The sequence below is a fragment of the Lingula anatina genome, chromosome 9, assembly GCF_051362555.1.
Source record: "Lingula anatina isolate TDL-2025a chromosome 9, LinAna3.0, whole genome shotgun sequence".
Taxonomy (NCBI): Eukaryota; Metazoa; Brachiopoda; class Lingulata; order Lingulida; family Lingulidae; genus Lingula; species Lingula anatina.
In genome coordinates this window covers 17,553,906-17,612,987 of record NC_141775.1, presented here as the reverse complement: position 1 = coordinate 17,612,987, position 59,082 = coordinate 17,553,906, and the positions used below count along the sequence as shown (strand labels likewise).

Genomic DNA, 59,082 nt, shown 5'->3' with positions numbered 1-59,082 from the left:
TCACCCTTAAAAATGGTGGCAATGAGACAAAAGAAACATACCCGGATGTTAAACTATATATCATTTCATGACTCACGATACAAAAGAGTACAGAAGCCGATCTTTCCTACATACGCACATATGCGGTTCTGGGCTTTTGGCGTAAGCGATAATTGAACCGCACATATGCGGTGACGGGCTCTATGGGGTTAATGCTATTGTATTATCTTATCCAAATATGCATACATGCAGACAGAATTGGTAGGTGTTCAATCCATCCTAATAACACTGTTTTATTGTTTATCAGGCTCAAAACGAGAAGAAAGTACCACTGGTGACAGCCAGGGCGACCGGGAAAATGGTTCCATTGCAAGGACATTACAAATGACTCATCTAAACGATGGTTCTAATAGTAAGCTTTCACAGCATGTGTTTGTCCAGGACAATGTTTCAAGTAGAGACCCACCAAAGCATGTGTCTGTCCAGGACAATAGTTCCAGTAGTAAGCCACCACAGCATGTGTCTGTCCAGTACAATGGTTCCAGTAATAAGCCACCACAGCATGTGTCTGTCCAGGACAATGGTTCCAGTAGTAAGCCACCACTACATGTGTCTGTCCAGTACAATGGTTCCAGTACTAAGCCACCACTACATGTGTCTGTCCAGTACAATGGTTCCAGTAGTAAGCCACCACTACATGTGTCTGTCCAGGACAATGGTTCCAGTAGTAAGCCACCAATGCATGTGTCTATGCAAGTTTCACTGCAAATGTCTGTTCAAAACGATGGTTCTAGTAGAAAACTGTCACGGCTTGAGTTTATCTTAGATGATGGTTCTGGCAGTACGGCACCAGAGCAAGTGTCTGTCCAGGACATTGGTTTCAGTAGTAGACCACTGAAGGATGTGTCTATTCAGGTTTTACTGCAAATGTCTCTTCAAAACGATGGTTCCAGTACTAAGCCACCACAACCTGTGTCTGTCCAGGACAATAGTTCCAGTAGTAAGCCACCACAGCATGTGTCTGTCCAGTACAATGGTTCCAGTAGTAAAACACCACAGCATGTGTCTGTCCAGGACAATACTTCCAGTACTAAGCAAACACAGCATGTGTCTGTCCAGGACAATGGTTCCAGTAGTAAGCCACAACAGCATGTGTCTGTCCATGACAATGGTTCCAGTACTAAGCCACCACAGCATGTGTCTGTCCAGGACAATGATTCCAGTTGTAAGCCACCACAACAACTGTCTGTCCAGGACAAAGGTTTCAGTAGTAAGCCACCACAACAAGTGTCTGTCCAGGACAATGGTTCCAGTAGTAAGCCACCACAGCATGTGTCTGTCCAGTACAATGGTTCCAGTAGTAAACCACCACAACATGTGTCTGTCCAGGACAATGGTTCCAGTAGTAAGCCACCACAACATGTGTCTGTCCAGTACAATGGTTCCAGTAGTAAGCCACCACAACATGTGTCTGTCCAGTACAATGGTTCCAGTATTAAACCTCCACAACATTTGTCTGTCCAGGACAATGGTTTCAGTAGTAAGCCACCACAGCATGTGTCTGTCCAAGACAATGGTTCCAGTTCTAAGCCACCACAACTTGTGTCTGTCCAGGACAATGGTTATAGTACTAAGCCACCACAACATGTGTCTCTCCATGACAATAGTTCCAGTACTAAGCCACCACAACATATGTCTGTCCAGGACAATGGATTAAGAAGTAAGCCACCACAGCATGTGTCTGTCCAGGACAATGGTTCCAGTACTAAGCCACCACAACATGTGTATGTCCAGTACAATGGTTCAAGTACTAAGCCACCACAACATGTGTATGTCCAGTACAATGGTTCCAGGAGTAAACCACCACAACATGTGTCTGTCCAGGACAATGGTTCCAGTAGTAAACCATCAACACATGTGTCTGTCCAGGACAATGGTTCCAGTAGCAAACCATCACAGCATGTGTCTGTCCAGTACAATGGTTCCAGTAGTAAAACACCACAGCATGTGTCTGTCCAGGACAATACTTCCAGTACTAAGCAAACACAGCATGTGTCTGTCCAGGACAATGGTTCCAGTAGTAAGCCACCACAGCATGTGTCTGTCCAGGACAATGGTTCCAGTAGTAAGCCACCACAGCATGTGTCTGTCCAGTACAATGGTTCCAGTAGTAAACCACCACAGCATGTGTCTGTCCAGGACATTGGTTCCAGTTGTAATCCACCACAACAAGTGTCTGTCCAGGACAATGGTTTCAGTAGTAAGCCACCACAACAAGTGTCTGTCCAGGACAATGGTTTCAGTAGTAAGCCACAACAGCATGTGTCTGTCCATGACAATGGTTCCAGTACTAAGCCACCACAGCATGTGTCTGTCCAGGACAATGATTCCAGTTGTAAGCCACCACAACAACTGTCTGTCCAGGACAAAGGTTTCAGTAGTAAGCCACCACAACAAGTGTCTGTCCAGGCCAATGTTTCCTGTAGTAAGCCACCACAACATGTGTCTGTCCAGGACAATGGTTCCAGTAGTAAGCCACCACAACAAGTGTCTGTCCAGGACAATGGTTCCACTTCCAAGCCACCACAACTTGTGTCTGTCCAGGACAATGGTTATAGTACTAAGCCACCACAACATGTGTCTCTCCATGACAATAGTTCCAGTACTAAGCCACCACAACATATGTCTGTCCACGACAATGGATTAAGTAGTAAGCCACCACAGCATGTGTCTGTCCAGGACAATGGTTCCAGTACTAAGCCACCACAGCATGTGTCTGTCCAGGACAAGGATTCCAGTTCTAAGCCACCACAGCATGTGTCTGTCCAGTACAATGGTTCCAGTAGTAAGCCACCACAGCATGTGTCTGTCCAGTACAATGGTTCCAGTAGTAAGCCACCACAGCATGTGTCTGTCCAGTACAATGGTTCCAGTAGTAAGCCACCACAGCATGTGTCTGTCCAGTACAATGGTTCCAGTAGTAAGCCACCACAACATGTGTCTGTCCAGTACAATGGTTCCAGTATTAAACCTCCACAACATTTGTCTGTCCAGGACAATGGTTTCAGTAGTAAGCCACCACAGCATGTGTCTGTCCAAGACAATGGTTCCAGTTCTAAGCCACCACAACTTGTGTCTGTCCAGGACAATGGTTATAGTACTAAGCCACCACAACATGTGTCTCTCCATGACAATAGTTCCAGTACTAAGCCACCACAACATATGTCTGTCCACGACAATGGATTAAGTAGTAAGCCACCACAGCATGTGTCTGTCCAGGACAATGGATTAAGAAGTAAGCCACCACAGCATGTGTCTGTCCAGGACAATGGTTCCAGTAGTAAGCCACCACAGCATGTGTCTGTCCAGGACAATGATTCCAGTAGTAAACCATCACAACATGTGTCTGTCCAGTACAATGGTTCCAGTAGTAAACCATCACAGCATGTGTCTGTCCAGGACAATGGTTCCAGTACTAAGCCACCACAACATGTGTCTGTCCAGTACAATGGTTCAAGTAGTAAGCCACCACAACATGTGTCTGTCCAGGACAATGATTCCAGTAGTAAGCCACCACAGCATGTGTCTGTCCAGGACAATGATTCCAGTAGTAAACCATCACAACATGTGTCTGTCCAGGACAATGGTTCCAGTAGTAAACCATCACAACATGTGTCTGTCCAGGACAATGATTCCAGAAGTAAACCACCACAACATGTGTCTGTCCAGGACAATGGTTTCAGTAGTAAGCCACCACAACAAGTGTCTGTCCAGGACAATGGTTTCAGTAGTAAGACACCACAACATGTGTCTGTCCAGGACAATGGTTCCAGTAGTAAGCCACCACAACATGTGTCTGTCCAGGACAATGGTTCCAGTACTAAGCCACCACAACAATTGTGTGTCCAGTACAATGGTTTCAGTAGAAAGCCACCACAACATGTGTCTGTCCAGGACAATGGTTCCAATAGTAAGCCACCACAACAAGTGTCTGTCCAGTACAATTGTTCCAGTATTAAACCACCACAACATTTGTCTGTCCAGGACAATGGTTTCAGTAGTAAGCCACCACAACATGTGTCTGTCCAGGACAATGGTTCCAGTTCTGAGCCACCACAACATGTGTCTGTCCAAGAGAATGGTTCCAGTTCTAAGCCACCACAACTTGTGTCTGTCCAGGACAATGGTTCCAGTACTAAGCCACCACAGCATGTGTCTCTCCATGACAATAGTTCCATTACTAAGCCACCACAGCATGTGTCTGTCCAGTACAATGGTTCCAGTAGTAAGCCATCACAGCATGTGTCTGTCCAGTACAATGGTTCCAGTAGTAAGCCACCACAACATGTGTCTGTCCAGGACAATAGTTCCAGTAGTAAGCCACCACAGCATGTGTCTGTCCAGTACAATGGTTCCAGTAGTAAGCCATCACAGCATGTGTCTGTCCAGTACAATGGTTCCAGTAGTAAGCCACCACAACATGTGTCTGTCCAGGACAATAGTTCCAGTAGTAAGCCACCACAGCATGTGTCTGTCCAGTACAATGGTTCCAGTAGTAAGCCACCACAACATGTGTCTGTCCAGGACAATGGTTCCAGTAGTAAGCCACCACAGCATGTGTCTGTCCAGGACAATGATTCCAGTAGTAAACCACCACAGCATGTGTCTGTCCAGGACAATGATTCCAGTAGTAAGCCACCACAGCATGTGTCTGTCCAGGACAATGATTCCAGTAGTAAACCACCACAGCATGTGTCTGTCCAGGACAATGATTCCAGTAGTAAGCCACCACAGCATGTGTCTGTCCAGGACAATGATTCCAGTAGTAAACCACCACAACATGTATCTGTCCAGGACAATGATTCCAGTAGTAAGCCACCACAGCATGTGTCTGTCCAGGACAATGGTTTCAGTACTAAGCCACCACAGCATGTGTCTGTCCAGGACAATGGTTCCAGTAGTAAACCACCACAACATGTGTCTGTCCAGGTCAATGGTTTCAGTAGTCAACTTTCACATCATGTGTCTGTCCAGGACAATGGATTAAGTAGTAAGCCACCACAGCATGTGACTGTCCAGAACAATGGTTCCAGTACTAAGCCACCACAGCATGTGTCTGTCCAGGACAATGGTTTCATTACTAAGCCACAACAGCATGTGTCTGTCCAGGACCATAGTTCCAGTAGTAAACCACCACAGCAAGTGTCTGCCCACTACAATGGTTTCAGTAGTATACCACCACAGCATTTCTCAATCCAGGACAATAGTTCCAGTACTAAGCCACGACAGCATGCGTCTGTCCGGGACAATAGTTCCAGTAGTAAGCCACCACAGCATATGTCTGTCCAGGACAATGATTCCAGTACGAAGCCACCACAGCATGTGTCTGTCCAGGACAATGGTTACAGTACTAAGACACCACAGCATGTGTCTGTCCAGGACAATGGCTTCAGTAGTAAGCCACCACAGCATGTCTCTGTCCAAGATAATGGTTCCAGTACTAAGCCACCACAGCATATGTCTGTCCATGACAATGGTTCCAGTGCTAAGCCACCACAGCATGTGTCTGTCCAGGACAATGGCTTCAGTAGTAAGCCACCACAGCATGTGTCTGTCCAGGACAATGGTTTCAGTACTAAGCCACGGAAGCATGTGATTGTCCAGGACAATGCTCTCAGTAGTAATACACCACATCATGTGTCTGTTACAAGCCATACATCCCTACACGTATATGGGTATGTTTGATATTTTATATATTTATACTTGTCTAGGGGTTAAAGGGATAATAACTCTTCGTATGAGATCTATATTTCACAAAAAAAACATTGTGAAGAAAATAATATATTCCGTTTTACCACAAAAAATGGCAGTTATAGCTATTATTCTGATATCTTAGCTTTAGTCTTTAGACCACGTGACCTCCATTGGTGGCTATATTCTGTTATAATCTCTTAAGAGTTTGTGACCTTAAGAGATAATAACAAAAATCTTTTAAGAAAAAAAAAAAAAAAAAAAAAAAAAAAAAAAAAAAAAAAAAAAAAAAAAAAAAAAAACTGGGACTTACTTTGAATGTAAAAATGGATTCATTTACTATTGGTGAGTATGGGAAAATTGTTGTTTACTCCTGGAAAATTCTTTTTTTTTTTTCCAAAACGAAGAATTATTGTCCCTTTAATTTATTTGAATAATAAGATACCATATTGGTTAGAGTATTTTTTTAAACAGTTGGTCCATCATGTATAAATCTAGAATCACGTAAACCCAACTAGACAGAGATTACTTCATTAAATATATTGCCACTATTATTCGAAATACGAGATATAATCTGTTGATAAGGTGCACATTCGCAGACCCAACTACATATCTTTACTCTCACGGTCTCTTACTTTACAGTAACAACATATGAAAATACAAAAGCATGAGCAGGTGATCAAAGACAGCAAAAAACTGTATGCCGATCAATATTCAATTAGAACTTTTCTTTTAAATCTTTATCTGTTTTATTTGTTCTCAGAATAACATTAGGTTTTTACCTGATACCTAAACTTAGTTGCTTTGACTTAAGTTTTCTCGTAGGACAAACACTGCAATATTAGGTGAAAACTACCTGTCATTGGTATATTTTGAAATTTTCGATTTAGATGTTGAGAATATCTGCTGTGGTTTTAGCTGATTCTTACAAATCATTGGTAATAATCTAAACAATGCTATGACAAAGGCACAATTTTATTTACTCTTTAAAACGCTATCTACATACATATTGCTGCTACGTTTGATACTCTCTCCTTCAACCACATTTATAACAGCTAGCCGGAACTCTGGATAAACTATCTTGTCTTTCATCAATAGTTAACTGTGTCATTCATATTGAAGTCAGCCAATTAAGGACTACAATTTTTAAATTAAAATCCAATTGTTTGAGATTTTTGTTTTAGTTTTTAAAATGCAATTGCAGCTTTTAAAACATTTGATCAGTTAGCTTCTTAACACCCAGCAGTAAGAAATGTAAGATCCATCTATTCACTCCACCTGCTGTTGGCATGTTCGAACATTAACCCTCATCCACCTTTCAGGGGCCTCGCAGGCCCGGACCCATGTATCTTTTGCTCTCCCGCATGAAAACGCAGTAGATATTGCAGTCATGCTGCAATCATGCTTCAAACCTGCTTCGCTTTGGGAGCTAATTAGCATATTTAAAACATGCTTCTATCATGCTGCTAATCTACTGCATTAATGCTCCTCTCGGTACAAACCTATGCACTTTTTGGAGTAGAATTGCAGTAGGCTATACTGCATTTCTACTGCAAATATGCTTCACACCATTACTGCGTTAATGTTTCTTTGCTATATCGATGCTACTGCATTTTCGTGCGGGCTCTCTTCGTTCGCATCAGGGTTTGAGCCTGTTCCTTTCATGCAATCCTCTGGCAACTTATACCCGATCAATGGATAAATAATTAGTTTTGAAATTATTTACACCATATGTAGAAATTTACTTTTCCAAAAGTTAGTCCCGTTTCCTGGAAACCGGGCCTCTGAGGCCCGGTCCCTTGATATTTTACTTCCACTTGGGATAAATAAGTCTTATGTTACCTCAAATATCTTTGCTATCAAATGCTTTACACAAGCAATATCATTTGTGCTATGACTATCGGTATGGTCAATGAAATCTGCCTGTGAAAGATTCAGGACCTGGAGAAATTATTATTTATGAATAATCGGTCACCTTGGTCACCTGATATGCAGATATCATTTTAAATCTATCATTATTATATACCTGATAGACTGCGCTAATGATTTTTCCGCATGTTCCATACACATTGTATACTCGACCAGGTGGAGATAAAGGGAGCAAGGGAGCGGTGTAACATGAAAATCTGACTCCCCCAGTCAGATTTTCATAATGAAAATCTGACTCCTCCCATGAAAATTTGACTCCCCTTCCACATAAATTCATAAATCTCATTTAATTTGAGTATATGACTGTGATCTTGTAGTATGCATAATGGAGGACACATTGGCACTTTTTTTAGTTTGCAGGTGAACATTTTTTATGAAAAAATAAAAATTAAAAATTAAAGATTTGTATTTTACCACCCAAGGACTCCCCTATGAAAAAGCTATTTATTTGATATTTGATTATCATTCTGATATCTTTTCTTTGAGGATACTTTATGAAGAATATTTTGAAAGTATTTGAAAGTTTGATGGTAAGAAATTGTGTGAAAAAAAAAACACATGAAAAATAAGAAAAATTAAGGATTTGTATTTTAACACCCAATGACTCCCCTATAAAAAAAACTATTTATTTGATATTTGATGATCACTCTGACATCTTTTCTTTTAGGATACTTTATGAAGAATATACATGCTTCTATCATGCTGCTAATCTACTGCATTAATGCTCCTCTCTGTACAAACCTATGTGCTTTTTGGAGTAGAGTTGGAGTAGGCTATGCTGCACTTCTACTGCAAATATGATCCACACCACTACTGCGTTAATGCATCTTTGTTACTTCGATACTACTGCATTTTCGTGGATGAAATGATTAGCAGGGATGAAAACGTATTCAAAATCCTAATTGTTATATTGCAGTACTGTTTGCGGTGCATTAAGATAAACAGTTAAATAATATCCAAAAGAAATTCGGCAACCAAGAGGTGCGCCAACATATAGATAATTGCGACAGTATTTATGTCGAAATATCAAAATGAATAGCCCCGCCGTTCGAGCCTTTTAACCAATCAAAGCAACGAAAAGGGGGTCATGTCACCTTCCCACCAGGCCATGCCATGTAAACAAAGCAGCATGGTCGGCTGTATTGAAGATTCTGAGGAGGGAGACGCGAAATCTTCGCCAAATTCTCATTTTTCGTGTTGCATGCACATAGAAGAAGGTAGCTAGTTAAGAGACTCTAGATACCATCACACGTCTTCGCTGGGAAACTTTTAGAGTCACAGCGAAACAACGGCTGAAATTTGGCAGCAGAGAAGCCGCTGCTGTTCAGTGGATCCGTACGGATTTAGATAAAGGATTCGACGATTTGGAAGCCAAACCACGATGTCACTTTTTTGCTACAAAAAGCTAACTAGCAAGAAGGGGTTATCTCAGGCGGCAAAGAAGTATGAGAAAGCTGAGAAACAAGGCAGGCATGCTGGAGAAGGTATGTCAACATATTGTTATTTGTTTTTAAGTCAGCCCCGATCGTGTGATGTTAACATTGTACGTGGCTGATGTTACATAACAATATGTGACTGATAAAAGTGATATGAAAGAAAGACAAAAAAAGAAAATGATAAAAAAGTTAATTTGTGTTATTATTATTTTATTTGTAAATACTTAGAGGTTTTAAGATTTGAAACAACTCATTATCTGTTGAATAAGATAGTATAAGACCCCATTTCCAGAGATAAGATCGATCTACTTTAGATCGACCTAACTCCCTGGGGGTTCAAGCTAAACAGCTGTCAGCGGGGCGGACACGAAAGTTAATTACCCCCTTACAGCTTATAGTAGGCGAGACGGACATTTAAGTCTGATTGTCTGACAGTAATCTAGTGAGATTCCCCGCGGGGATGGATTGATCTAAAAGCTCTGGGAATACAGCCTAAGCTAGCTGGATGTTCTTGCCATGATTAACATCTCATTATTAGCATATTAGATATTAGCATTGCATTTACACAAAATTATGTAAGGCTTCACACAACAAGATATACAAACAAATGTTATGGTGGGATTTTATGAGACAGAGGCTTAAGTATCTTGGTGGAATATTTTATGTTATTTGTGGAGTGGTCCTCCCCCCAATACATTGCTGCACATGTGCAACCATTAGTGAATATTAATATGTATAGGCTTAGCCCAATTTCAATGAGAATGTATTTTAGGGAATATTCACTGTATCTTGTGAGCCAGAAAAAGTAGGATAGCTTTTCACAGAATAAGCTGCAATGTGATTAATTTAATTAGGACTATTATGAATACTCCTATAACTATATACTATAACTTTCCCTTATGAATAGAATAAGCAAAGGTATACATAAATAGTATTAATAAAGAAATACGTTGACAAACAGTATCAATAAAGGAATAATGATAATGAGTAGGATGACTGGTAGATGTAGTTCAGTTAAAGAGAAGAGGCACTTTTATTCAAGACATCTTATATTAATCTGGGCAGCATAATGCTAGTGGGCTCCATATTACTTATTAGATATATAAGCTTGATTAATTTGTCTTTGTTGCAACAAATATTAAACAGTGGATCTCATTTGCCTGTAGTTTGTTACAGCTTAGTTCCTCATTAACAACAATTAAGAACACGCTGAGCCACTAATACATTGAATCCTATACCTACCCTATGCCCTTTGAATCATGAGGATATATGTAATTAGTTGTCAATATTACTTGGTTTCAATCATTTGATAAACTTACATGCTACTGTCTTATCTTATTTCATTATTATTTATTTATTTTATTGTTAAATCATAGTGATTGTATATATAATTGCACTTCCAACAATCAAGAATTTGCGGTCTGCTCTGCATTTGCTAAATCATTTGTGTATCCAGGTATCCAGGGCCCGGTTTCATCACGGCTGGATAGTCTATCCTATGGATAACACTATCCAAGGTATAAAATTCTTATCCTCTGTATAGTTATCCCCTGTATAAATTTGTGTTTCACAAAGGCTGGATAAACAGCATGATAGTAATCCAGTGGATATAAATTTATCCAATACCATATTTAGAAAAAGACATTCCCATAATGCAGTTGGTTGCTATAAACATTATAAAAGCCATGGTAGTTGCTAACAAAAAAGTGATTTATACCATATTTGGAAAATAAATTACCCATGATAAACAATATTCTAAGTATATTTCAAGACATGTATATTATACATTCATTAAAAAAAATGGGACTAATATCTACAGCATATTTTAGTGTCAGTGTCAAATACACATCACATTGCATTAGTTGTGCCTCATGTAATGTTTACAGTTGAAGGGCAAGGTCGTGACATACTTTCTAACAAAATGGCTGACTTGGCAAGTTTGGCAGATTATGTAATAGTAGTGTAGAGTTGTTTCATCGATTTAAAAGGTATTTTTTAGTAAAATAAAAGATAATTTATCTCACGGAGATTGCATGGGTTCTGTTTGTAGCAGGCATGATGTCAACTTTGATAAAGTCTGTTATGTAATCTATTGATTCAGCATCACTTAAAGCAAACACACATCTTCTAAAATTCTTTTTTTTTATCATTCTACGCCTGTAAAATTTCATAGGATTTACTCCCAAAGCAAGCAGGTTCGCCATTTTTGAGGATTTGACAGCATGATAGCAGATTTATCCCACCTATTTATCCTCTGGATAAGCTGATTTATCCCCTGGATAACGCTGTCCTTTGTTGATGAAACGCACTATTCTCTGGATAGCTCTATCCAGAGGATAGCGGCCATTTATATCCATAGGATAGCGCTATCCAGCCTTGATGAAACCGGGCCCAGATGTTTTTATTTATAACTGAATTTTGAGCACATTACTATTTTTGCATATCTTTGTTACACCCACTTGGATATTTATCCAACGTTAAAGTTGTTTCTTAAGTAGTCAGTATCTGCACATTATAATGCACTAATATATATGGTATGAAAAGTAAAATGTTATTTTGCTTCTTTTACAGAACCATCAACCAGCTGTAATCTTCCCAAAATACAAGGTCCATCTCACAAGAAATTGAGATCAGTTTCAGGGTTTGGTATATCAAAGTCATCAGTGCTGCCAGCTATCTGCATTATTTGTAAAAAAAAGTTGTGGTCACTTAGGTTTCGTTCACATGGAATGTCTATTTTCTAAAAATCTATTTTCTATTCGCGCTATCTTATGATCACGGTCTGTGCCCTATGAAGCCTTAGTCTAATTTTTGCAAGTGTTTTGATATTTAATGGGAAGACACTCATTTTGATGTAATTTTCACATTCATAATATTTTTTTAATTGTTTTGTATGTCCTTAATTTGTTTGAGATTGAGCTATTTAATTCCTGCCAGAAGTGTTTTTCGATTTTTATGTTCAGTATTTCTATTTGATATAATTTCTTTGGTGGGTTGTTATATTTGGATAGATTCTGTCCATGTGTTTCCCTTTGTATCTTGCTCAAGACTGTGCACCTGATGTACAGTTCTATTATCTACTGGTAGTTGTTCCAGTCTAAGACTAATCTTTAGACAGGTTTAGTTATAGTTTAAATAATAGGGTAACTGCCAAGCTCAGCTCTAAAAATGGTATTGCTAGCCTGCTTTCTTAGACCTAAAATCCATTGCAAAACTTTTAGTGTACCTGTTCGAATGGCATTTTATTAATCTTTTTCAGATATGCACAAGAAATGTAGAAAGTTATAATTTCACAGTTGAAATAATTAAGTTGGAAAAAATATATTAAATATATCATAAAAGCCGTGTTAAATGTGAGCTGTTATTATTTTTTTAATATGCTGTTGTTACTAGACAATGCTGCAATTAATTGCAATAATCAAACTTCTCTAAAAATTGTACTTTTGCAATTTAAAGATAAACTTGAACATAAAAAAATCAATTATTCTACCCAGTGAAACACTTACATATTTTTGAAATATTTTTTTAGCACTTGCCAGCTTCATAAACAGACAGGCCGCATGATACCTTGTTTGCAACTTTATACATGGATTTATACTATTTATCAATGTAAAATATTGAGTCAAATAATTGTAAGTGATTATATGCGCTTTAACACACCTGAGAATTGAAAATGCATTCTATGTAACATTACTGCACATACATGCAAGTGATTATATGATCACTATATTGGGTAATAGTGTGACCTGTGTGCGATTGTAGAAGTGGTACAGTGCACAGTGTACGGGCTATACTACCTTTTTGCCGTGAATTCACGTCATCATTTAGCCAATTATATAAATACACCTAAAATACACGTATTCTCTAACTATTTAAATCTTTCTCTCAATATTGACATCGATTTAAAAAACCTAGGACGTATTTTTTTTAATTGAAACAACGCATGGGAATCATCTATTAAATGTGCAAGCTTCGCATGGAAATTCATTGTTTACATCGTTCAGATGTAGGTCAAGTGATCATGTGACCTCTTTCCGTTGCTTTGATTGGTTTAAAGGGTCGAACGGCAGCACTCGGATCTACTCGGATGTCTCCACACTCGACAGTCGAGGATTGCCGATTGGAACGGCAGGGCTATTCATTTTGATATTTCGGCATAATTACTATCGCAATTATCTATTATGTTGGCGCATCCTACGGTTGCCGAATTTATTGTTGGTATTTTTTTACTGTTAATCTTCATACACTGCGAAAATTGTCTGGCCATTGGAGCTTTTAACACAATGAAACGATAAACCACTGTAGGCAAGGGACTACATGTAGGTGTGTCTCCATACTTCCAAAGTAGATAACCATAATGGTAAGTTACAGTTCATGATAGCCTGTAGTCTATTTATTCGTTTGTCTGTTTCATTGACAATTGCACCATGTTCTTTCAGATCATTTTTTAAAAACATGGGACCAACCAACGATGCTAATGATGACGGAGAAAACTTTGTTGAATTACAAAAGCACCATACGTGTGAAGGTGAGGCTCACAATGAATTAAGTGGTGTAATGTTGATTTATTTTCCCCAATGATATACGTACGAAAGAAGCATGTTTTGCAAACAAACACCCATATACGACCTTGTGAGTTGTTTCCTTAAGTTGAGGGTCTGGGAAAGGGAACGTATGAGGGGTTTGACACTAAAAGTAAACGAAACCAAACTTCTTGATATCAACTATGATATACACCGAGATGCAGATCTTCCTTGAGGAATGTCAAGATAGTTATTTTCTTCTAGGTAAGTTAAGTGGAGGTAATATTCAATCAAACAGTAAGTGATACATATACATACCGCAATATCCTACTTGTACGCTTGTAATTCATTTCACAACTCGGCTTTTAAAATGGATGCTCTCGAAATCAGTTTATGATAGTATACATATTAGTTTCATTCTTTAATTCTTAATTGTTTCTTTTTATCTGGCCTGATGGAGACCACGGAGAAGATACATTTTATATCCACCATGCTTCTTTGCTCAGAGACTTAAGTTCAATAAGTGGACATATTTTTGTCATAACGATCTGCTGAACAGGTTCGGCTATTCAACAGTACACCCAAATACTGGTGCTATTGACAATAAATTGATTATGGCATATACCTGAACAAAATTCTGAAAAGGTAAGGCGAACATGGGCCGATCAATCTAACTAAAAACTAGATAACAAAAAAAATGTTAACCATATTTGTTTGCAGATGCCAACAAGGAATATGATACGCAAGCCAAGAAGGATATTTTTGATGTTGCCAATATAGGAAAACAACGAAGGTTGAAATTAGCAGACAGTGGGGCAGGTGAGTTAAATGTTGTGTTGGTTCCATATAATGAACTGAACAAGTCTGAACTTTTGATCATCCTGATCACCCTTTCCTCATTTAAACATAAGTCGTAGTAAGAAACAGGTTCCAGCTGTTTTAAAATAAATATCCATGTAGCATTTATCCTTAAAACATTTCCATAAACATTGATACATCAACGGCACACCCCCAGACAACCCCAAGACACACTCCTTAAATGGAGGTCCACCATGATGTAAAGCATTCTGTAAGACCATTTATATTTCATATCATACATTTTCCTCTGTTTTATTTTGTCTCTAGCAATAATATGATTTTTCTGCATGAGGGCATTGCCTGGTGAAATTGCTCTGGATTTTCTTCTGGTGTGACAGGTAGGTTAGTCTGCTTGGGACTGCGATCAAAACCAATTACTGGGCACAGGTGACATTTGTTCCATATAGATCACTTGAAATGGAACAACTAGAAAAATCAAAACAAGGACACGTGATATACCTGCATGGTTTACTTTGCCTTGTCTAGAGCAAAGTTTGCCATGTTTAATTTATGTACAGGACATACAGGGGGTACTTAATTATACAAATTATATGGGACCCAGCACTACCATTCCTGTCACACCAGCACTGTACGGTATGAATGATCACAAAGCCACCGCATTCCTAAACCCACGTGTCTTTGGTTAGCTCTGATAATTCAGTTCGTTTGCAAAAGAGGAAGTCTGCAGATGCAGCAAATATTTTAGGGTGACCCTAATGCAACTTGTAGACTAATACAAAAAAAGTTACGCCTACTGTTGCATTGGTTGTACTTGAGGTAGCATAATCATGTTGAGATTAAAATGAGTGGTCAAGTTTCCTTCCAGTCATTGGATGCATTGCTCCGCGTTAAGGTTCTAGTTGACCAATACCAGTTATAGAAGCCAATACACCCATCCCATACCATGGATTATGTGGAGTGCTATATGTTGACACGGGGCGGGAATGTGGAAATACTTTCCAACAGCTGTTTTCTAAACCTATATGCCATTGAGGGTGGATCAGCTTTGCCTACCCAGTCTATATGCATTGGCTGAGCGTGGGGTAGCATAATCATGTTGGAACATAAATGGTGGCCCGGTCCCCTAAGGTTCCTTTATGCGTCCATTAATTATGACAAAGCTTGTGAGAATTGTCCAGTTGTTGGCTGGTGCCCATGACCGAGTTTGAAAATACCATCTGACTCAATGTTAACTCTTCCTGGCAGTGGTTTCCTAACAGCAACCTTGACGAAATGACAATGACTTTTGCAGGCGTCTTCTGATGGTAAACTCAGGTACAAACTTTGGTCTATTCTTGCTAAATATCATTCAATGTTTTCTGTGAGAATGGCATCTTGGCATTCTCTCTTCTCTTAGTGTATTTTCTTTCGGTCATCCTTACTCAGGCAGAATTGCCCCTATGCCTGTAGGGTTATTGGATATTGTTTAACCCTATGAACAGCTATCATGGCAAAACCCTTTCTTCACAAATTCGGCGGGTCAAAACCCCCTTCTTTGTTTGCCCGTCACTAAGAACCACGCATTGAAAATGGGTATGCCAAGGGTCACACTAGGTAGGTTAATGTCCTAATTTAGACGATGATCAGTTGCCCACACGTTAGTCAAAAGTACAATTAAACCTACGGGTACCTTTGTAGCAATGTGCGTAAATGTGGGAGGGGTGACTGCTTTTGCTACGGTGAGTATACAGCTAACTTTAAGAATTAGAAACAGAATACCAATAGGAAATAAAGTGTATTGGTTGTATTGAGGCTGTCAGTAGCTCTTTCCCTCATATATCTTGCCTTTGTTGAAAAACATATTGACACGCTGCACTTTGAAAGTAGAATAAATGGTATACATTATGTGCCGACCAAAAGCCGATCACTGAGCGACCATTCAGCAGCAAAAGCCTGGTGTGTGCCTCATTTCTACTTCCATTGATCCACCAACCTCCGCTGCGTCTTTTGTACGTTTTGTTTTTAGCGATCATGGGGATCCATGGGGTGTGTGAACGTCCTATGTACCACCTGGCAAGTATGAAAATGAGTCTAAATAATGAAAGTAAAGTTGATCAATTTCCTTTTATACATTTTACAAAAAAGAAACAATAAAATCATATGCAACTTAAAAGTTTATTTACAACCTCCAATTATGAGATGTTTTCATTAGGTGTGAATTTGGAAAAGGGAGCGTATGATGAATTGATCACCGAAGCCAAACAGAAGGGATTAAACCACGAGACAGTATATTTTACTCACACCAATATGACAATCAAAGGTGAAAAACACAAAGTCCCAGGTGAGTTTATTAAGATTTACATTTTGCCAAATACTAATGAATCTCTTTGGAAAATTTCAGCCTTGCTGCAAAATTTTGCAAATGTTTGCAATATCGCTGCCAACTTAAATTCTTTCTTTCAAACTTGCAAAATCATTGTTAGGTTCAATGACCCCAGAAGTGCCAGAACCTGGGTAACCAGCAAAGGATTCCAGTTGGTTTTGCTGGAGAATCGAAGCATTTCTTGTATCCCATCGTGGTCAAATTTTGACATGTTGCAGAATGCCTGCTGGAAGTGTGTGTGTGTGTGTGTGTGTGTGTGTGTGTGTGTGCAAGATAATATGGCTTCAGGCATCAGATTAATCCGTGTTAAGAAAGCATTCCAAGCCCATGTTTTTAGAACATTGTTCCTCCTGAAACATACTGGTATTGTAGCATTTTGCTGTAACATTTTGGGGTCAACTCCATGCCTTAACATAAAGGAACACTTGATCCCAGTTATCGTCTGCTGACTGATCTGTTGCAGAAACACAATATTCTGATGGCACATCCATCTTTGGGCTCTGATATTAACCTTACTGAGCACCTGTAGCATGAATTTGAGTGTGCAGTGCAGAGTAAAAATAAAGTTCTTATTATATGTACGAACTCCGCTAGTATCTTTAAAAATAATGGAATAACTTTGCCGTACATACATGTATGAAGGCATGCCGTATGAAGAAAATTGATCTATGCGGCACACACGCTATTAAAGATGTGGCCTTTCACGATGGGCATCTCCACGACTGCTTTGTAGGGTATATATCATTTGTCATGTAAGGTATAGAAGCTTGTATAAAATTAACTCTTCATTTAAATTTACACCAGTGAAGCGATCATTTGTAAATAAAGGAACATAAAACTGGGGATGGGACAACCTTATTAACCAATGTTATTGTGCATTCGGTGCATTTTGTCATACGTTCCTCTTATGTTTTGCTTCAGGTGTCCACACTGACATACAGAATATTGCAGCCCACGAAAAGACATCTAGTTTACCGCAAGCTGACCAAATTGATACCTCTAATGTCCACGACAAAGCAGTAACTTTGGTATCTCAAAGGGAGGTATACTCGTATCATCTGAAGAAGAAACTATTGGCTATTGCTGCACATAAGCTTGCAGCTCGACGTTGTTTGTTGCATAATATTATGTTAAGATTTCTTACCAATCAATCCCAAGTTCGAAACTGCAATCCGATTTATAAGCTCTGCATGACGTGTATTTCACAACCCCTCCGACTCATTCGTTACCTGGTGAGGGAGTTTTTATACAAACGAGCAAAGTGTTTTTCTGGAAATGGACACCCCATATATAAAGGTGATGGCGCTCTCTGCAACCCAGAGAACATTTGCAGTACTGTGTATGCAGTTCCTTTCTTCGATCAACAGGGAAATGGTCCACCTTTCCAAAGGCGAGAAGAATTACATTCTGAAGCTGTAAGATTATCGACCTTTGCAAATATGCCCGGTTTTGTCCCCGTGCCAGCCACGCGACTTGCACGCGCTGGATTCTACCATTCTGGAGAAAGAGATGAAGTTGTTTGCTTTAGCTGTGGTGGACGACTGAGGGAGTGGGCTCGTGGGGATGACCCTGCTGTACGACATCGTGCTTTCAACCCAGAGTGTCCATTGATGAGAGGGACTGACACAGAAAATATCCCAATTCTTCCAACAAATGATGCTGTTTTCAATGAGAATATAGACCCTTTCCCAAACTTAGCAAATGCCACGCCTACACCACGTGACCATAATGGCAATGTGTCCTCACTACTGTCAAGTCAACAAGCAATATCTAGGCCAGTTGACAACAGTTCACCAGAGGTCGCCAACCCGCAAATCATGTCACTGGAAAGTAGCACACTGACTCATGCTGGTGTTGCTAGTGATGAACCCTTTAACGAGAACATATCTGTCCATTGCGCCCATGAGAACTGGGAGTTAATATATTCTGAACAAAGTGAGTCTGTCTGTATCCTAACGTGCAACTGTCCTTTTTTATTTATTTTTGCACACAGACGGAACAATAGGGCAAGAACTAAGATTTTGTTTCCTACCAAAATAAATGTAAATATGCTCGACGTTCTAAGAAATATGACCTTAACACATTTAAAGGCTTCCAAAATCTTTAAATTGTTACTAGAATGAAAAATAGCAATAAACATGCTTATAAAACGTTTCTTTTTAAGGTAACCAACAAATGCAGGACATTATTTCCACCTACCCGTCCGACCTTAGACAGGGGGTTGAGAACAACCCCAACCAAGTGCCAGGAAGGCCTCTTTCTGCACAAGAAACACAGAGTTCCATTGTACCTGGAAACATAACAGGAACAGAGAGTAAGCATGAGTTGACGATGATTCTTAAAAATAGTGGTTGCAAATAATGACACACTAAAATGTTTTGTGGCCAATTTCGATGCCAAAAGACTAAATGTTTTACAGGAAAGTAAACAACTAATTTTTATTTTATACTACAGCCTTATCTAGGTCAGTTGACATCAGTTCACCAGAGGTCGCCAACCGGCAGATGATGTCACAGGAAAGTAGCACACTGACTCATGCTGGTGTTGCTAGTGATGTACCCTCGAGCGAGAACACATCTGCCAATTGTGACCCTGAGGACTTCGAATATATAGATTCTGTACAACGTGAGTCTGTCTGTATCCTTACGTTCTACTATCGAATTAAATTTTGCACATAGACGAAATAATAGGGCATGCACTAAGATTTTGTTTCCTACTAAAATAAATGTAAATATACTCGACGTTCAGGGAAGTATGGCCTTAACACATCTTAAAAGCCTTCAAAATCTTTGAATTGTCATAGAATGAAAAATTGCAATAAACACATTTATAAAACGTTTATTTCAGTTGAACAACAAACGCAAGGAAATCATTCCACCTGCCCGTCCGAACTTAGACAGGAAAATGAGGACAACGCCAACCAAATGTCAGGAAGGTCTCTATCTACACAAGAAAGACAAAGTCCCATTGTACCAGGAAACACAACAGGACCAGAAAGTTAGCATGAGTTGACGATGATTCTTAGTGCAACTATCCTTATTTCTTCAATTGTGTACATAGACGGAACAAAAGGGCAAGCGCCTTCCATTATTTGTCAAAATAGCCCATCAAACATAAAAAGGGACACAATGTAACGGGCTGCATGATTTTGTTTTCTACCAAAATAATTGTTAAATCGCTAGACGTTCTAAGAAATATGACCTTAACACATTTTAAAGGCATCTAAAATCATTGAATTGTTACTAGAATGAAAAATAACAATAAACATGTTTATAAAACGTTTCTTTTTAAGGTAACCAACAAATGCAGGACATTATTTCCACCTACCCGTCCGACCTTAGACAGGGGGTTGAGAACAACCCCAACCAAGTGCCAGGAAGGCCTCTTTCTGCACAAGAAACACAAAGTCCCATTATACCAGGAAACATAGCAGGAACAGAGAGTAAGCATGAGTTGACGATGATTCTTAAAAAATAGTGGTTGCAAATAATGACACACTAAAATGTTTTGTGGCCAATTTCGATGCCAAAAGACTAAATGTTTTACAGGAAAGTAAACAACTAATTTTTATTTTATACTACAGCCTTATCTAGGTCAGTTGACATCAGTTCACCAAAGGTCGCCAACCGGCAGATGATGTCACAGGAAAGTAGCACACTGACTCATGCTGGTGTTGCTAGTGATGTACCCTCGAGCGAGAACACATCTGCCAATTGTGACCCTGAGGACTTCGAATATATAGATTCTGTACAACGTGAGTCTGTCTGTATCCTTACGTTCTACTATCGAATTAAATTTTGCACATAGACGAAATAATAGGGCATGCACTAAGATTTTGTTTCCTACTAAAATAAATGTAAATATACTCGACGTTCAGGGAAGTATGGCCTTAACACATCTTAAAAGCCTTCAAAATCTTTGAATTGTCATAGAATGAAAAATTGCAATAAACACATTTATAAAACGTTTATTTCAGTTGAACAACAAACGCAAGGAAATCATTCCACCTGCCCGTCCGAACTTAGACAGGAAAATGAGGACAACGCCAACCAAATGTCAGGAAGGTCTCTATCTACACAAGAAAGACAAAGTCCCATTGTACCAGGAAACACAACAGGACCAGAAAGTTAGCATGAGTTGGCAATGATTCTTAGTGCAACTATCCTTATTTCTTCAAGTGTGTACATAGACGGAACAAAAGGGCAAGCGCCTTCCATTATTTGTCAAAATAGCCCATCAAACATAAAAAGGGACACAATGTAACGGGCTGCATGATTTTGTTTTCTACCAAAATAATTGTTAAATCGCTAGACGTTCTAAGAAATATGACCTTAACACATTTTAAAGGCATCTAAAATCATTGAATTGTTACTAGAATGAAAAATAACAATAAACATGTTTATAAAACGTTTCTTTTTAAGGTAACCAACAAATGCAGGACATTATTTCCACCTACCCGTCCGACCTTAGACAGGGGGTTGAGAACAACCCCAACCAAGTGCCAGGAAGGCCTCTTTCTGCACAAGAAACACAAAGTCCCATTATACCAGGAAACATAGCAGGAACAGAGAGTAAGCATGAGTTGACGATGATTCTTAAAAAATAGTGGTTGCAAATAATGACACACTAAAATGTTTTGTGGCCAATTTCGATGCCAAAAGACTAAATGTTTTACAGGAAAGTAAACAACTAATTTTTATTTTATACTACAGCCTTATCTAGGTCAGTTGACATCAGTTCACCAGAGGTCGCCAACCGGCAGATGATGTCACAGGAAAGTAGCACACTGACTCATGCTGGTGTTGCTAGTGATGTACCCTCGAGCGAGAACACATCTGCCAATTGTGACCCTGAGGACTTCGAATTTATAGATTCTGTACAACGTGAGTCTGTCTGTATCCTTACGTTCTACTATCGAATTAAATTTTGCACATAGACGAAATAATAGGGCATGCACTAAGATTTTGTTTCCTACTAAAATAAATGTAAATATACTCGACGTTCAGGGAAGTATGGCCTTAACACATCTTAAAAGCCTTCAAAATCTTTGAATTGTCATAGAATGAAAAATTGCAATAAACACATTTATAAAACGTTTATTTCAGTTGAACAACAAACGCAAGGAAATCATTCCACCTGCCCGTCCGAACTTAGACAGGAAAATGAGGACAACCCCAACCAAATGTCAGGAAGGTCTCTATCTACACAAGAAAGACAAAGTCCCATTGAACCAGGAAACACAACAGGACCAGAGAGTAAGCATGAGTTGGCAATGATTCTTAGTGCAACTATCCTTATTTCTTCAAGTGTGTACATAGACGGAACAAAAGGGCAAGCGCCTTCCATTATTTGTCAAAATAGCCCATCAAACATAAAAAAGAGACACAATGTAACGGGCTGCATGATTTTGTTTTCTACCAAAATAATTGTTAAATCACTAGACGTTCTTGGAAATATGACCTTAACACATTTTAAAGGCATCTAAAATCATTGAATTGTTACTAGAATGAAAAATAACAATAAACATGTTTATAAAACGTTTCTTTTTAAGGTAACCAACAAATGCAGGACATTATTTCCACCTACCCGTCCGACCTTAGACAGGGGGTTGAGAACAACCCCAACCAAGTGCCAGGAAGGCCTCTTTCTGCACAAGAAACACAAAGTCCCATTGTACCAGGATACACAACAGGAACAGAGAGTAAGCATGAGTTGACGATGATTCATAAAAAAATGTGTTTGCAAATAATGACACACTAAAATGTTTTGTGGCCAATTTCGATGCCAAAAGACTAAAAGTTTTACAGAAAAGTCAACAACTAATTTTTATTATATAATACAGCCTTATCTTGGTCAGTTGACATCAGTTCACCAGAGGTCGCCAACCGGCATATGATGTCACAGGAAAGTAGCACACTGACTCATGCTGGTGTTGCTAGTGATGTACCCTCGAGCGAGAACACATCTGCCCATTGCGACCCTGAGGACTTCGAATTTATAGATCGTGAACCACGTATGTCTGTCTGTTTCCTAACGTGCAACTATCCTTTTTTCATTCAATTGTGCACATAGACGGAACAAAAGGGCAAGCGCCTTCCATTATTTGTCAAAATAGCTCATCAAAAATAAAAAGGACACAATGTAACGGGCTGCATGATTTTGTTTCCTACCAAAATAATGGTTAAATCGCTAGACGTTCTAAGAAATATGACCTTAACACATTTAAAGGCTTCCAAAATCTTTAAATTGTTACTAGAATGAAAAATAGCAATAAACATGCTTATAAAACGTTTCTTTTTAAGGTAACCAACAAATGCAGGACATTATTTCCACCTACCCGTCCGACCTTAGACAGGGGGTTGAAAACAATCCCAACCAAGTGCCAGGAAGGCCTCTTTCTGCACAAGAAACACAGAGTTCCATTGTACCTGGAAACATAGCAGGAACAGAGAGTAAGCATGAGTTGACGATGATTCTTAAAAATTGTGGGATGCAAATAATAACACACTAAAATGTTCTGTGGTCAATTTCGGTGCAAGAAGACAAAATGCTTTACAGGAAAGTAAACAACTAATTTTCATTTTATGCTACAGCCTTATCTAGGTCAGTTGACATCAGTTCACCAGAGGTCGCCAACCCGCAGATGATGTCACAGGAAAGTAGCACACTGACTCATGCTGGTGTTGCTAGTGATGTTCCCTCGAACGAGAACACATCTGCCAACCCCCCCAATTTTGAGGACTGGGAATTAATAGATCCCCAACCACGTAAGTTTGCCTGTATCATAACGTGCTACTATCCCTTTTATTTAACAATAAAACGGGCTGTCAGTATCTGTTTTCTTCCAAAAAAACATTTTATAGCAAGACGTTCAGGAAATTGTGTCCCTACCTGTACTACGTGTTCAAAGCCTTCAAAATATTTGAATTTTTACCAGGCATATGACAACTGGCTGCGCCTATGAAGATATTCAGAACTGGCGTGTGTGCTTTGATGAGGTCGGAATTTCGTAAATTTTGCAACCTTCGTTTAAGTTCGAGAATTGAACTTTATTGCCTTTAAAAGTCCCTAGTGAAAAAAAGAAAAGATGGTGGCAGCGTTTATCAAGTACCTAACGTACCTTTGTTTGTGCAATTTACCTACAATGAAGATAAAATTAATGAGTTGGCAAACGTCATTTTTTTGTCCATAGCACACACATTTTTCTGCGATCTTAGAAGTTTTTTTCTGTGCTGTCATAAAGCTTTATCTGCACCATTGCAAGTGTCGAGTAAGCTGAAAGCTGCTTATTTATTCGTTTACCATAATCTACTGCGTCTCTTCTTATGTTTTTTTTTTTATTTTCATTATTAAAATAGTAAATCTAAACGGACTTATAAATGACACTGCTTAAGGATTTTCCTTCAATATATGGAGGAATTCAATAAGAACCACACAATGACAAAAATGGCTTTTTAATGGAATTAGAAGCGCTTCATATGTCATACAGTGACATTGGAACAGAGGTCAGTTTTTGGCCTTGGCTTCTACAATATTCAAAATGTGGGACTCTCGGAACAATAGACCCTCGGAATAGAAGGCGTACAAAAGACCGTCAATATATATATATATATATATATATATATATATATATATATATATATATATATATATATATATATATATATATATATATGCACCATTTATTAGGACCCAATGAATACACTATCCTAAATATATTATTGTCTAAATTTCAAAAATAGAATAAAATGCATGTTTTGATGAAAACATTCACAGGGTACATACACAGGTTAAATGTCCATTTATACATTTTTTCATAGTTTGAGAAGGGTGATTGTGTGTCTGGATAAGGATTTCCAATATATGAACAATTACTTCAGCTTTTCAGTGTAGAAAAAATAATTTAAAAGGGCAATAAAAGATGTATTCATACACTAAAATTTTGTTGAAACAAAAGTCAAAGGCTTAAATCACATACACAAAACATGAAATGTCCTTTGTGAAAGGGAAAGTTTAACAACATCATGTAAAAACTGCAGTGAAAAGAATAGAGCTCTGCTATGACGTAATTCAGAATTCAAACTATATCCATCCCTAGACAGGTAATTGCATCTGCCTAACATCTGGCTATAAAAACAAACAGCAAATGTATGTGACTTGATGTTGAGAAGCTGACAGTTCAGATAACAAATGAAAAGCATTTTCTCTTATCCAACTTGCCATGGTCAAATGAAGTATGCTGGTACATGTACATTTACAAACAGAAAAGTACCTTGGTCTAACCCTTGGTTTAACTCATATCTAGATGTGAAAAAAAAAATCAGGCTTTAAAACTTTTTTGCACCATAGTCCCACAACTGCCATATCCTCTTTTGCTTTACTTTTTTTCCCAAAGTTCTATATATATATATATATATATATATATATATATATATATATATATATATATATATATATATATATATATATATATATATATATATATTCTTTTAAATTAATGCACATTTGTTTAATCCTTTGAAACTATGGATAAGGATGCTTACTTTACTACATTTCAAAACATATAAAAAATGACTACTCACTGTGTTCTTGTTTGATTTCAAATGCGCTTTATTTGCAAAGTATGTCTTTTCGCATTGGTCATCTCAAGTGCCGTAAAACTGCACTACTTAGTGGCGCAGACTCACTGAAAACGTTTCAAATAATTCCATTCTGTTTTGAGCCAGTAGCGATATGACTGTGTTAGAATAAAATAACAAAAACATTTTTTTTTTTATCAAATGTTTGTTTCAGATGACCAACAAAGGCAAGACAATCTTTCCACCTTTCCATCCGACCTAAGACAGGGAGCTGAGAACAACCCCAACCAAGTGCCAGGCACGGCTCTTCCTGTACAAGAAACACAAAGTCCCGCTGTACCAGGAAACACAAGGGGACCAGAGAGTAAGCATGGGTTGACGACGATTCTTAGAAAATGTCTTGCAAATAATGATGTACGAAGTACGTACTGTCAACACTTTACATTTTTATGCAATAATATGCTCAACAGCAGAGTTAACTATTTTTTTTATGTACTACAGCCGTACCCAGGTCAGTTGACACAACTTTACCAGAGGAAGTCAACCCGCAGATCACGTCACAGGAAAGTAGCACACTGACTCAAGCTGGGGTTGCTAGTGATGTACCCTCAAACGGGAACACGTCTGCCCATCCCCCCACCCCTGAGGATTTGGACTTGAGTAAGTCTGCCTGTATCCGAAAGCGTTTTTTTTAATTTTTAATACATTTTGAACATAGACGAAACAAAGGACATGGACCTTCAATTATTTGTCAGATCAGACCATCATACACGGAAAGGGATCCAAAACAATGGGCTGCTAGAATTTGTTCTCTACCAAAATAATTTTATTATAGCAGGATGTTTAGGGAAAAATGGCCTTATAACCTCTTTAAAACCGCTAAAACCTTTGATTTGTGAGTTGAATAAAATAGCGTTAAAATGGATTAAAGGCACACTTTGAAAATACCTTGAAGTGAAAAAAGATCGTCCTCGGAATCATCCTTGTAAGTTTAAAATAAGATAACACAGTTTTCCTTTAATTGTGTGTTGGCAGTGCATAAAATGGGATTTTTTTTTTGTCAATTTTGATTTAAAATAATCACCACCATGATCCGTTTATGCACTATTCTTAACACGGATATCCAGAATTTGTAACTACTATATTGTTTTGTGCCCGTCCTTAAGGGACCTATATAAGTCCTACAATGAAAATGCTAATGTTCATTGTATATCTGTTAGAAAAGGTAAAGCAATGAGACTTTTTTCAAATTCAATCTTTCTGTGAGATTAGAATTCATAACTTAATTGTTTTACCGTAATGTCGTTATGACCTAGTTCCTAAAGTTGGATTGATGCAATATGACATAGAGCTGAACATCATAACCTCCCGCGATTTGAATAACATGACATCAGTATTATGTTTTTTCACATACTGTGACTACCAAATGCCTTCATGCCCATTGAAGTTCAAAGTCACTCCTTGAAGATACCAATATGTGATCGATTTACATAAAAACAATAATTGATTAAAAATAAAAAAAAACGTATAAAGACAAGTTATATACTAATACGTTTAATGTCTTCCTTTTTCATGTGCTTCTTTTTGTGTCTTTTTTGGTACAATATAGAATAATAATGCGTCTAGTAATTTTTAGAAAGTCCGTGTAAACATTAGGGCTTTGGCAAAGTGATTTTGACCACTTGGAAGGTCATGTAATTATCCACAAGAAGTAAAAAACTGATCATATAAGGCAATATATCACCAGACACAAAGTTAAGTTTACAAAGTAACAATAATAGCATAACGGAAAGAAAAACATAATCTGATCAGGCTTTTTTCAAGCTCTGCCTACATTTTTGTCATATTCATCAACATTGAAGACAAAAGGCGCTTGATTTTCCTTGAAATGTGTTATCTTCATTGCATACAATACAATATACATGTATGTTTAAAAAGAATTACTGTAAAACCAACACCAACTTGTTTGCATATAGCAGGGGACATGCATATTAAAGTTTGCGTGTGTGTGTGTGGTATGTGTAATAGGTCCTACAAAATATCTGAATGTTTACCCTGAAAATTTGAAAATGTGGAAAAAAAAAACATTAAAATATACATTCAAAAAGATAATCCAATTAAGAAGTATATCCGAAGAATCATTTATTTTGGTTACAAAATGATAAGTAACACACTTTTCTTTTCACAGCATTTGTGGTGATAGGACTATCAGTTTTGAAGCAATATTACATAATAATCAATATCATAATCACGACCACTTTTTATCAACTGCTATATATAATATGGACATATTGAAAATGCGACTACCCTAAGGCTTCCCACTTTGACCATGCCGACACGTGAAAAATGCAAATTTTGAACAATAAAAGTGCATTATGTCCAGAAAAAGAATGGAATCACGTTGATTTTGAAAATGAAGCCATATTCAGTCCTTTCAATCTTTTTCGCTAAGTTTAAAGATAATTTGTTAAATTACTTACTTTAAATGGCAATTATGACATCAGTGCTTAAAATTGGGTCTCCTTCAACTTTGATGCAACATTACAAAACCGTTAGCATAATTACCGAAATTTCACAAAATATGATATAAATATCATGGATTTTCAGACAGTGTGACTAGCAAAGGCATTTAGACCCATCAAAAATCACACTGTAAAAGTGACATAGGGGGATAACTAAAAAAATAATATAATCAGGCTGGTTTTTAATGAATAAGTGTTTCTAAGTCATTATACTTATTTTAAGTTAGGAAAAAATAGTCCAAAAGTTTCTCCATCAAAGCGTTATCTGTAAAAGCCGCGTGACAGCATGCCAACAAGAAAAAAAATGGAAGCTGATTTTCCTATTCAACCTGCATTTCAGTAACATTTGATCACTCCTGTACGTTTGAACATTGAGAATAATATTGGAGTCATTTGACTCTCTAGTCAGAGTCCAGCACCCCTTGGCACTCATGGAGTTCATTTGACTCCTATATAAGGGTCAAATTACCCCACTACCAGAGTCTATACATGCTCTTAACATAGTCAATCTCCCCCTGGCTCTCAAGGTTCCAATCTGACTCTAAAATCAGAATCAGACGGCGTGAAGAGAACAGTTTTCATCATCATTTATCAGTATAAATATTTCGTATATTTATATAAAACGTGAAATTACGAAATTCGAACCGTACAGAAGTCCGGAGAAACACGGGCCACGCTGGCTAGACAGGCTATAGTTAAGACTAACAAGAAGCCGCTGACGGAAAAGGTTTGATCGTTTCAGAACCAACGGACGAAATGAATAATGAACAAAGAGCGCATTCTCAACGAATTAAGCCAGGCTTTACAAAGCCGGTGACCTAAAAATGGCGGACGTACATGAAAGAAAAACCGCCTAATCTTTTAATAGTCTCTCCGCCTCTCACACGCCTCCCCACACGTCGCCCCTGCGGGGTACAGTAATTAAATCTCGGCTCCGAACATTAATATTTCCGTGAATATCTCTGGTGATATTATCTCCGTAGATAGTCGATTCATTGCTGCTCTACGGGCCAAATTATTCCTTTTTCGTCTCTGTTTTCAAAGATAATAGAACAGAAGAACTTTTTTCCTTCGATCGCCTTCAGCCGCCATGCTTTCTTCACCACGAGTTTAACTGATGAGCATGCGCACTTAATATTTTTCAGGTAGCTTCCGCATGGCGAACGGAGACGCGATTTAATTACTGTACCCCGCAGGGACGACGTGTGAGGAGGCGGAGAGACTATTAAAAGATTAGGCGGTTTTTCTTTCATGTACGTCCGCCATTTTTAGGTCACCGGCTTTGTAAAGCCTGGCTTAATTCGTTGAGAATGCGCTCAAAGACACAAGATTAAAAAATACATGTCAGAAGAGACGCGCGCTGATGTTGCATTCATGTGTACAAGATATTTTCACGACTCTCCCAAACATACTGCAGGTGTGAAACATGGATGCACATAGACGCTTTAAATGGAAGTGTAACTCCAGAAACTGTGAGTATGTTAAAAACCGAAGTCATTTGACAAACCAACTCAGTCTAAACACCACGAGTTCGGACATGAAAAAACGAAGTAGAAACCACCCCGACTGAGAAAACATGGAACGTGCAACAAGTCTGCAAAACTGAAACTAATATTCATGTATATGACAGTTATGAACATGATATTCCAGGAGTGCATATACATTTGGTGTGGGGTAACCAATGCAATATACACTGAGACATGGTGGAAATAGAGATAGGCGGCATTAATCTCAGTGTATTAGCTGTATTACCAAATTCAGGCGCATATTGTAATATCATTGATGAAAATACATGGGGAATTCTGCAATCCAAGAAAAAAATGCATCTCGGGCTCTTGTGGAGGACCACAAAACAAACAGTATTATTCAGACACGTCTGAGAAACCTTTAAAGTGAAGGGAGCATTTGATTGTGACTTAAAGGGAGGCAAAGGAAGAGACCATGTGGAATTTGTAGAAGTGAAAGGGACATGGGGTTTGATATGAGACATGGGGTTTGATATGAGTTGATTAGATTTGAAAATTTTCAATGTGGTTAGAATAATTATAGTTGGAGTTCATATGTTATTCTGCAAATGTTTGAAAAGACAATTTAAAGATGCATACAAAGTCAATTTTTTGTCACAAAAACCAACCAAATGCCAGCATATAGTTTCAAGTAGTATAACTAAGAGAATGACCAAAAGACATTGTTTAATTTTACCCGAAAATGATGTTTGAACAGATTTTTCTGCTGGCATTCTAAGCTGTATGTCAATGGGGCAGGAAAGTAGGTCACGGAAGTAGGTTAAATTTACAACCATAAATTTAAAGAAAGGAGCAGTCTAAAGGTCTTTTATGGCTGATCGAGTGATCTATTCAGTTTTTCCCCCGGCATGTCGAATTTATTTGAGTCATATAAGAATCTAGTAGAAGTGGTTTACATGTGTTACTGGGAATCCACACTACACCGATGCTCGGTTCGTATGTACCTTTAAAGACTGAACTGTCAATTAGCATATATTTGAAAGGACAGTTTCTCTTTAACAAAGGAAGGGCTGTTGTGTTTTTACCTGACATTTAAATGAGCTGTTGTTAATTTGGTAGATGTACTTGTTGCATTGTTAATTCTTTTAATTATTATTATCTTGTCAAGGAGCCTGATGTATGATTTCTTAGTGATATAGATATGAAAAAAGCATAAGTGTTCCAAACTGGTTCAACTCATTGAATGATTTAATTCATGATGTAATTTTATACAAAAGCATCAACAATATACTGTTTTTTTTTTTTTTTTTTTTTTTGTGCACATGTAATTGTCTTTTTATTGTACATCTATATCTATGGGGTATACATAATTCTTTTTTCAGAGTTCGCATGTATGTAGACAGCATGCAAGTTTAATTGTACTACCAGCGTTAGCGCTGGCGGTACACATGGTTTCGGTCCCATCCGGATCGTTCCGCCGGCTCCGCCGGACGGCTACCGTTACCGCTTCTCCTCCTAGACCGTAAGGGCCCCCGTACCCATCTCTTGGATTTAGGTCACATATAATCTCAACTCGTTCCACGTAAAATTTGGGCTTTGTCGGTATTGGGGTCTGGGTGTGGCACTCATTGCAATGCACCCTTGTCCAAAAATGGCAAAATTAAATGCTAATTCTCTACCCTACGGAAGGGGTTATGGGAAAAATTTCTACAGACGGCTTTCCAAAAGTCATATGTGTAGATTTCAAATATGCCCTTGGATTTGACCTTTGACCTTTACTTCAAGGTCAATCGGGCCAAAATTTTCAAAAAAATAAAATTTTTTACGAAAAAAAACTTTTTTTGCCCTGTTATTCAGACACCACACAGACTTAACCAATAATATTATTGGAAAGTGTTACCCTTCAGGTCATCTTTGGGGTCAATCGGTGCATTTTCACGGGAGTAGCGGCCATAAGATGCCGAAACTGAAAACTGTCTCTAATTCGGGAACCGTTAATGCTAGAGACCCATTCTTTTTTGCATTTTGTAGAGCATGATAAAAGCATGAAACTTTCCACGATGAATGACCGTTGGGTGTTCGTCTATTTTGGATCCGGGGGTTGACAAACACCCAATGGTGGTCTCCGTTTTTGTATTCCAAACGGTTTTCGAGTTACGCTATAAAAAAGTACATATCGGTGGTGAAAGCAAAATGTGCAGTACAGTATAGTCAGGTGGCTATGTCCAAATTTTATCCAGAATTGTGCAATAGATGATAAAAGCATGAAACTTTCCACGATGAATGACCATTGGGTGTTCGTCTATTTTGGATCCGGGGGTTGACAAACACCCAATGGTCATTCATCGTGGAAAATTTCATGCTTTTATCATCTTTTGCAGAATTCTGGATAAAATTAGGACTTAGCCGCCTGACTACTTTTCACCATGAACTGAACTTTGCAAATTTTGCTTCCCTTTTATCTCCCAAACTGGCAGAGATAGGTCCATAGTTACCATTGAACTTGAATGGGAAGTCATATACTGGCAATCTAAATGTGACCTTGAAATTGACCTTTGACCTACTTTTCACCATGAACTAACCTTTGCAAATTTTGCTTCCCTTTTATCTCCAAAACTGGCAGAGATAGGTCCATAGTTACTATTGAACTTTAATAGTAAGTCATATACTGGCAATCCAAATGTAAACTTGAAATTGACCTTTGACCTACATTTCACCATGAACTGAACTTTGTAAATTTTGCTGCCCTTTTATCTCCAAATCTGGCAGAGAAAGGTTCAAAGTTACTATTGAACTTGAATAGGAAGTCATACACTGGCAATCTAAATGTGACCTTGAAATTGACCATTGACCTACTTTTCACCATGAACTGAACTTTGCAAATTTTGCTTCCCTTTTATCTCCCAAACTGGCAGAGATAGGTCCGAAGTTACTTTTGAAGTTGAATAGGAAGTCATATACTGGCAATCTTAATGTGACATTGACCTTTGACCTACCTTTTGATGACTTTTTGATATATATTTATTGCATATTTTGCAAATTCTTGTTGATTGCATTTTTACAGCTTGTCAAGCAAAAGACTGGTGGCTGTGTCCCTTATTTTGTGTATGTGGGGGTCTATACGAATGCGCTTGCTCCAGCTGGTGGTACAATATTTGGAGGCGGTATCGCCTCTCTGATCCTCTAGTTGAAACAGTTACTGCATGGTTATTTATAATTTTGTTATAATGAACTCTCCGTCATCTAAAAAACAATGTTTTTTCATTCATTATTCAGGATTTATTTATTACAGAACTATAGTGATTATGATTATTAATGATATGTTTGAATTATAATTTACTTAAAAAATGACAATGTATAGTACAATTTAGGTTAAGGTGTGCAAAAATCTCTCCCCCCCCCCCCCCCCCAATGTACATGCATAATTAATTACAATTTTTGTGTTAGTTCAGATTCGATGTGCAGCTTTGTTTTGTAAAAAAAAAAGTGTTGTTCTCAGTTTTTTATTTATGTTTGCTATGTTGTAAACTATGTATATTTTAACTACTTAAAGGTACATACGAACCGAGCATCGGTGGAGTGTGGATTCCCAGTAACACATGTAAACCACTTCTACTAGATTCTTTTATGACTCAAATAAATTTGACATGCCAAGGGAAAAACTGAATAGATCACTCGATCAGCCATAAAATACCTTTAGACTGCTCCTTTCTTTAAATTTATGGTTGTAAATCTAACCTACTTCCGTGACCTACTTTTCTGCCCCATTGACATACAGCTTAGAATGCCAGCAGAGAAATCTGTTCAAACATCATTTTCGGGTAAAATTAAACAATGCCTTTTGGTAATTCTCTTATTTATACTACTTGAAACTATATGCTGGTATTTGGTTGGTTTTTGTGACAAAAAATTGACTTTGTATGCATCTTTAAATTAGCAGCATTTTTCCTTTTATGCAGTGACAAAATAAAGACATTGAAAATGCTATTTGTCTCAACTTTTATTTAATGTTAAATCAAGTTATAATCAATGCTAAATCAACATATAATCAACGTTAATTGAGATTTCTAATGTTGAAACAACGTTGAACTATCAATCATGATTCAACGTTGAATTGCCAACGTTGATTCAATGTTGAATTGCCAACGTTGATTCAATGTTGAATTGCCAACGTTGATTCAACATTGACTTTTCAACGTTGACACAAACTTCCGTTTTCAAATATAAATTCAACGTTGATTTTATTCTCGGTGAAGACGTTAGGTTTATCGGATTTTCTTGTATAGCATATAATACAGTAGACTAAAAATAAGCAGCATATAGAAAAAATAAAGAAAGAAAAAAAATGATCAATATGAGTAGGGATCACCCAACAACAAATAATGTTTCTGAAGTACATGTATACAAGAAGATCTGTTTTATAGAAAGTGTTTCAAATTTTATTCCAGGGACACTCCAAAAAGAAAACAAAAGACTGAAACATGAGCGCATCTGTAAGATCTGTATGGATGAAGAAATAAGCGTGCTATTTCTGCCGTGTGGTCATCTTGTTGCTTGTGTGACCTGTGCACCTGCCTTGAGGAATTGTGCCGTTTGCAGAGCAGAGATCACGGGGACAATCAGGGTGACTTGGGGGTTAAGTTCTTAGATACTGCTCTGAGTACGCCTAGGTCAGGCTTATGTCCTGGGCACCGCTAGGTGAATATGAAGTAAATTACAGTTGGAATGTACATTAAAGTGCCTAACGTTTTTAACATATCCATTGCACACCTGCCTCTAAAGGGAGTACCATTTGCTGAGCTTCCAATATGGGTACGGTAAGGCCAAAGTAAGTTTTAAGATAGCATCCGGGGGAGGGGGGGCAGTTAGGCCATTATTGAATATATATGATACACATACGTTCTTATGATTTAAACTTACTAGTACATGCATCAGTCTCTATCGACGTGACGAGTGTGATATAAAATAATTAATTTGAACTCAAAATTTTGGTTTTTGACAACTTCTTTTGACAACGGTTTTGGATGAGGAACACAGTTTTGATAAATGATCGTGTTCTTTATAAACGGTGTTATTCCTGTTTTGTTTATGGAAAAAAAGCCTGTGAATCTCTGTTTCTATCTGTTTCTCGTTTCTATCAAAAACGGTTGAAAAGGTCATTGCTGCAAGATTGGTATCACAATTAGAAAAATACAAGATCTTTATCATATACTTGACATATATGTATATCATATACATCATATATGAAGTACTTTTTAGGTGATTCAATTCCATTGCGATACAGATTATTGGCCATAACTGTTATTATGTGTACTATATTTTCATTTAGTTTTTACTTTTATCTTATCATTATTTTGGTACAATTTATACTTTTTTTATCTTTTGATTGATGGAAACATTCCAAATAGCTGTTAAGATTTTGCGTGATTTTTTTTACTGTCACAGCCTTTTGCTTTTAGCATTTTTTTACCATTCCTATTCTATATTCTTATTACCATATCAAAATTAAACTCAGCATTGGATCCAGTATCATAAAGCCAGCGCCCCATGATAAAAATCTTGTTTTTTAGATGGAACCGGTTCTATCAATTAGCAAATTGCTAGCAGATACAAGTCAGCAGTGTATAACATTTGGAAAAAACAGTAGGACCAATCCGTAATCACCTATCTGCCTCTGCTGCAGCTACAGTTACCAATTGTTTAGTAACATCTAGATAAGACTACTGTAAATCTATTTGTAAATCTATATGGTTGTCTAAAAACAGATTAAAAGACTGCAGCGGGTTCAGAACATCTTAGATTATTAACCCGTACATCCATGAGTAACCATATCACCCCAATTTTGAAATAGTAACATTGGTTACCTCTACAAGCCAAGGTTTTATTAAAATTTCTAGTCTTTGTTCATGATGCTTTTTACAAAGTTCCACCGATCTACTAAAGTGCATTAGTCACTCACTATGTTCCAACAAGAAACCTGTGGTCTGTAGACAGATAATTGCGTAAACAGGTAAAAAAATACGTTTAAAATCTATGGTGACATATCTTTTAAATCAGCAGGTCCAAAGGAAAATAATTTATTACCGTTAAATCCGATCAATTAAGTCTACCAAACATAAGAAAAAATGAAGACATACCTATTCAGGAAACTTTTAGATATATCGACTTTTAAGTTGATTTTACAAATTAGGCCGTTTTACCTATTGTATTTTTAGGGCTGTTTTTTTTTATCTAGAATTGATTTATTTTTACACAAATATATTTTAGTTATTTACTGGAAGTGCTTTTATGTGAGAATCTATACCTTTTATCTAGACTACTCTTAAATGTTTTAGTCGTTAAGCTCTGAAATTTTTCATTTATCTATTTCTAATAATTGATTTCTTAAATCATTGTTTTATGTATGTGTATTCTGAACATGTTGTAATGGATTTAAGGCTCAAAATAAATGTATTATTATTATTATTATTATTATTATTATTATTGCGATTTAATATAATATATGTATAGTTTCACCCATTGGGGTTGCAATATCTCAATAAAGATTATTATTATTATTATTATTATTATTATTATTATTATTATTATTATTATTATTTCTTAAAAACAGCACTCGTTGTGAATATAATTTAACATGGCGTGACATGAGTGTCAATATGTATGTTATCATTTTATTTTGATTTCTTCATAGATACATATTGATAATATTTTTGTGATATTAAAGGGACAACAACTGCTCATTTTGGCAAAAAAAAAAAAATGTATTTTCCCGAAGCTAAGGACAATTTCTCCATACTTACCAATAGAAAATGAATCCATTATGTCACGTTATACAACAAAATGTTTTTTGTTGTCAAGTTTTCAGTCAACTTGCGACAGGGAATATCCAAATACAATATTCCAAAATCGCCCCGTGTCAAACAAAGCAAAAGATAATTTTCAGAACTTATTGCAGCTCGGGTTTATTACCGCATGGTCCATCTCTGACCGGAACTACCCCGCCTCATAGCCTCTTTTTTAGCACAAACACATCCTATCTACTGCAATGCAAAGTGCACTACATAACAACTCCCCTCTAAAAAGAACTTTTTGATCTAATGAGCAAAATTGTACAATAGTATTTGAGTATAACATGAAATTCATATTACAATCATCCAACTTCAAGCATTTTCTTAACCTCTAGACAAGCAGTCATCAATAACATCATCCTTTCCTTTCATATGCTTCATAACAAGGTTATACTCTTGTAAAACAAAACTCCAGTTTAATAACCTTCTATTTATGTTTTTCATTTTTGTGAGGAACACTAAAGGGTCGTGATCAGTATAAACAATCAAAGGTCCTGTAGCAACATAAACTTCGAAATGCTGAAGGGCCTAAATCAAAGCCAAGGGCTCTTTCTCTACAATTCGTTGTTTTTTGTTAAACTTCATGGAAAAATAAGCAATGGGATTATCAACATTGTCATCATCACCTTGAAGAAGCACTGCACAAGCGGATTCCTCACTAGCATCCACAACAAGAGAAAAGTCTCTACCAACAGTAGTATAAGTAAGTCGATTTCGACCTGCATTTTTGGAGGAGGTATATACTTTTAATGTAATTTTTAGCGAACCTTGAACATTTTGAGGAGGAGTGCACTTTCAATGCAATTTCTTAGTGACCCCTGAAGCATAAGGGGGGCTTTGCAAGCGAATTTTAATAACAATCATCTTAGTGTAAATGGGGGACGAGCGAATTTCAAAAAACGTTTCAATAAAACCTAGTAGGTTTTTTGTTAAAGAAAAAATGTAATTGTATAGCGAGCAAAGAAGCGTAAAGGAGAACGTTTCGACCCCCTTTTGTGAAGTTCTAGAAATGTGCGGAAGAATGCGTTTGGTGCGCCCGCACCCGTCTCACGTTTGTGAATGCGTTAAAGCTCGCATGAGTTAGAAACCTTTTGAAATACATTGCACCCAACCGGTCTGCGCTAACCATGCAGTAAATTGATCTTTTTATAACTGATGTCTCTTAGACGGCCCGTATTATACTCTTAGGAAAGAGTGGATGTGTCAATCAAACGTTATATAGTTTACTGTAAAGACCCGCTCTAAACTATTTAAATAACGTTTTAAGTGTAAACAACACGGGTGGAAATGTGAAAAGTTTTTTTGAAATATAAAAAATCATAGACGCCTAGGTACATGCACTTCTCATACTGATAATACATGAATATTATGTATTGTATGCGAAGTGCATCCAAGCAGTCTGCGCCAGCCATGCAATAATTTGATTTCATATACTAGTACTAGCTATATATGAACAGTATTTGTTATACTATACACGTCCATCAGACCCAAGCGGTCTGTGCCAGCCATGCAATAAATTTGATGTTATATACTAGCACTGAAAATATGTCAATAGTATTAAATGTACAGCGTGTTTTATGTACTGCTTAACCTGTGTTAATACATCGATCAAACATTAGGGGAGGGGTAACTATGGCTACCAATGCTTTTTTAAATTGTTTCCTTTTGAAAGTCTTATTTATTTTTTCTTGTGTATTTACATTAATTTATTTCATCATTTTCTTTGTTTCTGAAAACCTTATCTTGTCTGTTTGGATGTCAGCCGCGTCTCATCTTATAGGTAAAAGTGCGCTTGCACTGAAGTTTGTTTCAATAAGCAGGTACATGTATAAAAACATTTACGCTACGGCACGCAGTGGACGAAGCCAGTATTTGATTGCTCAAGCGCCCTTTGTACTCAACAGCTGTATCGAATATTTCTGTATCTAAATGGGTTTACACACCAAACAGTAAAGGGCGCACGTGGGTGTCCCTGCTGATTTAACAATAATGAATGACGATATTTATTTATTGACAAGGTAGTTTTATTTGCAGAAGGGTTTACAAACACCACTCTATCATTAGAATATACGCTACGCATTTAGACTGGGGGTTATGTATAAATATCAATATTCAGGGGTGGAAGGATATGTAATCAACTTGTCATTATAAAACATCTGATAATAAATTATTTACTTTTTTTCTGAACTAGTATCTTGATTGGAATAGCATATCGGCGATGGAAAGATATCCACGGATATTGCTCTCTGTTTTGATAGAAATGTAAAAACGCCTTGTATAGTGGATCATTCTTGATATACTTATTATTGTAAATAATAGGGTCAAGGGATTTGTGCCTATATTTGTGACTTTCCAATTCACTATCGTCCGTCTCTGTAGCCGACTCGTTGGAAGTTTCACCGCTTTCTGACTCGCTGTCCGGTGACTCTATGTTTGACTTTTCGGTTTCTCCAGTGTTCGCCAATTCTATGCTGTCAGACACATCAGAATCGGTACGGTATTCCGTATTGCTGTCAGGCATACATGTAGATCGACCTTCATATTCTGCATCCAACACATACCGGCGCTGTAATAAGGGAGTTCCCATGCCTGCCTGTTTTGGTTTAGGTTTTGGTCTAAAATTATATGTCTTTTGAGAAACAGCTTGTTTCAAACGAGTACGCTTTTGCACGGGCTCTCTTGGTGTTTTATCAAACAGCTTTCGTTTAGGTCCCGCCATGGGACGGTCGACCCCACTGGTAATGGTGGGCGGTCTTTGCGGTGAACCTACCAGGGCCGTAGCCTGAGCAAAATGCCAGGGGGGGCAGTAAGCGGACACGAGGGGGCGAAGCTACCGCGGGGGGTGGGTATGGTGTGTAAAATTCCAAATTCCAGGGGGGGCAGCTGCCCCCCCCTGCCCCCCCGGAGGCTACGGCCCTGCCTACAGTCCTGTATGGCGGAGGGAGTGTTGAGTAGTGTGTAGGAGTGGTCTTCTTATACACTGTTTCGGCCACCATGGGGTTATAGTACTGTCCTTCTTGTGTTTTTTGACGTTTCCAGTATGACTGTTTCTCGAGAGACAGTTCATCGTTCAATTTAACATTTTCGTCCAAAGTATAAGGTCATTTCTTTTCCACAACTTGCGTTGGTCTGCTTCTATTTTATCAGTTATTTTGGTAAACGGTCGCGCCTTATGTTTCTCCTCTTGTAAATACTTTACAGTCTCTAATTGGTAATTGTTTTCCTTGGGAAATATGCCAATGCATAGACGACAGTCATCTGGAGTGTCTTGATTTAGATCGATGAAGAGGTAGCCATGAGGAGGCGAGGTTGCCTGTTTAAAAACTCGGAGGAATTCTTTTAACTCTCCGGGATACATCTGCTGGGCTAGTGTTCTGACCTGCAATGTGTCCCTGGGGGTTTTTAAAGAGGACGAGATGATGGCAGTTCAAGGAGATGGTTCTCGCTTCCTTCTCTCTGGGAAAAAGGTTTTGGGTAATAAGTATGACGCTGACATTGCGATGATGTGACACTTTGGTAAACAGGTCGCGTATTCTGCTATCAACCGCTGCCTCGGCAAATAGTTCGTCAAATACTATGAGATTGTTCACCTTAGGATCAAAGAAATCGTCATCTTGGATATTGGAAGGAATGCCTTGATGAAACTCAATAAAACCCTTTCCCTCGACCAGCATGACTTCGTATAAATGTTGCCAGATATCATAACACCAAATTATTTTCTGTGGACACGGTGAAATCATTGACTGGGCGTGTGCAATCAATCGTTTCACGAAAACCGATTTTCCACTGCCCGTCGGACCAGTCACCATGGCAGTAAATGGGGCTATGAGTGGTCTACACTCACTACCCGCCTGCAGATTAAGCTGAGCTTTCGCCTGGTGTACACTCATAACGTGTCTATTCAAGTTGTCCTTTCTAGAGAAGGTTTTTGGGCACTCTGGACACTTCAGCATCTTGTAAAAGAATGAAAAGTTAGAGTGAGGTGTTAGCTATTTTATCATATAATTAAAAAATATATTTACACACTTCGCCTCCCCCTCCTCTCCATCGTGCGCGCTTTACTGTTTTCCTCCTCCTTCTCCTCCTCCCCATTGCGCGCACGATTCTAAAAAATACATTTACACCTCATCCTCCCTCAGTAACAGTAAAGCGTGCACGATGCAGAGGAGAGGGAGGAGGAGGTGTAAATATATATTTTTAGAATCCCATTTACTGCAATTCTAAAAAATATATTATCCCATATTGCCATTATCTCGTCCTCTTTAAAAACCCCAGGGACACATTGCAGGTCAGAACACTAGCCCAGCAGATGTATCCCGGATAGGTAAAATAATTCCTCCGAGTTTTTAAACAGGCAACCTCGCCTCCTCATGGCTACCTCTTCATCGATCTAAAACAAGACACTCCAGATGACTGTCGTCTACGCATTGGCATATTTCCCAAGGAAAACAACGGTGATGAGTACCAATCAGAGAATGTAAAGTATTTACAAGAGGAGAAACATAAGGCCACCCTGAGCTTCAGAGACAACTTGACACTAACCTCTTCACAAAAGCCTATCTTCATCGTGTCAAGTTACCTCTGACGAAAATAGTTTGACCTAGTTTATATAAGCCAATCGAATCCAAGTTTCAAAATTTTTCACCAAAGTTTGGTGAAAACGCTGATTGGTTGACCGTCAATCGGTGATCCTCGGCTGATACCGCAAGCTCCATACTAACAACAAAGTTATTGTCGAGTGTGGAGACATCCGAGTAGTTCCGAGTGCATAACCGTACACAAAGAAAGCATGGCGTCTCCTACGAGTGACTACGTAAAATAATGTGTTAAGTTATATCTTGATTCTTTGCAAAATATGAGTATATCGGAATTAAAACCAGAGCAGTTTGAGGCCCTGCATCATTATCTACTGAGGGATGATGTATTTTGCGTGCTGCCCACAGGTTACGGCAAGTCCCTGATATTCAGCCTTATCTTTGATTGGTCCGGATTTGAACAAAGCGCGCTTTGACTCGTTCGCGTTCATTGGCTAGATCGTTCAATGAGTCAGTGAGTGCGGGATTTAAATTTGATTGGCGGGCGGCGGGAGCAATCGAATGTGGTCAGAGGTAACTTGACACGATGAAGATATAGGCTATAGTGAAGAGGTTAGTGTCAAGTTATCTCTGAAGCTCAGGGTGCATAAGGCGCGACCGTTTACCAAAATAACTGATAAAATAGAAGCAGACCAACGCAAGTTGTGGAAAAGAAATGACCTTACTTTGGACGAAAAGGTTAAATTGAACGATGAACTGTCTCTCGAGAAACAGGTTTTTAAAGAGGACGAGATAATGGCAATATGGGATAGTGCTAGTATATGAAATCAATTTATTGCATGGCTGGCACAGACCGCTTGGGTCTGATGGACGTGTATAGTATAACAAATACTATTCATCTATAGCTAGTACTAGTATATGAAATCAATTTATTGCATGGCTGGCGCAGACTGCTTGGATGCACTGCGCATACAATAAATAATATTCATGTATTACCAGTATGTGAAGTGCATGTACCTAGGCGTCTATGATTTTTATATTTCAATTATTGAATCATCATTAGAATTTGCTCGTCCCTCATTCACACTAAAATGATTGTCATTAAAATTCGCTTGCCTCATTTCTGCTTCAGGGGTCACTAAGAAATTACACTGAAAATATACTGCCCCTTAAAAGGTCCAAGGTTCACTAAAAAAAATTACATTGAAAGTAAATAGCCCCTTTCCAAAATGCAGGTCGAAAACGACTTACTTATACTACTTATGTTTACTAACAGGATTTTTTTTTACCACTTAGCATGAATTCAATTAAGATCGCTTCTATTAACTGTCAAGGCCTGAGAGACTCTACAAAGAGAAGAGATATTTTTCACTTCTACAGATCAAAGAAATATCATATAGTATGTTTGCAGGATACCCATTTTGACAGTCATGAAGAAAAAAGGATCTTATCAGAATGGGGTTACAAAGCATATTTTAATTTCTCTTCTACAAACTCTCGGGGTGTTGCAATTTTAATAAATAATAATTTTGAATTCGAGTACCTTAAGGAATTTAAAACAAACGACGGCAATCTTTTAGCTCTTGATGTAAATATAGAAAAAATAGATTCACATTAATCAACATTTATGGCCCGAACAGGGATACTCCAGATTTTTATGAACAGGTACGAGATATAATAATAGACTTTAATAATGAAAATGTCTTGATCTGTGGTGACTTTAACCTTACTTTAAACCCTGATATAAACACAGAAAATTATGCAAATGTGAATAACCCTAGAGCTAGGCAAAAATTACTTGAAGTTATGAATGACCTAAATATAATTGACTATTTCAGACTTCTCTACCCTGACGAGAGGAGATTCACATGGAGAAGAAGGAATCCCAGAAGGCAGGCTAGACTAAATTTCTTTTTAATTGCGGATAACCTTCAAAATTCAGTTTCTAATATTTCTATTAAGGCATCATACCGATCTGATCATTCACCCGTAATTTTAGAATTAAAGCTAAATACATTTATTAAGGGCAAAGGCACTTGGGTATTTAACATTTCCCTCTTAAAAGATGAGGAATATGTGAGTAAAGTGAAGGACATAATTAAGAGAACAAAAGTACAATATGCAGAAATTCCAAACGAACAAATATCGTTCACTATTGATGACTCCTTGTTTTTAGAAATGCTTTTAATGGAAATTAGAGGAATGACAATTTCCCATTCCTGTTTCAAGAAAAAACAAAGGGACAGGCAAGAATTAGAACTAGAAAGAGAAATTTATGCAATGGAAATGAACCACCCAAATGAAAATTCTTTGGACGAACTTGAGGCTAAGAGGGAGGCGTTGAAAAATATCAGACAAGAAAAACTAAAAGGAGTCCTCGTCCAAGCAAAATGCAGATGGATTGAGGAAGGAGAGAAGCCTACGAAATATTTTTGTTCACTTGAATCCAGAAATTATGTCAATAAAACTATTCAGAATTTAGAACTACCAGACGGAACAACAATATTTGATCAAAAACTTATACTAAATGAAGCAAAGTTATTTTACGAATGCCTTTACTCGTCAAAAACTAATCAATTAGAAGAGGTAGACTTAGAATTATTTTTTGCAAATTTAGATGTCCCCAAATTAAGCGAGCCTGATAAGGAATATTTACAAACCGAAATTACCTCAAAGGAACTTTTGAGGGTGCTGAAAAAATGAAAAATAACAAATCGCCTGGATCTGATGGCTTTACTGCAGAGTTTTATAATTTTTTTGGAATGATTTACATAGTTTTATAATTAGAGCAGTTAATGAAATTTTCATCAATGAGAAAATGATGGCGAGTCAAAATCTTGGGATTATAACCTGTATTCCAAAAGCCGATAAAATCAGAAAATTTATAAAAAATTGGAGGCCTATAACCCTTTTAAATGTTATTTACAAGATGATCTCGGGCTGCATAGCGGAAAGAATGAAACTCTATCTTGATAAAATTATTTCTAATTCTCAGTCCGGGTTTATTGCCGGAAGATATATTGGGGAAAATACAAGATTAATTTATGATCTAATGCATATCGCAGAAAAGAAAAATATTCCTGCTTTACTCATTCTTATCGATTTTGAAAAAGCCTTTGATTCTGTAGATTGGGGCTTTATTGATAAAGTTTGAGACTTTTTTTAATTTTGGGGAAACTATAAAAAGGTGGTTTCATATCCTTAATTACGATAGCAAGGCCTCTGTTACACAAAACGGCCACTTGTCGGAGCCTTTCAAAATTTCGAGGGGCTGTCATCAAGGGGACCCCTTGTCTCCCTATATCTTTCTGCTTTGTGCTGAGATTCTCGCAATCATGATAAAGAATAATAAAGATATTTGCGGAATAAAACTTGGTGACACCGAATTTAAAATAACCCAGTATGCTGATGACACCACCCTTATATTAGATGGTAATAGGTCTTCTTTCTTAGAATCTTTCCGCACATTAGACTATTTCTCAAAAATTTCAGGTCTCCATATCAACAATAGCAAGACTAAATCAGTGTGGATTGGCTCAAGAAAATATAGTCGGGAAGTTTTTCACCACGTTAGATGGAAACTTGATTGGGGTTCGACTCAATTTAATCTCTTAGGTATAGAATTCTCGGTAAATTTAAACGACATGGTCACTTTAAACTTTGATAAACAAATCCCGAAAATAGAGGGTATGATTCGGCATTGGAATAGAAGAATACTTACCCCTATTGGTAGAATTACTATCTTAAAAACCCTTATCATCCCAATGCTGAACCATCTTTTCATTTCTCTGCCAAATCCAGATCCAGTATTCATCAAAAAACTAAGTTCCATTTTTTTCCAATTCATTTGGGGTAGCAAAATTGATAAGGTAAAGAGAGGTTAGATAGTAAAGGATTATGAATATGGTGGTCTCAAAATGACAGACTTAAGTAAATTCATAACGGCATTAAAATGTACATGGATAAGAAGACTATAACTTAAAAATAACGTTTATAACACTATTCTCCAGAGCACCTTTGATTCACAATCTATTTGGAATATATTTGACTATGGAAATGATTATTTAGATATACTCTTACGCAATTGCAATAACAGGTTTTGGAAAGATGTCATTATCTCCTGGAAAGATTTAACATACGGTATAGAAGATATGAATAGCAATATTGCTCTTGAACCTCTGTGGTATAATAGAAAAGTAAAATTGGGTGGGGTATCAATATTGGACAAAGAATGGTACAATAAGGGTATAAGAATAATTGGCAATCTTTTCAACGAAGGAAAATTTTTAACCAAAGCTGAACTGGAAAGGAAATTTGGATTTCAAAGAGTATGTGATCTAAAATATTTTGGAATACGTAACAGTTTAAAATGTACGCTAAAAGAAAAGAACAATGAAGAAATTTTTGAAGATATTTATTTCCTTATGTTCCTCAGCCGGTTCAGCTACTTATAAAGAGTCGAAATGGGTGTAAAGATTTCTATCGAGTTCTCATGAGTGAAGCTCCTGAAAACTTGGTACACGAAAGGAAATGGAACCTAGATCTAAATATAAATATCACTTGGAAGTATGTTTACGAGAATTGTTTCTATGTTACACGAGAAACAAAACTTCAATGGTTCCAATACAGAATGTTTTTTAGAATCTTACCAGTTAGGTCATACCTGAAAAGAAGCGGTATTGAGGTGTCAGAGAAATGCTTTATCTGTGGAGCGGAGAGGGAAGATTTGCGACATGTATTTTTAAATTGCTATCTAATAAGAAACATTTGGACTGAAATGGAACGCTTGATTGCTAACAAAACTGATGAAAGAATTACACTCTATGATGAAAATATACTTTTTGGAGTATCCAAAACAAATTTCAAGCCTCTAAATTACATTATTCTTGTCTCCAAATTATATATATATACTTGTTTTAAAAGAAAAATGCAGCCGACCTTCCCTTACTTTCTCTTATATATCAAAACAAAATTCGAATTAGAAAAATATGTTTCTCAAAAAAAGTCTTCAATTAGACCATTTTCTTACAGAGTGGAGAACCTGGGATTCTATTTTTGACTAGTTTCTCCACTTATAAATTTACTTTATTTTTTCGCTAATTTCTTATGTGAAATGTAAAATGTTGGTATCTTGTTATGTGCAGCATCACTTGTAATAATGTAATATATACTGTTTTGTACGTAGTCCGGCTATCTACATATATTTCATGTTTACTTAATGTATAATGAATGTCTTGTGTGTGTTATTGTGTGTGTGTGTGTGTTAGTGTGTGTGTCTACATATGTATTTTTGTTTGTCTTTTTGTGAATAAAAAAAAAAGTATCAGACGCGACACCACTCTTGTCTAGTACGCGATGTGATAGTGATGATTCTCAGCGGGGTTGGAAAGTATTGCAGAACCACGCAAAATTTGTTCAGGGTATGATACTGTGAAATGCGTACTGACACACACCTTGAAAATGGGTAGTGTGGTCCGATTTCTTATTTTCCTTGTATTTGTTGTCCACCATTTACTGCCCGTCTTCCCCACACCTCTTCTGATTCCCATTGACTTGCTGAGTTTCATGTGTTTTCCTTTCTTGTTTATCACTGATTTAAACACTTTATACGCCATATTTTGAGATGCAGATGCTGTACCTTTATACTTTATTTCCTTTATATGCTCTGACATACTTTGAATAAGGGTCTCCCCCATCTCCAACTTTCTGCTTGTTTCCTTGCTTGCTATAATTCCTTTCTGTTCTAATATGCTGTTTACTCTAGGAGATCTTATTAGCCTTTCTACAATTTTAGCTTTTCTTCTCGGTGACCTCGGAAGGGCATCCTTTGCTTGTTTCAAGGCTCTCTTTTCAGTGGAGGAAGATGAAAACGGGCTTGAGTCTTTACCTTGTGGTGTTTTATCTTGTAAATGAACCCTTAGTCTCCATGCTTTAACCCTCAAGACCTCTTTCTTTTTAGCTTCTTCACTGAGTTTCATCTTTCTGTTTCTTTCTCTTTTGGCTGAAAGTTTTTTTTTTTTCCTTTTCTCTCTTGCTTTAGCTGCTTCTGATAAAGCACTGATCTTTGTTTGTTCTCGGATTTTCTCTCTATATTTTCTCATTCTATTACTTTCCTTTCCTCTTTCAGCTTTTACTAATGTTGGGTGATTCATCAAGTAAAGTCTCTTCTTTTCTCTTTCTTTTTTCTTTCTAAGTCTGTCCTTTTCTCTGACAGTTTTCAAACGTTCGGGATCTTTCTTGAGTTTTTCTCGTTGTTTTCTTTTCTACTTTGACTAAGTTTACCCATCCTCACCAACAATAAAAACATTTATATTGCTCCATCACTGTTCCAAGCTCAAATGCACAAATTACAACCTATTACCTTGGATAAAATATACTGTGGCTTTTTAGTCCAAACTATAACCAAGTAATGTCACTTCGTCTCATAGCAATGAAGCACACAAGTGTTGTTTCAAAGCAGCAAAAACAACAACATTGTTTCATATTATAACATTGTTTTAAATGTATCCATTTATTCATTACAAGTAATGCGCCAATGCGTCAGTGACAACCTTGGCCTACATTATATAGATTACCTGTATAATGAGTATGTACAAAATATACTTAATTAAAATCCATTTCAGCATGTGTATCCTTAAAAAAGCGAATAATACAAATTGGGGATGGGCGCTACAGGTGGGGTCGGACGCTACATTTGACCACTAATCAAAAGGTATATCCACAGTGTGTCGTACTACTGGCCTTTTAGGTATATTATTTTATCATGGGTAGTGAAATGCATAAGTGCCTGAGTGTGGTTTTAAAAAAAAGATTAACTGCAGGGGGGACGGACGCTACAAAATGTTGTGTTAAGATGTGATTTCAATTTTGGATTGTTGGAATTTTCAACTAAATATGGATTTGGACACAGTACTTTTTTTAATGTATTGAAAAACCTTCAAAAACACATTTTACTGAAGAAAAGTTATTGTCAAGCATAATATTTCCTTTCAGGGGCTCCTTGAAATCAACTATGTTAAAAACAGAAAAATCCGTAACACAGCTCCCTTTTAACATTCAATGGCTTTTGTCTCATATGTTACACTATATTATGCCCAACTGATTTTCAAACAACATTATACCTCACAACTGATATCTTTAGTCAAACTTAATGCAATAAATTAATACCAAATTACATATCCACTACCTGAAATTATTACACAACTGCAGTGACCCTTCGTAACAACTAAAAACGGCTGTATTTAGGGTATTCAACTTAGTATATTTTTGCCAATCTAAGTCCAATTAAAAAAAAAAAAATTGATTGCTCCGACTAAGTGCCTTCTTCCAGATTGGACAAAAAGTGGGCACTAGATTGGTTTTGATAATACTTAGAGGCAATGTAACATGCTCAATTTTGAAAGTGTACGTCTGATTGTGAAATAGCCGAATGTATATTTCATCAGTTTCCTGTCATTATCGGTGCAAAAGATAACATGCAGTATTAATATACCAATAACTGTCTGAATGAATATAGATAACCAATAACTACTAGATCGGTGTTTTACACCAAATTCAAAACACGACTGTATGTATAGTTCACAACATACTCCATTTTGAACAAAAGCACTATAGATTTCAGTTCCATATAATGTAAAATAAATCCCTCCAGACAGTGAAGAAAAACGAAAAACGATATATGTCAGGCAAAATTTTAACTCGCCATAGCAACAAGCCTAGATTACATTTGAAATGCAATGCCCGTGCGGTGCACGTATACTGCCCGTAATACCCTTTTCGTACGGCGTCTCAGCGGAGGTAGACGATGGCTGTGCAATGTTTTTTTTTTTTTTAAATCGCACGAAATCGCACATATTTAAGGCCATGTTATGTAGACATAGCTCCTTACGATTTCACAAAAAATAAATAAATAAATAAATAAATAAATAAATAAATAAATAAATAAAATAAAATAAAATAAAATAAAATAAAATAAAATAAAGTATTAAAAAAATTCATAGCACGGCACCCGTGTAAATGTAATCTAGGCTTTATTGTATGCAGAATATTATGATAATAACACATGTATATAACAGTGCTAATAACATAATGGTATTTCCAATAACAGTGTTAATATTAATGTGACGAAGTTGTCTTTATATCTTGCCGTTTGCCTTCCATAATGCTTAACCTTGCCCTGGATGTAGCTTAGTTTGTTGGAACTCTAATTGTGCCCATAATTACTGCTCCGCAGACCGGACACTTTTCAATCGTAGTGCACTGGACACAAGTGGCAAAATGGCCGCAGGGCAGAAATATCACGCTTATTTCTTCCTCCATACAGATTCTACAGGTGCGCTCTTGTTTCAGCCTCTTGTTCTCGTCAAGCAAGGACTTTGTTTCTAGAATCAAATAAGTACAGCTTATTCAGAACCAGACGGGTGATATCTAAATGCATTACGATGACGTATTACGGAAGTGACAAGATTTAAATGCACCTTAAATAATTTAAATGCTAAAATACCATTTACTGGTAGGTTGTAATGTTCTTCCTTCTGGTAGAATAATGCAATGTCATCAAATAACTCAATCATGTACCCGTATTTTTTGCCGGAAAGGTGTTCTGAATTGCCCTAGGTGCTGGTGCTTCAGCCAGGGCTTCACGTAGTGGCTGCTGACCAGGCGCCTCTTGGGATCTAACTGTCATCTGCCGGTTCATTTCGTCCTCAATATTCAAAACGGCATCTAGTAAACTCTGTGCACTGGGGAAATCGTCTCCAGTACCCTGCAATCTGTGTTCAATTGCCTGACGCACTGTATTTCGACTGAAACCCATATCTAAGACCGCCCGCACTCTCGGGGTGTCCAGGCGGGCTTTGATCTCCCTCGCCTCTACGTGGTAACTGCCTGGCACACCTGCATGCAAACGGGGTTCTGGTCACGTGATGAGACAAAAATCAAGGTCAACTATTTCTTTATAAGCAAAAGGTGATGTTTTGCTAGAAGTTCTTGAATCTTTGGTGAGGTCCAATCACAAATAAGAACACCAAGGGTTTGTTCTTTTACCTCAAATATATTTACAAGTTTTGCTTATTCTTTGAAGAACAATAAAAATAATTGGATATCTGTACTGTTAAACCGGATGGTTTATTTGCATTGTTACTGCCTATCTATCAAGTTGAGTTGCTTCAAAATTAAAGAAATCTAGCCAAGCATATGCACCGGGTAAATGATGACTAACCTTGTGGTCTTTGTGCTTGTGCTTGAGCCTGGGGAGGCGTAATTGAACAAACCAATATCAAATCAATATGAAAAACACAGTTAATGCATATGGCACTTGCCGACACGGTGTGCAAATATACACACAAAAGATAATTTGTCATTTTTTATCGTTCAACAAGTAGAATATACCTTGATTAACAATTAAGGCGTTATTGAAATGAAATTCAAACATCGTCTAATGATCCAAGTTACAGCAATTATTTAAAAGCCATCTAGCCTTAACCGTTAGTAAATCTGAATGATTTTAAATATATGCTTACCGGGTTGTTTGGCGAATTCTGTTTCTTAATCATTTGAATAAACTCATCCCCCTTGCACTGGCGTACAAAACCACAGAGTGGGAACCAACGCGCATGCTCAGTCCAAGGGTCGTCTTGTGGTTCCCAATTCTTCAGCCCTCCGTTACAGAAGAAGCACTTCACGTTGTCACCAAAACCTTTTGTTAACGAATATTAAAAAAAAATAATAATAATAATAAAATAAAAATAGGCCGTAACCATATATTGAATGGACCCTGTTACTCCTCTAATCAATATTACAAGATAGGACACTTGTCCATTTCTATTCACAAATGACCAGTTTATTATTAAACAGGCCGTGAGAGCTGTGGAATGCACTCTGAAATTCACTGTCACCTTTACATACTATGTATAGTGTGCCTTTGATATGATATATGGGGTGCTGGTGTTTGCTTTAAATTTTGGCATTGTAGCCAATGGCACACCTATTACATTGAGGGGGGGGAGTATTGTTTCTTATAAATTTGACAAAACCAAATATTATATGAGCTTATATACAGTAATTACTTACATAATTAATATATGTTAGTCAAAAATAAAGTGGAGTTACCGGCGTAAAAGAACCCGGCCCTGGCGAGTTCTTCAGGACGCGGGATACGAGATGGCGGCCAGTTAGCAAAAGTCTGAACTCTGGTGTTTTCAGTGGCGTATCTCTCGTGTCTGGGTCTCGCTGTTAGTATCCCCAGTGTGGCTCCACTTGTGGCATCTATGAGGCAAAGACATAATAAGACGAGTTTTACAGAACCACTTGACAAAGAGAGAAGTATACGACACTCAATACTAGTAACCGAAGTTTACGCCATGCATTGACATGTATTCTAGATGGTCCGAGGGGTAACAGTAGGTCGCGTTGTGCTCTATTCCGAATGATGACGCGCACGAATGCACGGATCTACAGTGCATGGCAAGACCTGTTGATGTCTGCACGGACCTTATGGTATTACAGATAGTACAGAGTTCAATTTTTTTTTTTTTTTTTTTTGCGTTAAGCTCTGCAACTCGCACTTTATCTAGTACACAATTCTCTTTTGGAAACCGTTTAATGTAGGGTACAAATTCCAGGTTGCAGCAATAGGGCATAAATTTACTCGGGTACGACTGTCGTAATACGCAACGCCTGGCATCCGTGCGCCAGGTTAACTCCCCCTGCATACGCCAGTTTCACCAAGACAAAAATGATCGTCTTAGCTATGCCTATATTAACTATTCCGAGTAACGTTCGTCGCATCACTGCCCAGCAATACGTGGATGGTACCGTACTCGGATTAAGAATGTGTACATTTACCCCGTGGACCATTTGAAGATTACACTGCGATTAATGCGGTGGAAAATACAATAGAGAGAGTGTATAATGATAGGGTCGCTAAACGATTGTTGACGGCATATAGTAACTAGCCTAATCCCTTGGTCGCCTGGGTAGCCACGCCCCCTTAGAGTACTTATGTAAACAAACGGTCTCCCGTAGCGAACTATCCTTTTGTTCAACAGCTTCGCGCGTGCAGCTGATTATGTATGTAGTGACACTATAGCTAACTGCATATAAATTTGTGCTAGCTGTTATTTGATTCATTCTGCTGTGTCAGATGTTGTGGATCAGCCCACTGGTTCGTTGACTTCTGTTTTTCTGAAGATTGGTGGTGCAGATTTTGAGTGCTTAATTATGTACCCTCCTTCTAACAAGAGAAAGGGGAAGGGAGATAAAAAGAGAGAGTGTCAAATGAAACGGGTAATGAGTAATACATTACATTAAATAAAGGGACTCGCGGTGGAAGAAACGATAGACTGTTTTGCATCAAGGTATGCCATTATAATCCGACATGGCCCATAACATGATCCATAACATGACTCATTGTTGTATGCCTTATATTTGTGCCGACTAATATTTTACTCTCGTTCATTTCGTGAAACTATTTCCTTAAAATAAAGTTTTGCCTGTATAAATTAACTTTATGACATGAAGTAATTAATAAAACGCGCCTGTTGAAAAGGGGGCTTTTCGTAACTAATAAAGGTTCACTATTCAGAAAAATATCGTCGCCGTTCGTCGCCGCTACCTTCAGGAAAGCGTACCCTCCGCGTGGATCACCGGCATTTTTGATTATCTGACAAATTAGGGCAATTTACGTTTTAGCTAATAATTCTGAATTTACTAATATTTTGGACTAAATTCGATGTCAGATTCATAGCAATGACGGAGAGCCGCCAGAGTAACTGTTTAATTTTCTAAACTAATCAAACTAGAACGCGTGGCGATAAAATGTGTCGCTAGATCTTGTAAACACTCAGCGAAATGCACCTAGTGACTATATTCAATGTGCCGTCACTTAATTGCTTTCTCGATTTCATTAATTGACGATAGTAATTGCAGATAACAAGGAAGAGGAAATGCTGAAGACAAAACAACGTCGGGTCTTTGTGTGACTTTCTCCCTAAACACTTTTTATGTTGCTGTCAAAGAAAAAGGGGTCTAGATAGCGATTATTTAAACCACTGCTGCTGCTTTTGCAGGTAGACTTCCTCGTTTATCATTTAAATGCTCCCCTCCCCCAGCAGACCCAACTTGATGCATGTACGTCTTGGTAGCTATAGTACAGATCTTGGTTCAAGTAATGAAAGGTTTAAGCACAAAACGATAATTTGAGGCTATTTTTTCATTCAAGACAAAATAAAGTATCTATGGTGTGTGACAATAGGGACTTTACAAAGCTTAATTTGTCCTTAAATATATATTCCAGTAGCATAGGCGAGCGACGTAATTGTAACCTCAACTTGAGGTATCCTCGATGAAAGCGGAGTACAAAAATTAACTTTTTTAAATATCGATTACAACATGCTGTACAATGATATTGAGACAAAAGGGTTTAATGGACTTCTTTGCCTTAAAAGCAATTCATTTCAAAATTAAAAGAAACAGTTTTTTTCGGGGAGTGCGGGTAGACAGTTTACGTCAGGTGATTCGTTAAAGTCGAGGAATGTTTCACTATCAAATGTGTAAATCATATATGTCATAAAACACTATAAGAAAGTTTTTTGTTACGATCTGCAACATTTGTTCATTTATATAGCAGGGCGAAGTTAAAGCCAGAGGTAAATAGAACCTAATACCGTAATCCTCCTCGTCCATTTATTTAAATCGTATCAAAACGTTTGATACACAATGTTCATTAAATTAATAATTTTAGCGATTTATTAAAACCATATTGGTACATAAAAGTTTAAGATTAGCATAAGTTAAGCAACAACCAGTATGAAGAACAACACCCTTTTTAAATGAGGCGAGACACCCTCTTCACACTGATTATAACCTTGAGAAAGACATTATGCAACTTAAGGTAAAGGAGTTCTTTCATCTCGTGTGTGAATACAACACATTCTTTGTCACTTTTACAAGACAATGGAGGCGAGCAAGTAGAGTAATTACAATACACAATAAAAAGGACATTAGTATAGAAAGCTTACTTCGGGTCAGCCCTTTGCTTGTTCGAATGAAAGAGATACCTGTAGATATCGCGCCGCGACTCCCTTTATTAAACCTTCGTGTGTTTGTGTAAAAGTGTGAAAGACAGGCAACGGTCTTTAGTCGCTGTTGATATTGTTCGCGATTAATATTGAAGTATAACTCCTTCGCCTGCATGTAAACGTGTTACTTTTCCTCATGTTCTCTATATTTCTTTTAGGTGGTTGAGACAATGGGATGAGATCGATAAAAGTAAAGGTTAATCTAAACAATTAGATGCGATTTTTGTGAAATGACTTATTAAGTGATGTGCATGTACCTAGCATGTTTAAATTCTTGAATTTCTAATTTGTTAAATCTTTCATACACGGCCTCATATATGTATTACTCTCAGGCCTTCGATATTATTGTGTTACACGGGACTCCTGGAAACCTGAAGCACAGGTCTACGGAGTCTTGTTATCCTTCATGCAGTTTTATGGCTGGGATGCACACTGCGAAGTAGAAACAGGCTTTACTTAGCTTTACTTGATGCACGACAGTTTAAACAAAACCAGTCTGCAAGGCTTTCTTTGATTTGGCGTTACCCTTACACTGGTTTAAAAAGAACAAATATAAATATGTTCGATGGATTAGATGCCGGCTTTGTTATATTTTAACATTTGCATTTGCACAGTTACACAGATAATATTTTTAAGTTGTCTGTCGTTCAGCACGCATTATAGGCGAGTAGCTAAATAGTGACGGTGATCAATCCAAGCTCAATCTTGGCAAGTATCGTTTACAAAATAGATCATGTTGAATAAACTTAATTTCGCTTTAATAAATAATCAACACATGGTTCGGTTATTGTCACTTGAAAGCTTTCGATCAAAGACGTTCAATGAAATCACAAATCATTTGACGATTAAAAAATGGACATGTTCAAGGGGCAGTTTTTGTTTCAGATAAAGGGACTTCAGGTTCAGGTAGAGGGTGCAGTTACGTGTTTCATCGGATGATAGCATCACGCCCTAGGTCTAAGCGAGTTGAATAGAAGCTTTTTATCCAAACATCCTATTCCTAACTACTGAGTTAGGACAAAGGTCTAGTAACATGCACTGTGCAATTACTATTAATGGATCAGACGCATACTTGATTGTTTTTCCTCTGGTGTCGCACGTATGCATCCTTTCTTGAGTGATCTAAAACAAGTCGCTAGTGTACCATGTTTCTCACTGTAGCAAAATACGTTCGACATGGTGTTTCTGAACGGCAGCCGGAGACACAGTAATTGTATAGGCATGCTTTAAGCTTGTTCGAGAGACAATAACAGTCGGGTTTAACAATAGATAGCGACCATAGTAAGACCCCCTCCTATTTAACTGATGATTTACACTTTTAATTGACCGTACTTTCGTATATTGTATGATCATACAGCCAGACTTCCCCCTGTTGCACGTTGTAGTTGGATTGTCATTGCGCCTATGTCAATGCACCTCATTTAATTTCAATATTATAATATAAGCATAATATAAGTAATATGTTATTTCCTTATTCCTCTTTCATTATCATTCATGTTTTATAAATACTTGAACGCTTGAATGCAGATATTTCAAATTAAAACGTAAGTACATAAATAAATTATACATTTATAAATTAATGCAATAGGAATTTTTTGAGACAGATTGATGCTGAAGCTCATGCATTTCAACCAAACAAACAATAATTAGTTCAATTTTTGACTGCGGAAATTTCATATAGGATGAAATAACTGATAACAAATTTAACTAGCAGTTTGTTAGCAACACTAAGGCTTCGTTCACATGCAATGTCTATTTTCTAAATTCTATTTTCTATTTGCGGCATGTCTTATGATCACGGTCTGTGCACTGAATATCCCGCCGCGTAATTACTGGCAGCGCGAGCCAGTTACTATAAGTTACTATAAGTTACTATAAGTAACTGGCTCGCGTGTTTTGCATCAAGGTATGCCATTATAATCCGACATGGCCCATAACATGATCCATAACATGACTCATTGTTGTATGCCTTATATTTGTGCCGACTTATATTTTACTCTCGTTCATTTCGTGAAACTATTTCCTTGAATAAAGTTTTGCCTGTATAAACTAACTTTGTGACATGAAGTAATTAATAAAACGCGCCTGTTGAAAAGGGGGCTTTTCGTAACTAATAAAGGTTCACTATTCAGAAAAATATCGTCGCCGTTCGTCGCCGCTACCTTCAGGAAAGCGTACCCTCCGCGTGGATCACCGGCATTTTTGATTATCTGACAAATTAGCGCAATTTACGTTTTAGCTAATAATTTTGAATTTACTAATATTTTGGACTAAATTCGATGTCAGATTCATAGCAATGACGGAGAGCCGCCAGAGTAACTGTTTAATTTTCTAAACTAATCAAACTAGAACGCGTGGCGATAAAATGTGTCGCTAGATCTTGTAAACACTCAGTGAAATGCACCTATTGACTATATTCAATGTGCCGTCACTTAATTGCTTTCTCGATTTCATTAATTGACGATAGTAATTGCAGATAACAAGGAAGAGGAAATGCTGAAGACAAAACAACGTCGGGTCTTTGTGTTACTTTCTCCCTAAACACTTTTTATGTTGCTGTCAAAGAAAAAGGAGTCTAGATAGCGATTATTTAAACCACTGCTGCTGCTTTTGCAGGTAGACTTCCTCGTTTATCATTTAAATGCTCCCCTCCCCCAGCAGACCCAACTTGATGCATGTACGTCTTGGTAGCTATAGTACAGATCTTGGTTCAAGTAATGAAAGGTTTAAGCACAAAACGATAATTTGAGGCTATTTTTTCATTCAAGACAAAATAAAGTATCTATGGTGTGTGACAATAGGGACTTTACAAAGCTTAATTTGTCCTTAAATATATATTCCAGTAGCATAGGCGAGCGATGTAATTGTAACCTCAACTTGAGGTATCCTCGATGAAAGCGGAGTACAAAAATTAACTTTTTTAAATATCGATTACAACATGCTGTACAATGATGTTGAGACTAAAGGGTTTAATGGACTTCTTTGCCTTAAAAGCAATTCATTTCAATATTAAAAGAAACAGTTTTTTCGGGGAGCGCGGGTAGACAGTTTACGTCAGGTGATTCGTTAAAGTCGAGGAGTGTTTCACTATCAAATGTGTAAATCATATATGTCATAAAACACTATAAGAAAGTTTTTTGTTACGATCTGCAACATTTGTTCATTTATATAGCAGGGCGAAGTTAAAGCCAGAGGTAAATAGAACCTAATACCGTAATCCTCCTCGTCCATTTATTTAAATCGTATCAAAACGTTTGATACACAATGTTCATTAAATTCATAATTTTGGCGATTTATTAAAACCATATTGGTACATAAAAGTTTAAGATTAGCATAAGTTAAGCAACAACCAGTATGAAGAACAACACCCTTTTTAAATGAGGCAAGACACCCTCTTCACACTGATTATAACCTTGAGAAAGACATTATGCAACTTAAGGCAAAGGAGTTATGCAAAGTTCTTTCAACTCGTGTGTGAATACAACACTTTCTTTGTCACTTTTACAAGACAATGGAGGCGAGCAAGTAGAGTAATTACAATATACAATAAAAAGGACATTAGTATAGAAAGCTTACTTCGGGTCAGCCCTTTGCTTGTTCGAATGAAAGAGATAGATATCGCGCCGCGACTCCCTTTATTAAACCTTCGTGTGATTGTGTAAAAGTGTGAAAGACAGTCAACGGTCTTTAGTCGCTGTTGATATTGTTCGCGATTAATATTGAAGTATAACTCCTTCGCCTGCATGTAAACGTGTTACTTTTCCTCAAGTTCACTATATTTCTTTTAGGTGGTTAAGACAATGGGATGAGATGGATAAAAGTAAAGGTTAATCTAAACAATATTAGATGCGATTTTTGTGAAATGACTTATTAAGTGATGTGCATGTACCAAGCATGTTTAAATTCTTGAATTTCTAATTTGTTAAATCTTTCATACACGGCCTCATATATGTATTACTCTCAGGCCTTCGATATTATTGTGTTACACGGGACTCCTGGAAACCTGAAGCACAGGTCTACGGAGTCTTGTTATCCTTCATGCAGTTTTATGGCTGGGATGAACACTGCGAAGTAGAAACAGGCTTTACTTAGCTTTACTTGATGCACGACAGTTTAAACAAAACCAGTCTGCAAGGCTTGCTTTGATTTGGCGTTAACCTTACACTGGGTTTAAAAGAACAAATATAAATATGTTCGATGGATTAAATGCCGGCTTCGTTATATTTTAACTAAATGCGTTCATTTGCACAGTTACACAGATAATATTTTTAAGTTGTCTGTCGTTCAGCACGCATTATAGGCGAGTAGCTAAATAGTGACGGTGATCAATCCAAGCTCAATCTTGGCAAGTATCGTTTACAAAATAGATCATGTTGAATAAACTTAATTACGCTTTAATAAATAATCAACACACGGTTCGGTTATTGTCACTTGAAAGCTTTCGATCAAAGACGTTCAATGAAATCACAAATCATTTGACGATTAAAAAATGGACATGTTCAAGGGGCATTTTTTGTTTCAGCTAAAGGGACTTCAGGTACAGGTAGAGGGTTCAGTTACGTGTTTCATCGGATGATAGCATCACGCCTAGGTCTAAGCGAGTTGAATAGATGCTTTTTATCCAAACATCCTATTCCTAACTACTGAGTTAGGACAAAGGTCTAGTAACATGCACTGTGCAATTACTATTAAAGGATCAGATGCATACTTGATTGTTTTTCCTCTGGTGTCGCACGTATGCATCCTTTCTTGAGTGATCTAAAACAAGTCGCTAGTGTACCATGTTTCTCACTGTAGCAAAATATGTTCGACATAGTGTTTCTGAACGGCAGCCGGAGACACAGTAATTGTATAGGCATGCTTTAAGCTTGTTCGAGAGATAATAACAGTCAGGTTTAACAATAGATAGCGAGCTATAGTAAGACCCCCTCCTCTTTAACTGATGATTTACACTTTTAATTGACCGTACTTTCGTATATTGTATGATCATACAGCCAGACTTCCCCCTGTTGCACGTTGTAGTTGGATTGTCATTGCGCCTATGTCAATGCACCTCATTTAAATTCAATATTATAATATAAGCATAATATAAGTAATATGTTATTTCCTTATTCCTCTTTCATTATCATTCATGTTTTATAAATACTTGAACGCTTGAATGCAGATATTTCAAATTAAAACGTAAGTACATAAATGAATTATACATTTATAAATTAATGCAATAGGAATTTTTTGAGACAGATTGATGCTGACG

At 37.4% G+C, this 59,082-nt stretch overlaps 2 protein-coding genes and 1 long non-coding RNA gene across 3 annotated transcripts; 2 read left to right on the top strand and 1 right to left on the bottom strand.

Moving 5' to 3' along the window:
• Positions 1–20,781: 20,781 nt before the first annotated feature.
• LOC147760022 (uncharacterized) lies at positions 20,782–21,363 on the top strand. The gene is made up of 2 exons (XR_015331038.1): positions 20,782–20,925; positions 21,221–21,363. It is a non-coding gene; the product is annotated as an uncharacterized LOC147760022 (long non-coding RNA).
• A 154-nt stretch (positions 21,364–21,517) lies between these two features.
• On the top strand, positions 21,518–34,014 carry LOC147760021 (uncharacterized). Its single transcript, XM_086996305.1, has 9 exons — positions 21,518–21,682; positions 21,905–22,054; positions 22,351–22,500; positions 22,642–22,812; positions 23,102–23,251; positions 23,393–23,566; positions 25,593–25,742; positions 25,880–26,038; positions 33,815–34,014. The coding sequence occupies exons 1-9, from the start codon at positions 21,562–21,564 to the stop codon at positions 34,012–34,014; spliced, it is 1,425 nt and encodes a 474-aa protein (XP_086852431.1). The 5' UTR covers positions 21,518–21,561.
• Positions 34,015–48,936: 14,922 nt separating this feature from the next.
• LOC147760020 (baculoviral IAP repeat-containing protein 2-like) lies at positions 48,937–52,401 on the bottom strand. Its single transcript, XM_086996304.1, has 6 exons — positions 52,380–52,401; positions 50,860–51,015; positions 50,271–50,446; positions 49,970–49,997; positions 49,327–49,644; positions 48,937–49,130 (listed from the first exon to the last, which is right to left on the bottom strand). Exons 1-6 carry the CDS (start codon positions 52,399–52,401, stop codon positions 48,937–48,939), a joined length of 894 nt encoding a protein of 297 aa, XP_086852430.1.
• Between the last annotated feature and the right edge of the window lie 6,681 nt (positions 52,402–59,082).

What these genes read in the sequence shown, in the direction of transcription:
- LOC147760021 (XM_086996305.1), top strand. Translation starts at nt 21,562, where the DNA reads ATGATGTCACAGGAAAGTAGCACACTGACTCATGCTGGTGTTGCTAGT. An exon ending in AAACACAACAGGACCAGAGA is followed by an intron (nt 22,055 to 22,350) that starts GTAAGCATGAGT and finishes TTTCTTTTTAAG; the next exon opens with GTAACCAACAAATGCAGGAC. An exon ending in CCCTGAGGATTTGGACTTGA is followed by an intron (nt 26,039 to 33,814) that starts GTAAGTCTGCCT and finishes ATTTTATTCCAG; the next exon opens with GGACACTCCAAAAAGAAAAC.
- LOC147760020 (XM_086996304.1), bottom strand. Translation starts at nt 52,401, where the DNA reads ATGCCGGTGATCCACGCGGAGG. An exon ending in GGCCGGGTTCTTTTACGCCG is followed by an intron (nt 50,447 to 50,859) that starts GTAACTCCACTT and finishes CGTTAACAAAAG; the next exon opens with GTTTTGGTGACAACGTGAAG. An exon ending in CTTTCCGGCAAAAAATACGG is followed by an intron (nt 49,131 to 49,326) that starts GTACATGATTGA and finishes ATTTGATTCTAG; the next exon opens with AAACAAAGTCCTTGCTTGAC.